General features: G+C 36.7%; 3 protein-coding genes and 1 long non-coding RNA gene across 4 annotated transcripts; 3 read left to right on the top strand and 1 right to left on the bottom strand.

Annotated features, from left to right (window-relative positions):
• The first annotated feature begins 4,348 nt into the window (after positions 1 to 4,348).
• Positions 4,349 to 5,104, top strand: LOC127863488 (uncharacterized). The gene has a single exon (XM_052403035.1). The coding sequence runs from the start codon at positions 4,349 to 4,351 to the stop codon at positions 5,102 to 5,104; it is 756 nt and encodes a 251-aa protein (XP_052258995.1).
• A 5,821-nt stretch (positions 5,105 to 10,925) lies between these two features.
• LOC127863487 (uncharacterized metal-dependent hydrolase YcfH-like) lies at positions 10,926 to 11,630 on the top strand. The gene has a single exon (XM_052403034.1). The coding sequence runs from the start codon at positions 10,926 to 10,928 to the stop codon at positions 11,628 to 11,630; it is 705 nt and encodes a 234-aa protein (XP_052258994.1).
• Positions 11,631 to 20,180: 8,550 nt separating this feature from the next.
• On the bottom strand, positions 20,181 to 40,368 carry LOC127863486 (NACHT domain- and WD repeat-containing protein 1-like). Its single transcript, XM_052403033.1, has 25 exons — positions 40,273 to 40,368; positions 39,190 to 39,325; positions 38,542 to 38,627; positions 37,117 to 37,233; positions 36,210 to 36,325; positions 35,787 to 35,904; positions 34,925 to 35,018; positions 34,464 to 34,595; positions 33,634 to 33,765; positions 32,959 to 33,164; positions 31,809 to 31,954; positions 30,877 to 30,979; positions 30,566 to 30,778; positions 29,585 to 29,755; positions 28,991 to 29,150; positions 28,269 to 28,421; positions 27,731 to 27,880; positions 24,736 to 24,955; positions 24,460 to 24,616; positions 23,658 to 23,829; positions 23,129 to 23,299; positions 22,317 to 22,514; positions 21,182 to 21,433; positions 20,746 to 20,852; positions 20,181 to 20,237 (listed from the first exon to the last, which is right to left on the bottom strand). Exons 1-25 carry the CDS (start codon positions 40,366 to 40,368, stop codon positions 20,181 to 20,183), a joined length of 3,663 nt encoding a protein of 1,220 aa, XP_052258993.1.
• A 10,053-nt stretch (positions 40,369 to 50,421) lies between these two features.
• Positions 50,422 to 55,404, top strand: LOC127863484 (uncharacterized). Its single transcript, XR_008041070.1, has 3 exons — positions 50,422 to 50,765; positions 52,313 to 52,378; positions 54,453 to 55,404. It is a non-coding gene; the product is annotated as an uncharacterized LOC127863484 (long non-coding RNA).
• Positions 55,405 to 72,089: the final 16,685 nt, after the last annotated feature.

Below are 72,089 nucleotides of genomic sequence, written 5' to 3'. Positions count from 1 at the left end.
AAAACGGGGCAATTCATGTTCGTTAAGTGCAATCTGGAAAGACTCTCAAACATTGAGCCCATTTTTACCAGAACGAGGCTCGTATATTTAAATTTTGTTGAAATAAATTGAAGTCAATTAAAGAAATACAACAAAGTAAGCAAAAAGCAAAATGCAACCCATCGACTTACTAGTTCTCGTAGTGCGCTGTATTCCAGTTTGCCGACATCATACACGCCAACGACGGTGGTCAGCGAGTCCTTTTCCGCCTTGCCGGTCACGAACAGTGCCTCCTGGTGGCCAAGCGGAAAACACTTTCTGTGCAGAAAAACATTTTGAGGCTAATTAAATAATAATTGTTATTTTTCTTAAGGATTTCCATTGTTTTTCACTCGATAGATAGCCCATTAAAAGAATTTTCTTCTGCGCACATGGTCCAAGCTGTTGTTCTATTGAATAATATGTGTAACATTTAACTAATATGTATTTGTATCGATGTAATGAAAATGTACATTTCGTTTAATAAAATACAAAAACTGTTGTACTTTATTTCAGTCGTGAATAAACAGAACGCAAAACACGTGCTCAAAAAGAAAATGCGAACATATTAAAAATATTATTAATGAAGTTTAAATCGACTCAAAGCCGACAATGAAACACTGCTGAATCGTTGCAGACCTAAAACTAAGTTAAATGAAGTTATATATAAGACACATGCAAAAAGTGTCGCACGATTAGCATGTGCATTCCACACAGGCTAATAAGGGAAGATACTTTTCGCTTTGATGGAATTGTTCGTTAAAAAAGTAGTCTCTAAATGAAAATTCAATCTATTCGTGATGTGTCGTCCCTGATTAGCCTGAACGGACTGCACGGGCTAATATGTGTCAATACTTTATATAGATACACTAGACCCCTTTTCACAGAGCACGGCTCACATATATTTTTTTAAAGAATGCTAGTTACGAGATGTGTTTTATTGGTGCAAGTGTCTTGGCCTCATTTCGATCTGTGGTCTTCTTTTTGTCCCTGGATCGATCCCATACCCTAAGGTTGCTGTCTTCTGCAATCGTTACCACCGTTACCATGTCAACGGTGCTTGCGCCGGTCAGGTCAATTTTGTGTTCGAGACGATCTTCCTCCTACAGCGAAGAGCATCAAACGAAGCCGTGAAAATATCTCACATCATGTACTCTAAATCACAGGAGTTTGATATTCTATCCATAAAGCTAATCTAATGGCTAAATAAAAAAATACCCCTATATAGTATAAAGACTACAGGAATGAAACGCATCAGACCCCGAACCCGCCCATTTTCCAGTAAACAAGGGAAATTACTGGAAAAACAGGGTACCCTACATCGACCCATGGTATAATACGGGCAAAAGCCCGCGAAGCGGGCGTTGACTGTTTATTTGTATCAATTTTCTGAATTACAGAGAGACATTACCTTATAGGCTATCAAGTCAAATAATTCCTGCTATGGTAAAATTGACCGGACTGTCAGTGGACCATCCCGACCGTTTTGCCCTATTGCCCTCTTTACCGAAGAACGCGCGAATGACGTAATCATGACGAAAGTGTGTGCAGTAAACAACCCTCTTGACAGGACGTTCCTTTATATCTTGCGGAGAGTATTTCTGCGCTTGTACACACTGTAGACGATGGAATCTACCCCAAGCAACTTGCTTAGGTAAGTTCTATAGTGTTTTATAGCATAAGTACTATAATTGGCGCTGCGAGCACCAAACTTGCAGTATTTTCACTTATAAACAATCGGCTATTTTTAACCGTCAGCGTTCAAAGTCAGCCATCTTGAAAATAAATAAAGTTTCATTTAAATTTAAGTTTCCTATCGTTGTTTTGTTCACTTTTAGTGAATAAAATATTTCTTTAATATACTTAAAGTACTTTTCATTAAACTAAACCGATTTCGTCGGATTTTGTCAGCTTATTGCCTAAATTTTAGGTTTAACTATTTACGTCATATTGCGGTTCGCTGAACCGTTTAACAGCTCATCTGTGACGTCTATTTTTAGGTTGTTTATGTTTAATGTGTTGAATTGTGAATTCTATTTAAATCATCACACGTTTATATTTAGAGCAGTGTTTATTTACATTGCTCTGTCGCATCTGTAACTTGTTTCAGATATATAAGCCATCTATATTAAGCTGGTTGTACATTTGAATTGTGATTGTTTTGTCTATTGTCTATCGTCAGGCGAATCGCCACATTTTTAGGTAATCATCATAACGTTTCAGTAGAGTATTTCTACTACTCAATTTAATTCTGATAATTCACATTTTCATCATTAATAATTCCGCTATAAGTGATGATGGATTTGAGTGTTCTTCGTATTGAATTTGATTGTTTCATTGAATTTGTTTGTGTAACTGTATTGTAGTGAAAACAATTCACTATTTATCAAGTATTAATTGGTGAATTTCTAACTTTTTCTCTCTTTGGGTGTATTTATATACTCAAATAGATATCAGTAAAATTTGATTTGTTATTATATCACAATTTCACTATAGTTATCGAGTAATAACTGGTGAATTTCTGACTTGTTCTCTTTGGGTGTATCTATATACTCAAATAGATATTTTATCAGCAAACATTAGAAACATTGATCTGTGACTCAATTACAATTTCACTAGTTATAAGGTAATAACTGGTGAATTTCTTACATTTTTCTTGAGTATTGATATACTCATACAGATATTTTATCATTAGAAATTATTATGCATTGATTTGTGATTAAATCACATTTTTACAAGTTATAAATTAATAACTTGTGAATTTTTTGCTTTTCTTGTTGGGTATAATTGAAACATAATTTCACTACATGTGAGATTCAATACTTGTTACTTTTATTGACATTCGTGCTTTGATTATTAAATTGTATGCCATCATTGTGTTTGTGTGTTTTTCAAATGCAATGTTATTTCAAGTTTACGGGGTATTTGAATGTGTAATATTCCCGTGATTGTTTTTGTCTGCTTGCACATTTCAATTTGTGTGACCTATATTTCATTATAATATACGTGCATTGTGTGTGCTGTTTACCCATAAAATTAAAATCGGCGTTGCAATATTTGTCCGCTATTTCTTTCACACATTATTTTAATTACATAAATCAAAAAAATGAATCGTGTTCAACTAGTGGATATTGACACGGCGCCGGTAACGGAACTACAAACGGTTCCGGGTATCGGCGCCAGGGTGGCCCAATCAAGTGTATCGTACCGGGAATTTCACGGTAGCATTACACCTGATGCTTTGGTCAAACTCCCGTATATACGACCATCAAGTCAAATGTGGAATATGATAAGATTTAGCAAATCTGAGTCAGGGACCGTAAATGAGTTGGAAATTGTGAATGAGGGTGAGGATGAAGGTGAGGGGTTAGAGACAGCTAATGAGCTAGTCGTTGTGCCGGATACCAATTTGGGTTTGGGAGTAATAGAGAGGGTGACGGCAGCGATTGATAGTGCGTCCCTCAGTGGACCTCCTGCATCATATATCAAATCATCTGATGCTAAGAAGGGGGATCAGGGGGCAAGGTCAAAAGTGATACAGGAAAGGACGGAGGTAGGGTTTAATCAGGGGTCCGTAGAACAGTCTGTACAATATCTGACTGTGACACCATCGCCAATGCCAATGAAGCCTAAGTCTGTTCACTACCAGGCCGCAACTCAGCCCAGTGCGGCAATAGGGTGTCAGCAGAGGTCATTAGAGCAACCTGTACAGTATAGGTCTGTGACGTCGACACAATATATTCCAATGAACCATAGTGTGCAGTCTGGTTCATACCAGGCTATGGCTCAAATGCCCCAGGCACATGGGACGTACCCTGTTCAGTTCCATGCCATGGGGCATGGGGCACAGCCTGGTCAGTATCAGATCATGACACATGTGCCGGTATCACAAGCGGGTCAGCTGCAATATATGTTGGTTGGATCTCAGGGTCAATTAATTGACCCTGTAGACCAGCCACATATGACATATATGACCTCGCCTGTACAGTCAGGGTATGTTGCCGCGCCACAGGTGGTACCTACACCGCAGGTGTGCAGGAGCGTAGCAACCCCACGTTGTGTTTCGCGACATGCTACACATGCGGTGCGCGGTGCTACCAATAACACGGTTGCACCACCTGTTGGCCAGAGAGCTATGCTTTTAGGTCAACAAAAATCTAGAATCCAGTCCTAACCTAAAGCACTGGTCTATGATGGCCGGGGAAGCTGGCATGCTTTCCTGACCAAATTTGAAAAATACGCGGGTATTTTCGAATGGGATGACTTTGAGAAGCGGGATTTCTTGTGTCTCTGTCTCACCGATAAGGTAAGTGAGTACTATGCCTTAGTGATGGACAGGGAGGTGGAGCTGGGCTACATAGAGGTAGTTGACAAGCTCGAGAGGAGGTTTGGTTACCGGGAATTGCCGGAAACGGCAAGGGTAACCTTTTCGGGTGCGCGACAGGGAGAGGAGGAGTCTGTGGATGATTGGACGGACAGGGTTTTGACCCTTGCTGGCAAAGCCTTTAGGGGTTTGCCAGAGGAGTATATGGTGCAGGAAGCGATTTTGAAATTATGCATGGGAGCTAAGGAGAGAGAGGCTGGGGAACAAGTTATAAATCAGCGGCCTGTGTCAATAGAACAGGCAATTGACAAACTTAAATGGGCTATCCATACTCACGGGTTAATGTATGGAAGACCAAAGTTGGTGCGAAAAGTGGAATGTGAGGGGCAGGTAGAGGTTGCTGAGGTGAAGGTGGCCTCTCAGAATAGACTGGTTGAAAGGGTGGTCAAGTTGGAGGAGAAAATGGACATCCTGATGGGTAAACTTGACCAACTGTTGGCAAGACCCACCAGAAGTCAATCTCCATCCCCAGCCAGACGCCAATGTTTTAATTGCAACGAGGCAGGGCATTTCAAAAGGGACTGTCCTAAACTTAGGAGCAGGACACCGTCCCCGGCTAGGGGTGACCGCTGTTACCGTTGTAACGAGCTTGGTCACATGGCCAGAGATTGTCCCAAACAGGCAAGTGATAAAGTCGGTGATACCCCTAGAGAAGGTAGGAAGGTGTCTTTTGCCGATATAAACGGCAAGGGGTCAGTGTAGAGGGTCCAGACCTGATCCACAATGATAGGGGCCCACCGGTCATAATCAGACAGATAAGGTCTGATTCGATGTTCCGGGTTAAAGTGAGGCTGAACGGCCTTGCAGTACAGGCTGTAGTAGATACGGCGGCTGAGGTTACCTTGGTTTCGGACCGGGTAGTGGCTCAGTTGTCGGAAAAGGTTCCGGTGTTGGAACATGTGTACATGAAGACTGCAGGGAGAGGTCTGCAGATGAATGGTTCCATTGTGGGACCAGTAACCATCCAACTGGGTGATATGGTTTTTCAAGAGAGGGTTTATGTAGCCCCTATTGAAGATTGCATGTTGCTCGGGCTGGATTTCTTGAAAAAGCATGGAGCCACTATCGATATCGTAGGGGCCACCATGTGTTTAAATGGCCAGGTAGTTCCCATGGCTCAAGAAGGAGATTTAGTGGAGGCAAGAGTGGCAAATGTGACTGTCGCTCGAACTGTTGTCATACCACCCAACTCGGTGGCCATGGTAAAGTGCTCTTTGGGAAAACCAATCGGCACCTTTGCAGTGGAGGCTGAGTGTGGTGATGTGATAGTGCCTATGTCGGTCCATGTTAGTGAGGCTGTGCTACGGCTACCAATGGTGAACATGTCGGGTCACCATGTAAGGCTGAAGCAAGGGAAATTGGTTGGAAAGGCAGAAGAGGTACGTTTAGTGAGACCATTGCCCAAGGAACTGACCTCGGTAAAGGTGGAACGAGAGGCGGCAAAATGTGATAAAGATATCACGGTGCCAGACCATCTCAGAGACCTTTATGAACGTTCGAAATTAAACTTGAGCGATGAAGAACAGGTGCAGGTGGCTGGGTTCTTAAGTGAGTTTGAGGATGTATTCGCTAAAAACGAGTATGATCTTGGCAATTTACTGCTGTTGAGCATTGCATAGACACGGGGGAAGCCAAACCCATTAGGCAGAAAATGCGTAGGACCCCTGTAGCCTTTGTAACGGAGGAAGAGAACCATCTTAAAAAGATGTTAGAGGCGGGGGTGATCCAGCCGTCTAACTCAGAATGGTGCTCCGCGCCTGTGTTAGTTAGAAAGCGTGATGGGTCCGTTAGGTGGTTTGTAGATTACAGGGGGTTGAACTCAGTCACGGTGAAGGACGTGTATCCTTTGCCCCTGATTGAAGACTGTATAGACATGTAAGCTGGCCAGAAGTGGTTTTCAAAGCTGGGTGCTAATTCTGCTTATTGGCAGATTAAGATCAAGGAGTCAGACAGAAAGAAAACTGCTTTCACAACTAACTATGGGCTATTTGAGTTTGTCCGGATGGCATTCGGTCTATGTAATGCACCGGCGACATTTTCTCGGGTTGTAGGCTTAGTACTGCAGGGTTTGAACTGGAACAGTGTTCTAGCCTTTCTTGACGACATCCTTGCTATGAACAAGACATTCGCTGAACATATGCTTACAATACGGGGGGTATTTGTCAGATTACGCCAATACCAACTGAAATTAAAACCCGCGAAGTGTGAGCTGTTTCAACATAAGGTGGAGTTCTTGGGGCGTACTGTAGGACCAGAGGGTTTGGGGTTGTCCTCAAATGACGTTAGGGTGGTGGTAGACTGGCCAGTGCCAACCTGCTCTAAAGATGTAGAACGTTTCTTGGGATTGGTAAATTACCACCGAATGTTCATATCGGATTATGCCGGACGGTCGAGGGCGCTGTATGATATAGTTAAAGACTATCAGTGGGGGGATGACCAAGATACGGCCTTCCTTGATTTGAAGGAGGCCCTAATGTCCGCCCCGGTTTTAGGACTTCCTAATCGGAATGACCCTTTTGTACTTGACACCGATGCTTCTGATAAAGCAATTGGTGCGGTTCTCAGTCAAATACAGGCAGGGGCTCCTAGGGTTGTTTGTTATGGGTCATATGCGCTGACTAAAGAACAGAGGCGGTATTGTACCACGCGGAAAGAATTGCTAGCGGTAGTGAGGTTTACTCGACAGTTCCGCCACTACTTGCTGGGCAAACGTTTCACGGTTCGCACGGACCACAGTAGCCTTACTTGGTTATTGAATTTCAAGGAGCCACAAGGGCAGATAGCTCGCTGGATGGAGGAGTTGAGCCAGTATGATATGGACCTAGTCCACCGTGCTGGCAAGAAACATGCAAATGCTGATGCATTGTCACGATTGCTGGTTGATGGAGGAGACCATTATGAGCATGGTGTAACCCTTGAGGTTTTGCCATGTGGTGGTTGTCCGAAATGTACTAGGGCAGAAGAACAATGGGGTGGGTTTATTCGCGAGGTGGATAACGTTGTTTCTCTAGCACCGGTCATAATCCAGGAGGTAAGAACCGGAGAAGACTCTGGTGTCGAGAGTACAGATAGAGCCGCCCCAGTCCAGGACCGGGACGCTCTACTTAAAGAACATCAGTGGGCGGATGACGACTTCCGGTTTATCCGGAAGTGGTTATTGCATGGTACCGAGCCTCCTGATGGAGAGTTGTTTCTAGCAAACGCAGCCTCCAAGTTTTATTGGATTAATCGCCAATGTTTTAAATTGGAGACGGATCTGCTTTGGCGAATCGACCCAAAGTCAGATCGTCAGCAGTTATTGGTTCCACGGGAATTGCGCCATGAGATCCTGGTGCTGAACCATGATATTCCTCTGTCAGGACATCAGGGCGAACAGCGTACTATTGAAAGGGTTAAGGCCAAGTATTTCTGGTACCGCATGTCAAAGGACATAATCAAGTACGTATCCAGTTGCCCGCGTTGCTCTGTAAGCAAAAAACCTAACCGTAAGGCTAAGGGCGAGATGATAAAGTTTCATTCTGGACTCATAATGGAGAGGGTGCACATTGACTTTCTAGGTCCTTTGCCCTTAACGAAAAGGGGAAACCGGTATGTGATGATGGTGGTGGATCAGTTCACTAAATGGGTAGAATGTATACCGTTACCTTCGCAGACCGCTGAGGTTACTGCAGAGGCAGTGGTAAATCAAGTGTTCTGTAGGTATGGGGTACCTATGGAAATAATGACTGATCGGGGTACCAACTTTGAGAGCATTCTGTTCACGCAAATGTGTAAATTATTGCACATTCATAAGACGCGAACAACTGCCTATCGACCAAGCACCAATGGTCAAGTGGAAAGGTACAATCGCACACTCATGGATGCAGTCCGTTGCTATGTAGGTTCCCGAGAAAATACTTGGGACGAAAATCTACCGCAAATCGCGGCGGCAATGCGTTCATCAGTGTGTAGGAGTACTGGTTTCGCTAACCGTATGATGCTAGGGAGAGAGGTTTATACTCCTGCTGAGTTGGTTTACCCATTACCACCTCACGAGGCACAGCCTGTGACTGAGTATGTCCACATTCTAGAACAAAGTATGGTGTCAGTCCATGAAACCGCTCGCAAGTGTTTAAGCGGATATCAGGCTCACATGAAGCGGGATCATGATGTGAGGTTATGTCAAAACTCCTACCGGGTTGGTGACATGGTATATGTGCTTAATGTGTTGGGAAAGAAAGGCAAAGCTAAGAAGTTGTCGCCACAATGGACTGGGCCGGGGGTTGTAGTGAAAAAATTCACCGATTTCCTTTACCAGGTCCGATTACGAGGGAAGAGGGTTAATGTGAATCATGACCGATTGAAAAGTTGTAAATTGAACAACCTTCCTGCCTGGGTGGTTCGAGAGCGAGAGAGTTGCGGTCTTGCGAAAGATGTGCAAGATGAGCAAGTATACTGTATGTGTAGGGGGATTGATGATGGTTCCTTTATGATTGCTTGCGATGTGTGTGAGGAGTGGTTCCACGGAAAGTGTGTGGGAGTCACGGAGGAACAGGGTGAAGAAATAGATCTGTATACATGTCTAAGTTGTAGGACAGGTTAGGTCTATACTTATCGTATATGCCGGTAGCTTGTGAAGCTCAGGCACATTATATTATAAATATGTGGTGTTTTGCAGAACGCCACGTGTGGTTTGTCGCATGGATGGGCGTGACATATTTATTGATCTCGAGGAGGCCAGCGGTCGGGGTACGCTTTGGAGTTCGGGGCGGGACCTCGTCATTGAGCTGGGGACGATGTTGCCCTTGGACCATGGTAGGGTAGAAAGGGCGGTGGAAGGCCAAGTAAGTTTGGCCAGGAGGAGAGGGCGCCTAGGGTTTGTATCCGAGGTCAGGAAGTACGGCCATCTAAGTCTTAGTGATTCGTTCATTAAGAGGGTGTTGGCCGGTCCTGAAAAACAACGGAGGACCCCTGGGGCTTCACTGAGCGGGAGGCCCCGGGGTACTGTAGAGTTGTCCAGATCGAGACCAAAGCCGGCTCCGATCCTGACAGCGCTGGACTTCCCTGCGTTGCCAGCACAGTTGGGATCGGAGGGGGTCAAGGTTGAACCTGGGGTAGAGTCACTCGTGCCCAATCCTTCCTCGCTGGACTCACTTGTGTTGCCAGTAGAGTCGGAGTGTGGGAGGGTGAAGGTCGAACCTGAGGAGGAGGCATTTGTCTCCGATTCGACATCGCTGGTTGTCCCTGAGTCGCCAGTGAGGTTGGTGGAGGTCAAGGCCGAGCCTGAAGGGGAGGCCTTCATGGCCTCGCAGCCATCAGCACTGGACTTCCTTGTGTCGCCAGTGAGGTTGGTGGAGGCGGCGTGCAAGGTTGGCCCCGAAGAAGGGGTCATCATCATCTCTGATGAGGAAGACATGGAGGTTGATGCTCCTTTGGCGGCTAACCTTGACCAGGAAATTGTGGGGGAACCCGGTTTTGCACGGCCTACAGATGAAATGGCAGAGCCCGCAGGGGCAATGTCACTTCAAGGTAGGATGATAAGAGGTATGGACCGGTGTGAGAGACGGTCCAGGCCTCTTGATAGAGGGGCAGAGTTTAATGGAGGGGTTGGGACCAGGGATAGATCCCGGTCCCAGCAGGATGATGTGGGTTTTAAGAGGAAAAAGACCCAGGGTTGTCCCGTGTGTGGATTAAGGGCAAGATCGATAAAACACCATGTTGAGGCCCGGCATTTTCCGCCTGTGTTTCGTCGGGAGGCATGGGAGAATCCGGAAAAGGACCATGTGCGGTTTAGAGGGGTAATATGCGTCATCAATAGTCTGGGTCTCCAGAGCTTTGATGAGGCTATGCTTTTCGTGGGCCGCCAGAGGTTATCAATTTCGGAGCAGTCCTGCCTGAACGACAAGGACCAGGTCTGGTTAGAAAGGGTCTCTCGCAGGTTTATGTTTTACAATCCCCCTATATTCCACGTTGCACGGGTAAACTCGCGAGCGCTCCTCTTCCACTGGAGAGTGTTGGCCGCGTTGCTGAAGCTATGCAGCCAAGAGGTAAGAGACGATTTCCTTGCCCAAAGGTTTGTCAGGCGGCGCGGCGTGGTCCAGGTGACTGGGTCGACTCAGGCAACTGAGTTGATGCAGAGATCCGGACCAGATTGTTGTGTGGCGGCCCAGGCTACTGGGTCGACTCAGGCAACTGAGTTGGTGCAGGGAGCCGGATCAGATCGGAGTGTGGTCATGGAGGCTCAGGCGACTGTGTCGAGTCCAAAGATGGATTTGATTTAGAGACCCGAGCCAGTCACTTGTGTAGCAAAAGGGGCCCAGGTGATGGCGTTGGCTCAAGTGGCAGAGTCGGTCCCAGAGCCCGGGTCTCTAGGGAATGAGTGTGATTGGGTGATGACTTTGAAATTGCACCTGTGGTTCAAGAGTGGATTTCGGTTAGGAATGCTGAACTCACCGCGTTCGACAGCCACTTTCACTTGGACCGCAGTTGTAAGACGACCAAGGTTGGTTCTATTTAGGCGTTGGTGGGGCATACCGTGGGGCCAATGCCTGAGGTACCAGTGCGGGTAAATGGGGGAGTTGCAGTTTTCTGCGATCCACCCAACTACCCAAGGGAATATCCCAGTGTCACTGGTTTCGGGTCGGCTGTCGGGGTACATCCTAAGGCGCCTCTAAGGGACGTTAAAGGGGTGGTAGGACAGGTGGAGAGAGAGTTGAGGAAGGATGGGGTGGTAGCGCTTGGAGAGATCGGTTTAGACAGAACCGTGCCTGAAAGAGAGTGGGGTAGGCAGGAGGAGATGTTTGTAGGGCTGTTGGAGCTGTCTTGCCCTAGACGACCAGTTATTTTGCATATTCGGGGGCAGGACACGTACTCTTGTGAGGCTTGTGCCCTTGCCCTCCGACTCATGCAGAAGAACGTTAGTCCGACTCAGCGGATACACCTCCACTGCTTCACGGGAACTCTCGATCAGGTTCTGAGTTGGTCCGCTGCATTTCCCCGTTGCTACTTTAGCATCTCAGGTCTGGCTGCGCGTTTTGATGAGGTGCAAAAGTCAGCTGTGCGAGGGATTCCGGCCGACCGACTCCTAGTTGAGACCGATTCTCCTTACTTGCGAATCCGAAGTAAGAAAGACAATACTCCGGCGTACGTGGGTGAAGTTGCAAATACGGTGGCCCAGATCCAGAAGGAGACCCTCAGGGAGATATTGCGCACTACTGCTGAGAACGGCAGGCGTCTCTATAACCTGTAGGGGTCGGATACTGGAAATAGTCTGTTGGCGAGTTGGGGATCGAACCATATGAGGGTGACGCGTTTGCGCGCGCCCTTTAACTAGTGATTGAGGCGGTCGGATGTCTGTTAAACACTGGCCAAGGGGCGTCGATAATAGAATGTGTCAGGATTCAGTGATGTGGTCTATGCTTAAGGAAACGGTTGGTCAAATTATCAAATGAGTGCTCTGGGTTTAAAAATAAATAAATAAAATACAAAGGTCACATGGTGATAAATAAATAAAATACAAAGGTCACATGGTGAGTGGGTAATGCAAAGGAAAAAACTAGCCAGGAATGTTTCTGTAAGTATGAGATCATATTGTGTGGTCTTGGAACGTGGTATAGGGGTGTGGCAGACTGTCTTGGTGGGGTGAAGAGGAGGGCTATAAAATGGGGAGGAATATGGTAAAATTGACCGGACTGTCAGTGGACCATCCCGACCGTTTTGCCCTATTGTCCTCTTTACCGAAGAACGCGCGAATGACGTAATCATGACGAAAGTGTGTGCAGTAAACAACCCTCTTGACAGGACGTTCCTTTATATCTTGCGGAGAGTATTTCTGCGCTTGTACACACTGTAGACGATGGAATCTACCCCAAGCAACTTGCTTAGGTAAGTTCTATAGTGTTTTATAGCATAAGTACTATACTGCCGTCATCTATTTTCGCAATGGAAAATCAAAGACTGCTTGAGCAACATTGGCACTTCGACAAACGCTACATGACACGTAGATGCATTCCTCAATAAAAAATACGACAAGAAATTTATTATTTTGTAGGTAATGGTACTCTATCTCCTTGCATTATATGATTTTCTACGATCAAAATACGTCTGTTTGCCTCCCTGTGTGACACTTCCTGTTTCCCATAATGCATTGCAAATTGAAAATTGCTCTGGATGTTGTTAACAAAATCTTAAAAAAGATATCACGTCTAAATTATTTGCGTACTTCCGGTTTACAATATCTAATAAGATTAGTTTCGAATTAACTTTTTCAATGAACACAATATTATATAGTTAATATTATCCCTTTTCATAAATAAACAATTGTTTAAAAGTTTAATTTGTTCACAATATGAACGGCCGCGTTTCTTTCCTCGACAACTATACATGTCTGTGTGACGTCACTGCTTTCGTCAATACGTCATTAAGAAGTGAAAATTGAAACTGACATACTCTGTTGGATTTTTACATTGTTGAAATTTAATAAATTAATGCAATGCACTCGATTGGTAAGTAATTATTCAATTAAAATATTGCGTTTGGTTACATAAAACATCAATCTATAATTATATTGCTAAAGATAACCTTTGATAGCATGGGAACTGTTTTCAGCACATACAAAATTTCGCCGATTTTAAATTTAAGGTCATTATGATTATTATTCAGTCAAACTAATGGAACATAAAAGTTATCATTTTATTAAGTTTTGGAATTATTTCTTGAGTATATTCTACGTGATTATTCTAAAGACCCTTTCTTTTGTGATGTATTAGGTTACGTTGTGATTGTAAACAATATTGCATCTCCGACTCATACTCGATCATTTTCGTACCAAACTGTTTCAAACTGTAAAAAATCAAACTGTGCTTACATACACATTGGAAATAGACTAATTCATATATACATTTTATGGATTCTCTTTGATTTTCTTTTAGAAGCTGCTCTGTCAAATGCTAGACTTCACACATTCCATGCAGCATTCTGCTGAGCAAAACTGACTGCGTGCTTTGTACTCAACAACGAAGCAATTCTGGACCTATAAAGCTTGACCAGGACTGAAACATTAGCAATTGTGACTCTGTAATGTTCAACGTTAGTGGACTGTAAAGAAACTGCAATTATTGTGAAGAGACTCTGTATGTCTGTAAGCAAAAAGAATATACAGCATAACAAATATCAGGTGTGAAAAAAATGTGAAAGAATAGTGAAATTAACAATTTGCAATCAGGCATGTCAAATGAATTGTTGATATTAAAAATGATAGTTCCCAGGCAGCTCTAGACGTTTTTTTCTGTATTTCTTATCTATTACTAGTATTATTTCATAAAATGTACGCCACAATTAAAAAGCACACTCTGTTTAGAGACCATTGTGTTGTCTCATTGTGTGATGATGACTTTGAGTAATACATTGTACATTAAACAATATCTACTAAGTGGTTTTTAAGTATCAGATTTCTTGTTTATTATATTAATGAATGTTAATTTTTGCTTAAATATAAATGTGCATAATGCAGTGCCAGTAGCACACTTTGCAATATTTTTATTACAAAAGAGTGTGTTGTACACTTGAACTTATACCTATAATTAATAATCCTCGCCTAAAAATTCATTTGACACACCTGAGACCATGTTGTGGATTACCATTATTATTTTGCACATTATGCCGACACTTTGAAAAAATTGCAAATCAGCGAAAAGCAGAAGTTTAGTCTTGTCAACTGTCTCTGATTAATTTTTGGAAGACCATATAAAAAGCGAAAGTGTAGGATACGGTATTCATTTTATTTGATGACTGCTTGTTATTATTTCTTCATAGAATGCGTACTGGATGAGTGGAGTATTTTTATTGGTTCTACATCTTTGATGAAGTCAACTCATTGACATTTAGTGCCATGACTGAGCGTGTTTTTGAACTAACAAACGCGTGGTAGGAACTTATCGGAATATATGCAAACTCATAACAGTGTGTCTAATACTATATGTGTTGAGTGCGCAGAAACAAGGGCGAGAAGATAAGGGTATAAATGAACATACTGAATGTGTTATTTTGTTTATGAGCTTGAACATACAAAAACTTGACTTTAATCAATTGGGATGTACATGCAGTTTAATAATCGGGTTGTTATTTTATGATCATATTCATGTGGAAACTGCCTCATTCACATGCAATACGCAGCTGCTGTCTATATGTTTAATGCAACATTCCATAATGACTGAATATCTTTACTTTCAAAACATGAAAATGAATTAAATGAAATGAAAATAAATGAAATAATGAAATTAAATTCAGGTGAAAAATATTTGATTATATTTTATTTAAATATGGTTTGGTAAAGTATTTACTGGTAAAAAAATTCTTGTTGATAACAGTAAATTCGTGATAATAAGTATGTTGTTGTTTATTTTTTGTCTCACACATAAAGTGACAGGTACACTGATATATTTAGCGTTAAGCTTATGATGTGGGTCTTCGTCATAAATCTAAATTTTTGCTACTGGTATTTTCTACTTAGCATCCAGGGCCCTCAATCTGTCAAATCCACGGCCGAAATTCGGCCACATCCCCCCCCCCCTGAAAAGTATACTTTTTCCCCTTTTGGGGGGAAAAATTCCCCCTAAAAAACAAAACAAAAAAAAACATTTTTATTTTTTTTATATAGATAGATGTCTCATGCTTATTATATCTCAATTCTATTTTAATTTAATCTTGTCAAACATACTAAATTATGAAATAAGCAATGAATATAGTGCAAACATGTACAAATGTAATAATTAGATAGTTAGTAAAAAATCCCCCCAAAAAGGTAAACGCCGCGAAAATTCCCCCTGCTATGGGTAGCGACCCGCTTCCCCTAAAATGGATTGAGGGCCCTGGCACCAACCTAGTAATGTTCAATCTGTGTATGCCATAAGCGATAGTTTTTACCAACTGTTAATTCCTGAGGATTCAGAAAAATACAATAAGTTTACCACATTTCATGACATAAGCTCTAACAGTGCTGAAGATAAATTATGCAAAGAGTATTGTGTCCAAAGCCAAAGGTGATATTTCTGGTATGTGTAATTTTGCGCAGTGAACGAGGTCTATGCACTTTTTTCAAGATAGATGCAAACACTCCCGCAATCATTGTTTCATTTATATGTTTATTAACATTAATTAAGTACAAAAAGTTTTTCATTTACATATGCAGGGGATACATTTACGATGTCGATGATTTAGACATGGGACCAAAATAATGAAGTACGGCACCTTTCTTTTTTATGCTTAAGTTAAATAAAATCGTTTTAGAAATAATCTCGCCCTAAAACATAAATGACATCCCTGCATATGGAAAACATCAATAAAACACGGTTATGAGAGATTTTTTTTATTTTTTTTTAATTCTTACATTGTTTTTAAAAGTAAACAAAAATGAAATACATTTTTTAAGAGTTTGAAAACAGTACAAGGGGTTACTATACATAAAGCATAGCTTCATAAACTTGTTTAATATTAAAACAAATAATATTTTATTGATTTGCTAAATTAAATATTGTTTTGTAAAGACATTCAATGTTTTGTTGCATGATAATGTGCAGACATGTCATATATTACCCGTGTTATCTTTAACAAACATCAAATAAGCTTTTGCCCGTAAATTAGGTAGCACCTATTATCATATAAATCAAAAGGCCGGTGAAAGAAACTATGAACACTGCTTACCGTGAACTACCTTCCTCTTAAATCACAATTATTCAACACTTTCCCGTTTCTGCTCATCGTCGGATCAATTGCGATTTGTTGTTGTTTTTTTGGCTAGATTGCACTCTACCGGTACGCAGTTGTGTACCACTATCGACAAAGCGGGGGTTTGGGGGCAGTAGTTCCCGATACTAAGAAAATATATAGGATAAAAAGGATTATTAGGTGTTGCGTTAGGTGTAAGGTTTGGGCGCTTAGCAACGATACAATTATACGCTTTTCCATTCTTTTTTACGTACCGGTAATGTGTTATCGTCCCGTTTATTATTCACTGCGAATCTGCCATGTACTTTCACTTTGATAACAAAATCAACAAGAAATATATTCTTTATTTTATATGTTATAATAAATATTCCTATAAAGTAATAGAATGTGTTTGTTTTTATTTGTCAGTTTATTCAAATGTTTATTTTATTCGAAGATGTTGTTGTTGATGTTGTATTGACGTAAACAAAAGACACGTTACCCAATGATCATGAAGCGGGAAATTTGAAAATTGGAAAATTTCCTAGCGAGTGGTATTTTATCATGGCCAGTCATCTAAGCATAGCGATATGGTATGTTTTCTATGTGTTTTATGTCAAGTTAGGTGTAAAACCGGCCACTTCTGTGTGAAACACAAAGATATGCCATAATAGGATCACACTCTATGACTTAATTCCGGGGAGGGGGCTCCTAGCGCTCCCAGGTATATTAATAGCTTCCTTTTTAGACAAGAGAGGCCTCATTTTCTTATATGGGTGCCTGATTTTTACATTTGGCATATGAAATGAATCGCCCAACTTTCGGACTCGGACTGGCTGCGACCTTGGAAGTCTACTAGAACCATCGACCTTCCGCCGCTAGTCACATGGATGTCTTCCTAGACCACTCCGGCTTGGCATATAATATTACTGGACTGTATTAACTTACCTTATGATATGTCGCGAATTTGATGATTAGTGACTGGGAAATGATATAGTTATTTTTAAGTAAATAATAACGAACACCCTTAGTAAATATCACCACAGCTTTAATGATTACTATACACGCAAATACTTGTACTCGTATTCGTGTACATAATGCATCATCAACATATAGAGTATATCCTGTCTAACAAAGCGTTTATAGCCACTAAACAGTATATGTATATTGATGCAGGAGTTTAAAATTCTATTCAGAAAGTTAATGTAATGGCTAAATAATAAAAATAGACCCCTCTATATAGTCTCTATAGACTATATAGGCTAACTCCTGTGATATTATTATTGTCATATATTGTCTCTTTCGGAGGATATAATTCCAAGCACGATCGGACATTTCCCTAGAACCGCTGATCGTTCAGCTTGGTTAAACCAGCACTTAAACCAGATAGACACAATCATAAGGTCTACATCATCGGACATTGTACTAATTAATTAAGCAACATGTATGTTTAAATGCATAAAGAAACGACACATCTTAACTGCCGTAGACAAACCGATAACTAACTGCTGAGGTCAATCATTATAGACTTTACTGGGATCTGGTCAGGTTCCAAGCAGTTTGACGATTTAACAATAATTCTTCTGATTTTAGATAACTTGGAAAAAAACTTAAAACATAAATCTTAAGACATTTTAACAGACGACATGGAGTTGATTAACACATGTATGACGACACACTGTGATATATGTATAAATATAACGATTGGAATAAAAAACAGGACGATTGCACGTTTCCGGTACGTAAAAAAGAATGGAAAAGCGTATAATTGTATCGTTGCTAAGCGCCCAATACCTAACACCTAACGCAACACCTAATTATCCTTTTTATCCTATATATTTTCTTAGTATCGGGAGCTACTGCCCCCAAACCCGCGCTTTGTAGATAGTGGTAAACAACTGCGTACCGGTAGAGTGCAATCTAGCCTAAAAAACAACAACAAAACGCAATGGATCCGACGATGGGCGGAAAGTGTTGAATAATTCGCGACTTTCCAGTTTAGCGCCCCTAGCGGTCAGCAGGCGATATTCAAAACAAAGATAGCTGCCTATTAGGTCATGACCCATATGATATGAAAGAATTGAAAATCGATAAATATATATTAAATTCGTGAAGTAAACATAACCAAAGTAGTAACAAACACACTGAAAGGTAAATATTTTGTTCTGCAGTTTTTTTTAAAAGTCAGCTGATAATATCAAATCCTTGCATCAAAATTGACGTGAAAAGAGTGGGTGGAGTAATGTAAACACATTGATAGCTACACTGAAATGTGGTTGATTTAAGATGAAAATAGCGTCCAAATAAGATGTTATATGTAAACATATTAATATTAAATAAATGTGAATCCTCATTGATAGATGACAATCATTTTTAAATGATAAATTCCAGTATTAACTATCATATGTGAACAGAATGTCATGAATGCATTATTTATTAAAATCAGGCAAACCCTAAAACAGTTAAGTCTGGGTGGTCGTCTGATTATAACAATGTTAACATTAACAGTGTATCATTATCAAAGGAAATATAATTATGGGTCATAGAATGTAAGTGCGGGTATTGAGTGCTGTGTAAATTTAAAAGTCCCGGCCCTTAATTTTTTACATTGAAAATGGCAATAACAGTGTTTGTTATGTTTATTTTTCAGATGCCTCATCATGGTCCATCCAGACCTTTGTCCCCCATAGAGGAACTTTTTCTCACATTGGTTCGCCTTCGAAAAGGTCTTCCAGAGAAAGTAATTGCAGACTTGTATAACTTATCTGAAGGACACATTTCGAAGATTGTGAATACCTGGATTCTTTTCCTGTACGACAGGTTAAGGTTCCTACCGATTTACATGTACTGTTTAGTGGCTATAAACGCTTTTTTAGACAGGATATACTCTATATGTTGATGATACATTATGTACACGAATACGAGTACTAGTATGTTCGCAAAGGATTTGCGTGTATAGTAATCATTAAAGCTGTGGTGATATTTACTAAGGGTGTTCGTTATTATTTACTTAAAAATAACTATATCATTTCCCAGTCACCAATCATCAAATTCGTGACATATCATAAGGTAATTTAACACAGTCAAGTTATATGTGCCAAGCCGGAGTGGTCTAGGAAGACATCCATGTGACTAGCGGCGGAAGGTCGGTGGTTCTAGTAAACTTCCAAGGTCGCAGCCAGTCCGAGTCCCAAAGTTGGGCGATACATATTATATGCCAAATGTGAAAATCAGGCACCCATATAAGAAAATGAGGCCTCTCTTGTCTAAAAAGGAAGCTATTAATATACCTGGGAGCGCTAGGAGCCCCCCCCCCTCCCCGGAATTAAGTCATAGAGTGTAATCCTATTATTGCATATCTTTGTGTTTAACACAGAAGTGGTCAGTTTTACACCTAACTTGACATAAAACACATATAAAATAAACCATATCGCTACGCTTAGATGACTGGCCATGATAAAATACCACTCGCTAGGAAATTTTCCAATTTTCAAATTTCCCGCTTCATGATCATTGGGTAACGTGTCTTTTGTTTACGTCAATACAACATCAACAACAACATCTTCGAATAAAATAAACATTTTAATTAACTGACAAATAAAAACAAACACATTCTATTAATTTATAGGAATATTTATTATAACATATAAAATAAAGAATATATTTCATGTTGTTTTTGTTATCGAAGTGAAAGTACATGGCAGATTCGCAGTGAATAATAAACGGGACGATAACACATTACCGGTACGTAAAAAGGAATGGAAAAGCGTATAATTGTATCGTTGCTAAGCGCCCAATACCATACAACTAACGCAACACCTTATAATCCTTTTTATCCTATATATTTCCTTAGTATCGGGAACTACTGCCCCCAAACCCCCGCTTTGTCGATAGTGGTAAGCAACTGCGTACCGGTAGAGTGCAATCTAGTCTAAAAAACAACAACAACACGCAATGGATCCGATGATGAGCGGAAAGTGTTGAATAATTGTGATTTAAGAGGAAGGTAGTTCACGGTTAGCAGTGTTCGTAGTTTCTTTCACCGGCCTTTTGATTATCATACCATGGGTCCATGTTTTTCCAGTAATTTCCCTTGTTACTGGAAAATGGGCGAGTCCGGGGTCTGCTGCGTTTCATTCCTGTAGTCTTTATACTATATAGGGGTATTTTTTTATTTAGCCATTAGATTAGCTTTATGGATAGAATTTCAAACTCCTGTGTCTAAATCGGTGATACATCCCAGATATTGAGTACCGGTTATTGAATATATAAAATTGTTTACTTGATCAAACAATTCATATTTATTTAATAATATTAAGTATTTATTTATTTAATTAATATATTAATTAATGTATTAATTAATTAATGTCTTAATTAATGTTTTAACGTATTAATTAATTACTAAATTATTTAATGTATAAAATATTAATGTATTATTTTATGTATTAATTAATGAATGTATTTAGTTCTTTATTTATTCATTTTTTTTAGTTTATTTATTTAGTTAATGTAATGTCTTTCTTCATTTATTTTTAAAATATGAATATTTTTTACGTAAATTGTGTTTGGTACGCCTTGTGATTTGTTTTGCCTTTTAAAATGTAACATGAACTCTGAATACAGAACAGCTGTACCCCGAACAGTTTCAACGGAAGAATTACCTGCAGCGTGGACGAATTGACAACGAAGACGGTACTCCCGCTGATGTAGTAGATACATGTGCCGTCGGCAGTGAAGTTTATACTGCGAATGTTAAGTTTCTCGTCGGCTAAAAGAAGCAAAGTTATAGTTATGAGCCTCGCGGTTTTAATGCATTTTCGCCAAAGGTGGAGTTTTGCTTAGAAAAGACCTTCGTTAAACGAAAATGCCATACATGCAGGAAATGGCGTTCCTGACTAGCCTGCGCGTGCTGATCGGGCTTATCTTGGACGATATTTTACGCACAATCAAGAAGCCCCGGTTTCCCAGAACGAAGCTTAAATATATTATTTTTCTAAGTAAATAATGTTTACATGTACAACATTTGCTCTTATAAATCAGTATTATTTACACAATCGATATTCGTACGCCAAAACCATAAATCCACTATTTACATACGTGGAATAGAGCGAAGACGGTTGCCATTGAAATCCGCGAACACGATTTCGCCGGTGAACAAAGTGGTGTATACGACGTAAGTTTCGTCGGGGGAGATGTCGAAAGCCTCGATTTCATGTTCTTCAAACTCGCCTTCTCCGTCCGGGATCTTCTCAAATCCTCGCCACGCAGGCATCAATGTCATGGAATCAAGGTCAAGGACAGACAGGAAGTATTGATCGTCGCTTGTCATTCCAACATATCTGTCTCGACCTTTTCAGAACAAAAAGAAACTACGAGTTTTTTGATGTTCAATGTTCGACTTTAACAAAGCTTTTCATTTCCCATATTTGAATTATAAGAAAAGATTTCATTTTCTAAAATTCATTGTTAAAAAAAAGGTTTTCATTTTACATGTAAGCGCTTTAAGAAATATTTTCAGTTTTAGTGTTTGAGCTTTAGGAAAGGGTTTCATTTTCAATGTTCGTATTTTAGGTTTTCATATATTAAATTTACGTAATTTCGTAAAAAAATGTACTGTCCAATGTTTTCAACTTCAATTTTCGTATTTAAAAAAAGGTTGTCATGTTAAATATTCGCACATTAAAAAGGGTTTTAATGGCTGACCTTCATGAAAAATTTAGATTTTTGAATGTTCGTCCTTTAAATATATTGACATACTGATGGTATCCATTGACAGTAACGTAAATTTTCTCGCACAGACTGATCCGGAACGATACTTTCCGCATAATTGCATTGTATGTTGAATTTATTCACCATAGTAAGAATAAAATATCTTTTGAAAACTACAAGAAATGGGTATTTTTTATTTTTCATCATTGAAAGAATTAGCTGTCATCTTTATGAGCCTCGTTCTGGGGGGGGGGGGGGGGGGGAACGGGTGACGGGGGAACTGGGCTAAATGCATTTGCTTAAAGTGTCATACCAGATTAGCCTAGTGTTGTACACACTGGTCAATCAGTGGCGACATTTTACCATCTAAACTGGACTTAAGTAGAATCTTCCTTTAAACAAAAAAGTCTAAACAAGCGAAAAGTGTCGTCCCTGATAAGCCCGTGCGGACGACATTTTACGCACATGCATTTAGCCAAGTTTGCAAAAACGAGGCTTATATAGAGACCATACCACCGCCAACCTGAAGGGTTGCTCATTGCTCCAAATTTCGCTTCGTCACTTGATGATGTAAGAGTCTGCATCAGGCTACCATTTGTGACGTCATATATGTTCATTTGTTTTCGAAATAACGTGACGATCGTTTTCTTGCGTTTACCAGCAGCACAGAACGTTTTTGCAGAATCACGACCTTTGAGCGGTATGTCCAAACAGTGTTTACCTGCAAAAAGTCATGTGATAATGGAGGCTAGTAAACCTGTTTATATTTACGCCGTATTACGTCGGTAACCTTTTTCAACCCTTGGTCGCAAAAGAACAACATATCTACTGCAGTAGTTTTACCTACAAATAGTTATATTCGAATGCAGCTTTGCATTGACAGTTCCTAGACGGGTTATATTCGAATGCAGCTTTGCATTGACCGTTCCTAGACGGTGATCCCATTTTTAATCACGGTTTGTTTGTATGTTTGTAGTTGTTTTCAGTTATAAAAGACGAGGATAACTGTGTATAAAATTATCCGAATATCGTTGTTATTTCATTTCAATATCATTGACACGTCCAAAAATTCGTTTGCAACAACCAACACTGTTGAATAACAATGTAGTTTTGAAACGAAAAATTGTGATCGATTTATTAGCAGTATATACTGTATGTCTTGCCTTGAATGATGTTTTTGTTTCTAAAATCAATGCCAATTGATGACTTACAATACGAAAACATATGTGTATGTTATAATTTAGCAAAATACAAATATACATACCGGTACTAGTATATAGATACAATATGTTTAAACATATATTTTGATATAGATAATTTATTGGAAAGGCTCACCAGTTTGGAGTTCTTCTACTTGTATAACGTTGCCCACTTCCATGGCGACCCACTCGTCACCATGGCACAACGCGACCTTTGTGCACTGACCTTTACCAGTCACTTTGCGTAGCAACCGCGGAGGGTCGACCTTGATGTTCCAGATTTTGATCTCCTTCAACGACTGACAGACTAAAGACGGTAAAGCGTTTACAATCTCTTGATATTAGATCGTCCTGTTATGTATTTTACGTTTGATAACAATTAAGAATCAATTTATTTTCGTTTCTGTTGATGACAGTTCATTATTTTATTTTTTCTAATTCAATGAAACGGTTAGTACGGACTTGTCTCGTTCAATAAATTGTTCAGCGTCATGGCAATATGTGGCGTCATTCACACATAAATCTTACAGAGAAAGTACATGTCTGAAATTTAGAATTCACGCGTACAATTGATATGTCGAACAGAACTTAACGGAAAACTTTATATCAGTTTCGTAAAAAAAGAAACATTTTTTTATAAATGTACGCCAACGCGTATTATTCACCTGTGATTACGTATGTGCCACATAACGTCATCGTCATCATGTCAATGTCGGACGCGTGCACGTGGATGCTGTGTAGAAGCTGACCCCCGGGACGCTCCAGGATGTTGACATCGGGCTCGAACCACACTTTAGAGCTGTATTCGCGCAAGCGCTGCTTGAACTCGGCTGTTGTCTGAAACGAGTAGGATGAATAAAAACAACAACCAATCGAGCTGAATCATGCGATAATATGTATTATGCCATTAGAGGCAAGCGAAGCTCCATCATAGTCTACGCAATCGCGCAATCTGGTCTGGAGCTACGCTGTCCGCTACAAAGTCACGCAAGTGTTTGTGATGTCGTTAGCGGACAGGATTGCTCCTGACCAGATGCTGGGGAAGGTACATATTAATTAGTATACAATTCATTTAAACTTTTTGCTTATTTTTGGCTAGTGTCCGCTGGTTATATACGTAATCACGGAATTTGACTGGCAGATCTCTTATTCTATATTTTCTAAATCAATTCTTTATCCAAACATACTTTTAATTAAGTGTTATGAGTTAATGTCTGTTAATAAATATTATTCTCATTCTATGAAAACTGGGGTTGGCGCATGTGCGTAAAGTGACGTCCCAGAATAGCCTGTGCAGTCCTAATCAGGAACACATGCTTATCAAAGACGACACTTTCCGCATTTATGGAATTTTTCGTTAACATGAAGTATCTTCTTTACAAAAGTCATGTATAAAACGAAAGTGTCGTCCCTGTGCGTTAAGCCCAGTTTTCCCAGAACGAGGCTCATACGAGTCGTGCTTCAAACCTCGCTGTCCTCAAGGCGACCGTGTAACTGCGGCACAAATTGGTCCGGGTCCGTCTGCAGCCCTTTCCGGGAGAGAAGCAGTGCCTCCAGGACGCCCCTGATTAGGAGATCCCCCGGGAACGCCGCTTTGGCCGCCGTGAAGTCGTCCAAGAGTGCCCTTTGGGAGCCGTGAAAAACAGGCGTGAATGACCATTTCCAGACGTTTTGGATCAAATAAATGGCTAATGCGAGAGACAGTGTCTAGTTTAAATTAAGATTCTTAACCATAACACTTACTCAACAGGAAGTGCGTGTAACTTAGCAACGCAGAAGTGCACGTTGGCGAGACACTCCTTCTTGAGAAGGTCAACGTGACCCGCGTGCAGGCGGTGGTAGGACAGATTGTTGAGTGCCCGGATGTTGTAGTCCTTCTCTCCGAAACGCAGTGGTTGTGACGTCACATAGCGGTCCTCTTTCATCACCTCCCCCTTAGCGTTCGTGTACGGCTTTTTTGTTCCTTAAATACAACAATTTAAAGCATATTTGGAGATATCCAAGTAAGCACATTATTTTTTAACATGAATATTCGGTATGAATTTCGGTGATACAATGGCGCGAATAAATACACAATAATGTGGACATTCTCAATTAAAAAGTAAATTGTGTCAATTTTAATGAAAATAATGAAACGTTTGAAAAACAATGAATACGACATTGGTCCTCATTATACGTCTATACTGTGGGATCAAACATTATCAAAGACTCAGATACACAATTGGGTCTGATTAAACATGAATGTAAGTTTTCATTGTTCCCATACTTGTTAAAGTGTTTATCTTTCTCCCATTACCGCGAAACGGCCGTTAAACCCGCGCACCACCTCTTTTTGAGATACATTAATAAATGAGCAATGCAACTTCCGAGATGGCGCTCAGGCCCGAAAGTTTTAATAGATAATTTTACAGGGTGGTTAGGTTTTATATCTTATTTCAACATGTTTCGCATTATTTTTAAAATCGGGCAATGTAGTGCGATTCAGTGAAGATTAACGAAGCCCAAAACGTACAGAAACATACATTCTCGACCCATTTAAAAAAGTGAGAACCTTTATAAGTGTGGCATGGTGCGTACATCATACATTAGATGCTGCATGCCAAACATATTGGCTTCTTGCCGACGTACTTGATAATTTTGCATTTTTCTAAAAGAGATGGAGCCAATGCTTAGGAGATGGCGCTAATGATAGGAGGTAGCGCGAATGCAGAATGTATCAATTAACAGTCGTTTCGCAAAGACATTATCACATGACGTACATTTGATAGATAAAGTTATTAGTTATATTAAATTTATTTATCAAAGTACATACAAAGGCCCAAACTCTTTACAGAACATAAACACAATCTATTATTAATAAGATTTTTTTTTAAATATATACATGTAAGTGGATCAACTCAATTAACAAGTCACCAACATGAAAACAAACATATTGTACGATATTTACCAAAAACCTTTAATACTCGAATAAAACCAATAACTTAATGTTTAACATTATTTAAATAATTAATCGACCGCAATTTGTACATGTATACAGTATGATAATTCAGGAAATAAATAAAAGATAATACATCTTATTGAAAAGATGCTTTGTGGCCCTTAATCCAAATTCTTAATTTACTAAAAGGCCAAGGTCAACGAATCTTATGGCCCTTAATCCAAATTCTAAATTAACTAAAAGGCCAAGGTCAACGAATCTCAATTATGCTCATATATGTTGTTTTAACTACTATCAACTACAAAAAAATGAAGATACAGTCTATCCTGTCAATAAAGACCACTTAAGGGATTTGGTCGTTGTGGTCTTTGTTCACAGGTGGTCTTTTTTCGCAGGGTCGATTGAAACTTAGCAAAATGTGCTAGTAAGATTTGAACAGGTACCTGATCTATGTATGTGCTCTATTGCTTAAATGGTTGAATACTAATGTATGTATAATGTCATAAAGGATTGAAAAACACAGTTTTGATTTTATATTTATTATTTCAATTTCCTTATATTTTTATTATTTATTTTATTTATCATATCATGTATAAATAACTATTGACATACATGAATATGTACTTGTACTGACAAATTCCGTATCGATAATCTTTGCACGTCTTATCGCGGAGAAATTTAAGAAAGAAATCATTATCAAAATGTATGTTTGTAATTGGCATTGTAATTGTAACGAAACCATAAATTTCCTTAATGAGTTGATGAAAGCCCCAAACTTTTGTTTGATATTTCGGAAATGGTGGCCATTTTGTTATTGAAAGTTGTGAAATCGTTGATTGTTATGATTGAAGTGGTCTTTGTTAGGTATCAAAATGGACATTTGGGAATGTAAAATGGCGGTCCTTGGTCTTTGTTCGAAGGTGGGCTTTATTCGCAGGTACAATATATAGTGAAATCGTTCTGGAGGAAATCGTTGTGGTCTTTATGGAGAGGTGGTCTCTATTAAAAGGTGGTCGTTGGGACAGGTTGGACTGTACCTCGGTCTTTTTCCGTTAACTTTTTTGTATAACACATGTTAAATGTTCTTATCGTACAAAGACGAACATTTAAAAAAGCACTTTTTTCTAATTAAAAACGTACGCGACTCAAATGTGCTGAAGTAGTCAATTTACAAAGAATAATGTAAGTCCTGTAAACATAATATAAAACATAACATAAAATATGTCTCTTTAAAATAGCTATACATGTGCATTAACGCCATCTCCTAATCTGGGCGCCACCTCCTTTTCATTGGCTCCATTTCTTTTTGAAAAATGCAAAATTAATCTCATAGATCGTCTAGAGGCCGATGTTTTTATGCACCCATTAACTTGTACTGGTTCAAATCAATAGTTTTATGTAATACGCGATTTAATTGGCTGGGAATTTGCTCGTCACACAGGCAAAAGACATCGATGTGTTTTTACGAAATCTACCATGCCACAACTTATAAAGGTCCTCACGTTTCCAAATGGATTGTGAATGTATGTTCCTGTACATATTTGGATGAATTTATAATCGCTGAATCGCACAACATTTGCCGATGTTGTTTTACAATAATGCGATATTTGTTGAAAAAACATACCAAACATAATCACCCTGCAAAATTATCCGTTAAATTTAAAAACATCCGGGCCTGAGCGTTACCTCGGAAGTAGCATTGGCTCATTTATTAATGCATCTCAAAAAAGAGGTGGCGCGCGTGATTAACGGTCGTGCAAGAACTTACAAAACATCTGCTAACTTTATTATAAATCCTACCATTGGCCCAGGTTCCCGCGAAAAAATCAGCAAGGTTGCCATGGAGACGCTTGTTATGCGCGTCATCTGCGCAGTAGCGCTCGTGCGCAGCTTCCGTAAACTGCCGGTGATACCAGTTCAACACGCGTACACCGTCTGCACCGCGCTCAACTGCGGTGAAACGACTGATCTGTTTATTTTAGTAAATCTAACTACTTTCAAAGTAGTCATGACTTATTAACAACTAGAATGTAGCAAATGTACCATTACCGTTTATGTTAAATTCATAAGCAAATCACTAAAAGAACATTGAACTAAGTCTCAGCTGAAAACAAAATCCCCAAGCAGCAAGTTGAATCCAACAAATGATCTCTAGTTCCCAAGGCAGACGTTCTACCGTGTCGCTTTAAACGCTTAACCTCAATTTTAAAAATTAACGACGTTGGTAATAAATTCGAATATAAATCATCATTTTACTTATAAAATCGTTTCCTTCTCAAAAGATCGACGTTCGAAAAAAAATATAGTCAACCTATAAAATAGCAGTATAGTCACATACCGATATATTGGTCGATGTCCGTCCGCATGCGAACCAGAAGTAGAGGTGGCAGTCTGCGAATGGGCGGCGTCCAGTAGGTGTAGACGTCATTTAATACGTCATCATCGCAAGATAACACATCATCAAGCTCCGCCTCGGTGATTCCGTTACTGGCTGAAGTAAAGTTCCAAGTTCAGTGTCATAAATAGCCTCAAATAGCCGCGTATATGCTTTTTTAAATTCTCTTGAAGAATTATGATTCTAACATTTCAACTTTAAAAAGTGAAAGTTGTAAAGCTACATGTATAATAATATATATGTTGCAAGAGGCATGTGTTACGTCAACAAGCGATTTCATACAAAATAAATCTCAGTGTGACATTGACACTCTCTATAGACATGAAGGGAGTATCATTAAGTTGTTTTTGCAGATGTAAAAATATGCGTGTCAATGCACGGGGGCTGTGGCAGTAAGTCAACCTTTTCACACTTTGCCATAGACCGATTTCAGCGGTTCACGACCGACTCACTACTGAAAAATGCACATGGTTATGTCAGTATTATCAATTATATTGACATGAGCCTAGTCTCTTGGAACCTTGTCGTAAATAGAATTTCATGAAAATCCCTTAGCAACTACACAGCTAGCTCGACACATCGAAAATGTAACATTTAGATAATTGACCAACAACAATCCATGTACTTGCAAAGTAGATTATCAAATAAAATGAATCAATCCGAACCTAAGGTAAGATATGCCAAGGCGCGGCACACCAATATCCGGCCGTGCTGTTTCTCTAGACGACCGAACAGGAAGTCGACTGCTGTACGGACTGTCGTCTGCAGCACCGTCCGTGATGGGGGGTCGAACGAGCGCCACAGCATGGCTTCGTCAAACGACAACTGATCAGAATTCCAAAAAAAATTGTCAGCATATTGTTATAGAAAATTATGTATTAAAAATAAATAGTTTTGTAATTTGTTGTTTTGCACCAAACGCTCCAATTTCTACTAAGTTTACTTCAATCTTGTCGACAGAGATGTACCTGATTTAAGACTACATCATCCATGAAAAATATATAATTCCCTCTTTTCCTTGACATTTAGTGTGAGACCACAAATACAAACGGCACTGATAAACTAATCATTTTTTAAAACGAATGAAAAAATACATGACTTCTCACAATAACACTTGTTAAAAAGTTTCTCACTGTCGCAATTGTTTGCTTTCGTTTGAACCGTTTCGAATTGGAATTAAGTGTCAACATTCTTTGCTCGTGGTATTCAACTTCCTTATTTTTCAATTGTAAAACCTTTTCAAAGCTAAATGCACTCACCTTTAAGAACAGCGGTGTCGGGCACTTCCGGAATGTGCTCAGCAGGATGTCAATCTGGTGTGAAGTCAACTTCCGGTTCCGTTTGTCCGCCCACGACAAAACTATGATGTGTGCATCGCTTTGATCTAATTCCGGAACCTGTATGAACCTTTCCTCGTCAGGAATTAATTTCTATAAAAGTCGGTAAACATTTATTACAAAAGTAAATAAAAAAATTGTGCCTTAATCTAAATTATTTCAACGACGCACGCGCGCGTCGGTTTATGTGTTTTTTAATTTGTAGTTGTACACATATTTCGATTTCGTTTGGCATTTATAAAGGTTTTTTATTTCTCAAAGACAAATGAAAACATATGGTCACCAGTATTTGAAAGAATAAATGGACAAGAACAAAAAGAACTCAAAAATACAAACTAAAAAACGTTGTTTATAACGAAATATAACCCACATACGGTCATCCATGTATATCTGTATAACAGTTCATGCGGATCGCAAAGGCCTATCTGGGATCACACTTAACGCAGATGTATCAAGCCCCGTTATCTCAGACCGAGACTTATTTATGTTCTATGATCACGAGTGTTTAACTCAAAATCGATAGTCCACCATAGGCAACACATTTTATTTCAATTGTATGCATGTTTGCATTATGCTGATATAAACTGATATAAACTGGTGACTTTCGCGGGAATTATGAATTTGTGACGCCAAAATAGTGTTTTTACTGTTTGAAACAGTGAATTATCAGTTAAAATCTTTTATACCCGTCTGTTAACTACATGAAAGCTTGAACTTAACACTGTTATGAGAAATATTAGAAACTTTGGTGTGGGCTTAATGTGGGTTCGTTTGTTTCACTTCTTCACTCATAAAAAGTTTTTAAAAAGTGCTTCCGGGAGAACACGTATGAATTAGCATTCGCCTCTACATCGTTTTCCCCTTATACGAGTACACTAGTTGCCTTTTTGAGAGCACCCGCACCTTGAGGGCCGGAAACGCCTCGTATTTCTCCTCCGGAAGTGATGATACGATGACCTTGCAGTGAGGCGGCAGAGAGGCCGGAAGCCACATCAAAGAGCGGCCATTGTGTGAGGTGTCCAGCTGGTCAAGCGAGTCTAAGATGACCACGAGTGGACACTCCGCCGTGCCTTGCTTTAAAAGGACCATCAACTGAACTTTTAGAAGGTCGACGGTCTAAAAAAGAGAGGCTATGGTAAAGAATCAAATTGACGAATTATCGACAATGATGATTGGGACAATAATGGCGACGATCATGGTTATGACATACGTACCAGGCCGATTCGGAGGCGTTGATTACCCAGCATACTCAGTTGATGCACCAGACTCTGTAGCAGAGGCAGAACGGAAGAACTCGCAACTGTTGTACCGAGAAACCTGTGGCGATGAGAAATGTAAGTGATATGAAGTGGGCTTACGTTTTCATGTACATTAGAAGTCCGCACAGGGACGACACTTTCTGCCTTGATGTAATTTTACGTTTTAACAAAGTCTCCTCTAAACAAATTCCTCGACAAAATATTATTAAATATATGTCGTCCCTTATTAGCCTGTGAGGCCTACAAAACGAGGCTGAATGTATGAATAATTAGTTTGCGTGTAAATGTGACAGTACATGTTTAAGTTGAGGACGTTTTTCTCATGAGAAAATGGATGTCACTTTACACTGCTAACGCGGTAAACATACATGATAATCCGCTTAAAAAAAAATCTGCAAATAAAATTATTCGTTGAAAATTCCTTGACAAAATATTATTAAATCTAAATATGTATATGTAAATATTTATTATAATGTTGAGTCTAATAAGTGAAAACACCTATCATATAACAGGTAAAGAATTGTTGCACACTAATAAACACTTAATCTGTTGTTTCTTCTATCAATGTCAAACAAAACAGAAGTACGCAAAAGCAAAATAATGTTGATTCGATGAAACAAATTTGTTTCTTTCGCAACTTATTAATGACATAGTTAAAATAAAAGTTGTGTATCTGAAACCGCGGTATCATATATAGAGAGCCTTATCTAAAATATTATTTGTTTCCTTTTCAATTGACTATTTCCAAATACGGCGTTTCGCAAAAGTCGTTTGTTTCTGTTGTTGTTGTTGTTGTTGTTGTTTTGGCCTTTTTTTTAAAATAAATCCTAAAACGTTCCAGTCCGATGAAGCTCAAGATACACTCAAGTCGGCCCGCCATAAGCTACCTTAACACGAGCTTTGGTGTCTTGTTCAGCCAGGTCTTGCAAAGATTCGCCGACATCGCCAGGATGGACGTTTTGCCCGTTCCACTGATCCCGTGCACAACGAGCGGGGCCGTTGTCGATGTATCCAGCAGGTAGGATTTGATCCGCTGTTAGCGAAGAATGTACAGTGGCGACGGCAACAATTGAGTCGCATTTTGGTAAAACCGGGATTAATGCATGTGCGTTAAGTATCGTTCCAAATTAGCCCGTGCAGTCTGCACATGCTAATCAGGGACAATACTTACCGCTTAGACTGGGTTTTCGTTTAGAGCTTAACACTTTTAAACGAAAATTAAATAATAGCGGAAAGTGTCGTCCCTGATTATCCTCGCAAAGTGCACAGGCTAATCTCGGATGACACTTTACGCACATGCATTTAGCCCTGGTTTCCAAGAACGAGGCTCTTCTTTATATTGGGGGGGGGGGGGGAATACCCGTTTAGCATTTAAATTGAAAAGTATAATAGTTCTTTGCATTCGTATTAAATAGGAATATAATGGTGATTGTAGTTAAGAGATATTTTATTAAGAAAGAAACAACTTCGTCATAGTTTCGTCTGATGTTTTCATCTTTTAAAATGGCATAGTTATGTAAATAACAGTTTTTATTCGCTTGATAACAACATAAAGAACTGTAAATATACAGAAAATAATCAATGTCAACACATGCAATCTTAACATAATAATAATAAATGCCTTAGGAATATCACAATCACTGTAAGGCATTTGAAAATTACGGAACAGATAAAATATATTCAGTATAAAAATCAGATTATTACAAACTTTCAAAAAGATCGACTCTAAGTCCCTATTTGTTCGCTGAGGCTACCTCAACCGAGACAACAGATTTAATGTATGTATTCTTAATTGGGACTCATTTATTGAGTCCCACCATAGCTAATTAAGATAATCATGTGTGAAAATATATTTCCAATTACCGCACCGCCTAGAATCGTGGGGAGTCTTTATTGCACAACATAAATGATGTGTACAGATTTGAGACCGACTGAGAAATAAAAATTCGGTAAACTGGTAGGATAGAAATCGAAAATGATTCACCAATAGTGTTGATAGTGTTGAATTGTTGAAAGGATGAAAATATAAACGCGAACCTCCAGCGTCTCGGTACGTCCATGGAACTCCGCGCACTTGGCCTGGCACAAACGGATGTGCTGCAGACATTCCTCGGTGAGCCGATCATGCAGAAGCTTCCGCTTCCGGATAGCCTGAGTTACCATGGATATCATGTTGTCCGTGAAGTCCTTGCAGAGGCGCGCCAGGTACTTCCGGTGCTCTTCGCTGGTTTCCGGCTCGATACCTGCGTGTGTGTTTAATACCTAACACGTCATACTTTGAATCAAATATATGCATGTAAACTCGTCGTTGAATATCAATATAAAAACAAGCCAACATTGCATTATAATAGGTAACAAAACAATGGTAATGACATTCATTTTATTGAATTGGAGGTTTACGAGTTTATAATCCATGTTTGATCGTCCGGATATACAATGCCCAATGGGGAACACACTGTTAGAAAATAGCTATTAGCAACCAGCATAAAACCACGACAGCCTGCGAATAAACACGCAGTCTATTCAGGTTTTAAGCTGTTTGCAACTCATCAGTATGGTAGGGTTGAAGATGAAGCCTTTAAAGCTCGAATCTATTGAAAAAAGTATTGCATTTAATTAAGTTTTAAGTACTAATAAAGATCAAAATGCGTGGCTGAGTGTTAAAGTGTTAAGCGAATGTATGAACGACCAGCCTTTGTGCTACCACCGTACCTTCCCTGCCGACCCAGTGAACGTTGTAGTGGAAGATCTGGTCGGGGTTCAGGCGCCGCTCCATCCGGTGCTCCTTGAGTTCCCGCAACATCCGGTGAGCCTTCTCCACTTTCTCCTGCGCACCCAGGCACTCTGCAATGTATCTGAAGCACTAAACATATAAGTCCGTGACAACACGCACTATGTCGACACGTGACTTCACGTGATCTAATGTACCACGTGACTGCATGAACCAAGTGAGGTCAACACAGACTGCGTCACATCACAAAACCACATGAGAACGTGACTATACATCGAAACGTATACACCACGTGAAAACAACCACCACGTTAGTACTTGACATTACGTGACATAATGAATCACGTGTCCGCATGAACAAGATAACGACAACAAAGAATGCGTCCCAACACGAACAACGTGTTTATATGAACTACGCGACCACATGAATCACTTAAGTTACAACATGATCGTTTATCAATAACACTTGAATCACTCGAAAGATAACGTATAGTATTTGCATTACCTTACGATATGAGAACACCGATGTTGATATTCGTCGAACGTGAGTATATATGAAACTCGCCCATGGTAAACGGGGATAAATGCATGTACGAAGTCCGCACAGGCTATTCATGGACTGAACCTTTCGCTTTAACTGAATTTTCGCTAAGAAAATACTTCCTTTTAACGAAGTATTCCTTAAAACTGAACAAGCTAATATGGGACGACATTGTACTCACAGACATTAAGCCCCGTTTTCTCAGAACGTGGATTATAATTATAGTTGATATGATATAGTGTTTAGTAAATGATCTTGCGCATGCGCTCACCGGTGAATCTGGAGAGTGCATAGCTGCTCTCTTGGCAATCTATGTCTTCAATGTTCCGGCGAAGCCAGATTGCCTGCCTGGCGATAGAGTCCTCCGCCTTGAGCAGACCTTCCTCCACTTCCGTCTCCGTCACTATAGCAACAAACAACTCCGGTATTCACCATAGCAATGATAGAAGTATAGACTTTATAGAGACTCAGAATACACTAGTAAACGTATGCGTTCATAGATATGCTTGTAACCGAATTTTCTTACAAGTACAACATTATTTGAGCTTCGTTTTGGGAAAATGTGCTATATGTATATTCGTAAATAGGCCAATATGGGACGACAATTTCCTAGTAAATAGGATTGTTCGTTAACAAGATGTATCTTTCGAACGGAAATTAGCTTAATCTGGGACGACACTTAACGCAAATGCATTGAGCATAATTTCCCCAGTACGCGACTTATATGCCTACCAGAAATAATATACTTCCGGGCCGTTTCCGGGTCGAACACCCTGGTGGCGGCCGACTCCAGAGCGTCCTGCATGAGCTCGCTCTCCTTCCACCACTGGAAATATGGAATGGATCGAGCTTGTGAATCTGGGGAAAACTCTATCAACGGCATCATGCGAAACTGGGTATTATGACATATGTGGAAGCGTCGCTACAGACGAACCTGCGCACGCACGAAATTTAATCAGGAGCTATGCTGCCCACCATGATACCAGACAACATTGAGTTACATTATATTAGACAGCGTTGTTACTGACTACAATGCGCGAACACACAGGCTGCTCTTGAGCTAGGATTGCCTCATATGACATAAGACCCTTTTTTACATGATGCGGCTCACCTTATAACTGTTTTAAAATCATGTTAGGAATAGATATATTCTCGCTATCGATATAACACACAAGTCACAGTAGGATGAATAAAAACAACAACCAATCGAGCTGAATCATGCGATAATATGTCTTATGCCATAAGAGGCTAGCGGTATTTTTAGTAGCACATTTATTGTGTTAAATATTTTTATATCAATTTGTATTTTAAAAAGAAATCGTGTGTACAAACATTACATACTTATATTTCGGTTACGGCTTAACGTCAAAACGATATACGATTAAAACCCGGTATTGTGGTATATTGTTTGTGGAACTTCTTTGAGTACATTTCATAAACTGTTTTAAATGGAACTGACATGATGATGTCTAGTAATTAGTGTTTCCATTCTGTATTGACGTTTGCATAGTTTGAATCTATTGACAAATCCATTTATGAAAATATAACAATAGTCAGCAATAAAAAAATCGGCCTATAAAAGTCCTAAACGAACTTGCTCTTTGGCGATTTTCTGCCCGTCTCTATCCTTGCTAATGAAATCCGGCAGGTGCGTGCTGATGGATGCGAGGATGTAAGCGGGAGGAACCGCGTTGTCGTCCCGGGAATACCACCTGTTTACAGATATGAACAATAGACAAAAGCTCGGAGGACTGTACGGAGGGCTGGCTAAATATTCGATGTCAGTTGCGCTATTGCAAACAAAGATAAATTATTTATTATGATTGTAATGTTCTGGAATGAACACAATTAATCATAGCCAACCTTTAATTTTGAGATTTAAAATAAAGAAAATACACGGTACAACAATATGTGTTCCAATCAGTTATATATAAGAATATACAACCATATACCCATCGCTGAGAAATCTTGTTTGAAATAACGAGATAAATTGACCTGGACCAAAATTTGTTCTCACTTGAGGAAGAGCCGGATGGTCGCCGGGTCCTCGACCTGCGCCGTGAGAGACTCGAACTCATCTGCCAGAATAACCCGGGGAAACGCGATATAGCCATACTTGTGGGAAAGGAGTGACTGCGAAAGGAACCTTGCTATTATAAGAGCCTTGTTCTGTGAAAACTGGATTTAATGCATGTGCGTAAAGTGTCGTCCCAGATCTGCATATGTAGTCAGTTCATTCTCATCAGGGACGACTCTTTCCGCTCTTATGAGATTTTTCTTATAAGAGAAGACTCTTACCGAAAATCCAGTTTAGGCGTAAAGTATAGACCCTGTTAAGTCTGTGTGCACTGTACTGGCTAATTCGGACAACGCTTAACGAACTAGCATTAAGACCAGTTTTCCAAGAAGGGGGCTTATAAGTAATGAATAATGACCATTATTTGGGCGTAAACTTTGCATGTGAGTTGACGACAGACCAACCAACAGACACAGTGTATTTTATTTTACTTATTTTACATATTTGTTGAAAAGCGATCGCATTACATGTTAAAACTTTTAAAGTTGTGTTTAAACCGTTTGTTTACTTTATATAACATTATCAGTATTTATGCCACCAAACAAAAGACAAACCAACAATCAAACACGCGCATTCTAATGCGGAAACCATAAACAACAAATTATCAGCACCACCGCAAATAATTCATAGTTAAGTCACTGTGAAATGCGTGTTTTAAATAAATAGGAATACTTTTGGACAAAAAATAACATAACAAGCAAAACGAATGGGCGCAATACGATTGCCATAGTAATACAAACCGTCTTTTCCGGAGAATGATATTAAACTTGTTACCAGTTAAATTACCTGCGTCTTATCTCGCGATGCGTCTTACATATATACAAAATACAAAAAGCATTTTATTCACAACGAAGCTGGGCCCGGTGGAGAGCTTTTGACACAGCCTGAGTTCCTTGAGACAGAGTTCAGTCCCCATGTGGTCATCCGTGGCCTCGTCTCGGACACCCCAACGCATGTCCACTACCTGAAAGACAGAGCGAGGAAACCCTTGATACCGCAGCTTTAAATCATCTACATTTGAACCGGGAGCTCCTGGGGACGATCCTTATTTATGCTGGGTAATGTTTTAGTTGAGTTACATTTACGTCTCGCTCTGAGAAAGCAGGGCTTAATGTATTGCGTAAAGTGTCGTCTCAGATAAGCATATGCTGTCCGCACGGGTTTATATTTTTTCGTTTAAACGAAGTATCTTTTAAACGAAAATCCAGTCTATGCGGAAAGTGTTGTCCTCATTGGCAGATGGTATGAGCTAATCTGGGACGGCACTTTACGCGCATGCGTTAAGCTCTTTGTTCCCAGAGCGAGACTAATTTGACACACAAGAAAGCTTTTATGGCGACGCGTTAAAGCGTCTGCTTTTGAGCCGGGAGGTCCCGGGCACGATATACGTTCAGACCAGGAATTGTCATATTTGGGTTACAGTTTGACCAAGTTATATATCGGAATTCGCAAACATTCTTCAGTGTTATAGTCATCATTAAATTTGGCAAATTTCTAAAATAGCATTATATACCCAATCAGTTATAAAAATTTAATAATTTTATATAGTGAAACAGTAATTGAAGATCAAACATAACCCCGAAATATTTAATTTCAGTTGCAGCACTCATTTATGTGTCAACTTAATATATTTTTTTTCGCTATTTCACATTGATCATACACAAATACATTTATTAAATCAATCGCCTAAATTCTAGGCGCATATTGCACTGCAATAAATACTGACACACAAATTATGATACATATCTTTCATGAATATGCTTATTAAAAAAGACTTGCCTTTTCACATAGTATTAACAACACTGCTATAAGGTTTCGTTTTGATATTCAGAATACCTATACACGAGTTTTCGACATCCAGATACGGCATCCAGTTTACCTCACAAACTTCGTTTGCGGGGTTATAATAACAGTATTACAGAATTTTGCGGAATATCAATAGCATTAGCATCTTAGGTAAGCAAAAATAAATAAAGTTAATTGTGCACTTGTAATTATAAGATAATGTCTTGACAAACTTTGAGAATATCAGCACAACATTTATTTAATGAAACTCGGAAGAACGACGAATTACCAGAATATAGAGCTAACATGATATATTATTATTGTATTTCCGATCACCTGCATGATAAAAACAATGTTTTTCTCAACTAGCATAGTAGCATACACCGACGAAACCGATTTACTTAAAAGAAAAACACATCAACTATTTTAAATTTGCTTTATATCCTAGTTGAAAGTGTTTGCGCATTTCGTCAGGAGCACGACTGACCTGAAATTCGTATCCAAAGTTGCGACAATGTTCTTTGATCTTCGGGTACGCCTCCCTCATTAACATGTTCCGTTCGTGCTTTGTGTCTGAATTTAAATTGTAAGGGTATGAGGATTTATAACATTTTAATACATTTGTCTTCGTTCCAGATTATCTGCTTAAATTCTTTCAAGATTAGGCAACATGTAACACACTTTAAGCATACAACTATATGTGAAGAAGCCCTTATATTTGTGTGTCATATAACATACAACATGGAAGTATATACATCGTGATTGTTTTTCGAAACTTTTTGTCCATTTCTTAAAACGTTCCCAGGTTCAACTCCCCGGTACTGCGTTTACTATTCAGCTCCCCCGGTACTGCGGCTTCTCCCCATACATTCACAAGTTCATCATCCCCGATACTTCGGCTACTCATCATACGTCTTCAGGTTCAACTCATCCGTAACTGCGGCTACTCATTATACGTTCACAGGTTCAACATCACAGGCACTGAGGCTACTCACCATACGTTCACAGGCACTGCGGCTACTTACATCTTCCCTCGTACTGCGGATACTTAACTATCCCGGTACTGAGGATACTAAAGTCCCCTGTTTTGCGGACACTTACCAGGTTCAACTCCCTCGGTACTGCGGCTACTCACCCGTGAAGGTGCTGCTGGTGAAGATACGCACGATCTTGGCGGAAGGTGGGCATATCAGATCCGTGTTCCCCCGGAGAGCCTCGTTGCGGAGCTTTATTTCCGGTGACATTTCTTTGCTGTCTATTTGCGCCATTTTCTGTAAAAAGTAAGCAGCACTTCCTTTAGCAATAATATATGAACCTCATGCTATCTTCAGGACATACACAAATCCACTTCACCAAACATCAGACGCTAAATTAATACGATTATTTTTGAGAAACATAATTGCTAAGCACCGGCGTATATGATTTAATAATGTTCGAACTTATTATTTTAGCACTGATAGCGTTTACGTGCTTTTAATTTTAGAAGTATGGTAAAAATTTGGTATGTTGTGAACTAAGATAGTATAATCAATACGAATACAACGTTATAATTTTTAATTCATTTTTTTCAAGCCATGTATAAAATAATTATTTGAAGCAAAAAAATCAGTAGGGTGAGGTTTAACACCTATATCATTTCTCTTACATTTTTTGAAAAAGTCGGTCAATATGTATATAATGAAGTGACATTACCGTTTTAATTAAATTCTCCAATTCATCGATTTGACTCAACATATTGCCTAAGTGTCTTTTCTGATCTTCCCTGTACAATAAAATCAATCAATAATATATAAAAACGAAATAAATGTTCTCATAGTCAGTGGAATACAACGGTACCAATCATGTTGAGCGTTCATTAATTTAGAAAAAAAACATATGTATGTTTGCGGGAAAACGGAAAGTTAATTTTTTTGTTCTTTATTGTCTTAGCAACATATTCTATAATACTAACCTTAAACAATATAAACAAAATCATATTAGCATTATCTTCAATGTATTATAAAATCGTATTCTAACTAAACCCTCTTTGCAAACATACACATGTAATCGTTATACATATGAAACCATTTAAAAGATTCACAGACAAGTCAATCACTGAAAGTATAATACATAATAAAGATTCATTTTGTTTTTACGTCTTGGCTTTTTCTTCCGAAGAAATGATGTTGGCCCCAAGATTATTAACTGTGGCTTCGGTTTTCCATGAAGGCGTTGTCACTGGTAATCCGGATGTGAGTGGTAACCCGGATGTGACTGGTATATCGGATGTAACTGGTAACCCGGATGTGGATGGTGCAACTGCAGTTGTCGCCATGGCGGGACTGTTATCTGGCGTTATTTTACTACTTTTTGCAGTTGGCTTCGGATAATTACCAACTCCGGAACCCATATGTGCACCATCTGTGAAGTCATATGTTAAAGTCGTGTGGGTAAGACAAATTTGATAGAACGTTTATATTTAATTTAATTTTTTAAATATTTTAAGTAAATATAATTATGAATATTAAATACAAACTGAAGTAACTTCTAATATACCAACGCACCCTTTTCGTCACACAAACCAAGGACTTTATGGTTTGAAAGCGTTTACACTTTCGTTATTAAATGGCCATACATTCACGCGATTATTTTCCAGTTCACAAATAAGCCATTAGGACTTTGATATACAAAATATTATCCGGATATTTTACTGACTATGGGTAAATATTGATAATGTTGATATGGATATATAAGGGTTAACTATTGCCAGTAATGTGCACTTTTGTCGGCATAAAACAGTGAACCATTCAACTCTATTTGCGTTACCTTTTTTCTTAATGAACAAGAACAATTAAACTGGTGACGTACACAATCGACAGCGCTTATCGATGAGGTTTTGTCATCGTTAGTTATACGTTAAGAAATTAAAATATTCTCGCTTCGAAAAATACGTAATTGCATGGAATTTGGCTTCTTAAGAGTGTTTTCAGCAACAATGTGCAGGGATACGCATCGAATTCTCGCGTAAGGGGCATTTTAACTACATTCGAGGGCTTTTTTTACAGAAACATGGGGACTGAGTGGTGCACAATTTTTTAACTTGATTAAATTAAAAATTATTTAAGTTAAGAGAACGGGTGAGATGGGTACGAGAAGCTCGTCATATTCATATGAATAGTGTAGCAAAAATGACACCAGACAACTCTGCGTATACGCAAGTCTGGTCAGAAGCTACGCTGTCGGATATAAAGGCACGCAATATTTCGTGATCTCTTCAGCGGACATGGGTGGTTCCAGACCAAACTGCTCGGATGCGCAGGATGGTCTTTAGCTAAGCGGGCTGTAAAATGCATTAGACCCATTTTCGCATGACGCAGGTCAAAATGTGTCAAATATAACTACCTATTGATAATTGTTTGTTGTTCATTGATATGATGATAATGACGATGATGACGATGTTGACGATGATGATGATGATGATGATGATGGTGATGATGATGTGATGATGATGATGATGTTGATGATGATGATGATGATGATGTTGATGATGATGATGATGATGATGATGATGATGATGATGATGATGATGATGATGATGATGATGATGATGATGATGATGATGATGATGATGATAATGATGATTATAATGATGATGATGATGATGATGATGATGATGATGATGATGATGATGATGATGATGATGATGATGATGATGATGATGATGATGATGATGATGATGATGATGATAATGATGATAATGATAATGATGATGAGAATGAGTATGAGGATGATGAGGATGATGATGACTTACTTGCTGTGCCGTCAAGGGAGCTTCTGTAATTTCGATACATGTTTGTTAATTTTGCTCGCGGCGAATCCTTGCTGCACTTATTAACAAGTTTAAATGTTCACACTTCTTTCACTGTGGTAAAAACGTCTTGAGAAGTTAACTATTACACTATGTCCAAAATTTCTGTTTATCAAAAATACTTTCATAACGCCTGGTAATATTGACAGTATCCAACCAATTATTGAATATCTTTGTAAAATCGATCACGATATTTAAAACAGAAAAAGCAGTCTAAATATAGTCGCAAATTAACTCGTTCACGGTTGAATAATCAAGAAACCCGTTCGATATTGATCGATTGATCATAGGCTCAGCGAGTCCAAGGTTAGAGTGTTTAAGGTGTATAGTGAGAGTATAAAACATGTGCGCCGGATTAAACGATAAACCAAGTATAATTGTATAGGAGGTTTTTGTGTGACGTCACAAGAGGGGTTTTCCGTTACTAAAAATAGATTGGCCGTCAACTTCTTGATCGCAGCCAATTTCATTGTATCAGAGTAAAGGTCGGCGGAAGACTTAATACTTACAATTTCACACAAAAAAAACTTTAAATACCCGTATTCTTTTTTTAAATAAGAATTTAATAAATGATATTTCAAAAATAATAAAACATAATAATTTGAATACTATTATAAGTTATTGAAATTTAGTGTTAGGGGTGCATTAAATCAGTTATAAAACAAAGCCCTAATATAGCTCAATACATTTCAATCTTGAAATGTATTTTTAATTTTCTTTAACATTGAATGAATTTTTGTTTCGTTAACATTGAATGAAAATATTAATAAATTTAAGCATTCAAATTGAAAAAAAACACCTGCATATTTTGCAAATTGAACTGTCTTTGCATGTACACGTATATTGAAAACTCGTCTGTGGTATAATGAGCGATACAAATCTAGCATTTGATGATACCATTAAACTACACATTTAATTTATTTAACGCAAGTATTTTATATCCCTTTAATGACCACACGCGATTGCTTGTTTTCATCATGATGTTTCGAACACTGCAGTAACGCACGATCGTTACACATTATAGCAGAGTTTACATTTGCAGGTACCCGTTAAATACGTTAATTGTGTTGCAGTAAATGTGTACAATATTTAAATGTATAGTTATTAAACACTCTATTATTATGTTTAAACTGGCTAATATAATAATAATAGTTCCTAGCTGTTAATCCATTTCGAACAAATGTCTATTTTTAAATATGTTCAAATATTTTATTAAAGCAACTGTTAAGTTTTTGACTTAATATGTCGAGAGATGACATGGAGGTATCATAAATTGTGTTTAATGACCAGAAACTTGTGGTTTATGCAGAGACCCCATACAGAGTCATACAAGTATAGGTCCCTGGGTTTATGACACACTGTTAGTAATTGTTGGACAGTATCCGATCATATCGTGATAATTGGTTTGTGATAAAGAAAGGGGCAATTAAACACTGGGTTTAAATGCTGAAACAGTGTCAAAATTGGTGTGAACAATTAAATAAAAAACATTAACATTTATCAAGAGGATTTAGTTAATCTGTAACAAGGTAAGTTTTTACAGACAAATAGGTTCAAATCAGTTTCTATATGTTGATTGCATAAAATCAATCAATTTGTTGTTTGTTTTCGTCCTTATTTGTGTTCGTTCATTGGATTCAATTTAATCTGAAAAAAATTCAATTTCTGAGTATTTTTTGTTCTTCAAAATGGTCGCGAATATGTTTGTAACCTTATCACGATGCGCTTCATCAATGCAAACAATAGCAGAATGGCCGCAGTTTGGCGGCCAAAATTTGAGCATGCGCAAACGTGACGTCATTATCGGAATCCCCAAAACCTATTTCAGAAGCAAGCTACTTATGTTAACTATTTGATACGGTTTCAATTTATTATTGTGATTTTATGAAAATGTATGCGAACAAAATAGTGTTATTCAAGCATCAGTGTATTGCTCTATCAAGTGGACATATTTTAAAGAATATAATAAGGATATAACGAAGAACAAAAAATGAGCATTTGTATTGCAATATACAGATAAACAGGTTTTCCCCGAGTATATTCAATTATGTGCATGCTTAACATCTAGGCGACGCGAATTTAATTTCATTTTTATTGTTATTTTTCAATGTTTACAACGATATTTGTTTGAAAACACTGTCAGCTGTGTTATAAAAATCATCTTTCGATAATGAGTTATACATTTAATAACGGTCTTCACCTGTCCCGCTTAAGAAACATTTCAATTATATTTATTATTATATTAACTATATTCGCAAACAGATATCCGTCTCTAACATCGGAACAGCCAGCCATGTTAACTGCATGTACATACTGCAGTTTTAATTATTTGTTGTTTAAGGGATTGGCTCATAGATTTGTGAAATGAATATTTGAAAAGCATGTCCAATTTTTGTGCCGTAGAGTGCAGTTAACCAACCATTAAGGCCCGTTGACGTTTCCAAATAATATTTCCTTGAGCTAATCTGGTTTGCTTTGAATTTCTTTTATTTCTGCGTTTGCACTGCTTGGTGAAAAGAGCACCTAAACGTGTTCCCAATGGAAGAGCATTCAGTCTAATTTCGTGTCTAGAACGATTCCCTCTTATCACTTCACTTCTCAAAATGTTTTTTTCTTTACCTCTTCTACTGAATCAGATGGTTTGATCGTCAAAAGAAGCTTCCTTTATTACCTTTCACCTACTTCCTGATAGCATGTGACAATGTGTAGTCAGGGTAAGACCCCGTCCTCATTAGACATACTGCTTCAAACTTCAAAACTCGACAGGGTCGGTATGGCCACTTTAAGAATTTCATTTGCCATTACATCTTTTGTCATTCCTGTTTCTTCTGTTATACGATCATTTTCTTTTTTTTGCAATATTTCTCAACGTTTATTCCGATGTTCTTCTCTCATTCTTATTATTGCTATTTCTCGGTCCAGCATTTGATTTCTACTCTGTAAATGTAGCAATCATTTCCTTTAACTTAGTCGTTTATCTCTGCACACTATCTGGTTGGTGGTGATGTCACATTCTGCGGCGTAGTCTTTCGATCATGATGTCCACAAAGGTAGTATGAACCACGTCATGCGAAAATGGACCTAACGCCGTATGCGCAGCTCGAGACTAGTCTGCTCAGTTTGCGCAATATACTCGTGAACTACCATGTCAACTATAAAATCACTAAAAGTATCTTGTTTTTCTCATTAGCGAACGTTGAAGCTCCTGCCCAGATTACGCGTATGCGAATGCTGGTCTTAAGGTACACTGGCTGCATACGGCGTTATATCCATTCTTTGAACGACTTAGCTCGTAGTTCTATCCACTCCGATCAAAGATTGATCCATTATTCTTGTATGTTTGTGGTACCGTATTTACAATAGGCATATTTTCTATATCAGTTGCCATTTACTTTTAATTCACGTTATACAAAGTCCTTATGCACTCATGCTCTATGCTATCCATGCCTTATATTGATTCGCCGTAAAAATATTCGACTACCGTATTGTGTTCATGTCCGATAAAACACCATCCTCTCTCTCCCTAAAATTGGGTATCTCACTCTGCAATGCTAAGTCAGACTTCTCTCTTATTCTCCTTTCGTTTAATTCCTGTTCCTCTTTCAAGTATTTGACTTAGGTGCGTAATATAAGTGTGTATTGTTAATAATAGACAGCACTTACACAGTTTGAAATATGTAGACAACACATATATTCGCTCAAAGTATGACTTTCACAAGTGGCGAAAGGTCCCGTGTACCCGTGTACTAACCAAATAAACTTGCTTTTGTTTAGCTTATGTTCTAAGTTTAAAACTGACAACCCGCACAGATTTGAACTTATATCAAACTCTTTCCGTTTTCCGACAAACTTACCACACTAATTTTAAAAATTTAAAATGTAAACAAAAAATATATTTAAAAAAACTGGATAAAATTGATCATACTTGATCTTGAACGAACAACGGACAGGGGCAAAAATATTTACATTGTATTAATGAAAATGAAATCTTATATTATAATTACAATCGGTGTGCCATGTTAAAATGAATTTAAAGAAGTATGGAAAAAACATGCCTGTTGAGTAATTGTTCAAAATACGCTCAAATCCTTCAAACCAACTCTTGGTTATTACGGTTATCGATAATAACATGTATGCCCGTTAGTATTTTGGATTTAAACAATAAACAAAAGCAGAACAAATGGTGTATAGCTAATATATATTTGTTTCTGCTAATAAAAATCACATGCGAATACGAGTGAATTGACATTTAGTCCAAAATACATAGAAGTACGTGGATACAGTTGAGAAAACAAAGATCGGCTATGGACTCACACACGTGTGACGGAACCAACTTTCTATTTCGACAGCTTCGACGCCAGATGGGAATATAACGAATTTCAACACATTCGCTGCAGAATATTACAGAAGTATGCAATAAACTTCTAACGCTGCCTTTGACACACACGAACTATCGCAAATGACACTATCGAGTCTGGGATCGCCGGTGAAAGCGTACCGCATGAAGTTGCTTATAGCGAGAGCGACTGGAACAGGGAAGAGTCTCATTCTTGTTTCGATTCTTCTGCACAACTGTTCCTCGCACATTTCCGCTGCATTCGTCCGATCAAAATATGTTCTTTTAATTCGAAACATATTAATTATCACAAGTTCAGTCGTTTGGCGGCCATTTTGGAACCGTTAACTGCCAAGAACGTTATGCTGTTATCTCATTATGTAAGTCTACAAATACCCAACTTAGGATGTTCGACTTTCTATTGCTTGTTTTGTGCATTTGGTATTTCTGAGTCTAGGTCAAGTCCGACTTTGAGCTTTGTCTAACAGAACAACAGACGTTTTCGTACATGGCTGAAAACGTCTCCTGACAAGCGTCCTAGTCTTTTAACACTTTAACAACAATAATATATGTAAAATGCCGTTCTCAAATATGCTTTCATTATTTAAAAGAAAATTACCATTTGTGCATAGGTGTATAAACATAACGTATCTGATCATGTCTCTCACTTCCTAATTGAAAACAGCATACATTTCGAGTTCTATGTAGGTTACACCATGATTGTAAATAAAGTGGTGTATACATGTTTTATTTCAGAAATATTTTTTTAATCAGCAGTATATCATTTCATTTTGATTAAACACGCTCAAAGGTATTGGCGCTTCGATTTATAAATTTCCCTTTAAAATGTAATTAAATAGTGTTTCAATCTGTGGATAATTACAGCCACTTTGGGTTCTTATAGGAATACTTATAGGACTTGCGTAAGGGAAGATAGCCATTCCATTGAAATTATGCTGAAAATAACAACAACAACAATAACGAAAACAATAACACCATTTATTTCAGAAAGAGTGCCTACACTAAAGCTTCTGGCCTACAATAGTGTATATAAAAACAATATTCACGTGAGCTTAACTATCAAGCGTCAATCTTTAATTAATAAAATTTTTCAACTGGATGCATTGGTATACAGGTTCGCTTGAAAATAATCCGCCTTTATTAAGATCAGTAGCGGGTTTTCAAGCAGTAGGTTAATTCATTATGTCTGCGATAGAAAGGATTGCTTTGTTTATATTAGGATATTCACTCATGACTTGGACATGCGCAGGTTAAGTACAAACTTAAACTGTAGTATTAACATAATTATCATTTTGATGTCGCTTATTATTTTCTTTATCATGATTTTATAGTAATTCTTCTTTTTATACTACTATTAAAGGGACCGTTAACCACGAAGACGAATAAAAGAAAGGTTGCAAAACCGTATGTTTTACAATTATTAGTTTATATTGTTTAAAATATCACGACTGGTATATAACATTACTTGAAAACAGTTGTTAAGTTTTCATATTTTCAGTATATTTGTTTTTTTTTTACTGGCTAGGTCTACCAGGTAACAACCAGTTAACTATAAATAACGCCGATAAATTAATTATCATCGTCACGTGGTAAACCCAGGAATGAAAATTGAGCATTTTTTATATTTTATTTATAAAATTATCAATCTGCTTGCGTTATTTATAGTGTTAACATCGTTACGTCACCTATTTTCGCGACGTACTTTCGATTTCACATCGCGAAATTTTATTACCGAATATACTGAAATTATGAACTTTTTTCAAGTAATGTAATATACTAGTCGTGATATTTTAATCAATATAAACTAATAATTGTAAAAAAAATACGGTATTTTAAAACTTTGCTTTTTTGTCATTGGTTGTTGACGGTACCTTTAATAATTATACTAATGCAACTACTTTATTTAGTATTGTTTTGTTATTGTTGTTGTCAAAGTAGTGGTAAATAGCTTATGCACTGTATATTTTATCCAAACGTATACTTGACACAAACATGTCTATTTCAAAACCGGGTAGACGCACTAAATAAGATAGGTCAAATTAACATACAATAAAATAAATGCAAAAATAAAATGTGTTGTCGGTGCGATAAGACATATTTACTGACCGGAATTAGTATATATTAACCTTATTCAGTCTCACAAAGAAGCACAAAGAACAAAGAACTATTTATTGATAGATCTTTGAGCCAGGCTATCTAGAGGCTAACCCCATACCAAATGGTATGATGGTAATACCATTGCCTGTCCGTACAGGCTAACTCCGTTAACCTAAGGCCTGTTGAACAGACTAACTCGAGTCGTATCGGGTGACACTTGTTGGTTCCAAATTAAACGCTGTTTGATAAACTGTATCCTGTAATGACTAAATTTTCGGACAGAAAAAAAGTTATTGAATAGGTTAATTCCGCAAACTAAGATACATAAATATAGTCCCAGGAGTGAACGGCTTTTACGCGATGGTTTGGTTCATATAAAGACTGATATATTCGCTTTTAGTAATAATGAAACAGAACATATATGCTATCTACATACATAGATCGCCAACATTTATATACGCGCTATTGCCATTTTTGTGTTTCGTGAGTTACATTTAATGTTCGTTAGAGTGTGTGCAGCAACGATGTGTCGGTATTCGAGCGTACGGAATTTAGATTATTTAGAGTGTTTGCATCGAAGTGTCGGTATTCGCGCGTACGGAATTTAGATATTTTAGAGTGTTTGCAGCGAAGTGTCGGTATTCGCGCGTACGGAATTTAGATTCTTTAGAGTGTTTGCAGTGAAGTGTCAGTATTCGCGCGTACGAAATTTTTATTCTTTAGAGTGTTTGCAGCGAAGTGTCGGTATTCGAGCGTACGGAACTTAGATTATTTAGAGTGTTTGCAGCGAAGGGTCGATATTCGCGCGTACGAAATTTTAGATTATTTAGAGTGTTTGCAGTGAAGTGTCAGTATTCGCGCGTACGAAATTTATATTCTTTAGAGTGTTTGCAGCGGAGTGTCGGTATTCGCGCATATGGAATTTAGATTCTTTAGTGTGTTTGCAGTGAAGTGTCAGTATTCGCGCGTACGAAATTTTTATTCTTTAGAGTGTTTGCAGTGAAGTGTCGGTATTCGAGCGTACGGAACTTAGATTATTTAGAGTGTTTGCAGCGAAGTGTCGATATTCGCGCGTACGGAATTTTAGATTATTTAGAGTGTTTGCAGTGAAGTGTCAGTATTCGCGCGTACGAAATTTATATTCTTTAGAGTGTTTGCAGCGAAGTGTCGGTATTCGCGCATACGGAATTCAGATTCTTTAGAGTGTTTACAACGATGCGTCGGTACATTCGAGGGCTTTGTTTCACAACAACATGGTGACTCAGTTTTTCAAAGTTTTAACAATTGAATAAAATAACAGAACAGAACAGAACAGAACTTTTATTTTCACCCAAGTATATAACATATACAATAAGGGCAATATAACAAAGTACAATTTTTATAACAATATTTTGACTTCCGATAATTTAGCAACAACAGCACATATTATCCAGCGAGGGTGGGGGTGTTCAGAATGAGCATATATAAAGATATTGACTACGAGAATGTGGGAAAAGTTAATCAATTACAAAAAACACCAAATTATCATACATAGTGAGCAATGCATGAGAATGAAATAACGGTTCGTAATTGTGTAGCCTAATTTGTCGAGGATTCTAATATTATTAGTGATCTTTAACCTTAATTATGCGGGGTTGTCTTGTTCACACGTCACTTAACTTTGCACGCGCTGTTACCGATAGCAGTTTTCAGGAAAGTAAAATGTTTATTTAAAAAGTACAGGTTAAAACAGTGCGTTTAAGGCGATAGTGCAACTTGCAGTTGGTAGCTTTAATTTCTGTATTCGGAATAGTTGCAGACATGTTTTTTCGTGATTTATTCGCTCGACTGCACCCGCACAATGAAATTTGCCAATGGGCGAATGGATAATGTCGGAGCAACCCGAGGCCATGATAGCTGTACTTCTCAAGGACACAATAGATAAGGTACTACCGTTAGGATTAAGCAAATTGTGTGTACTGCATGCAAAAGGAATGAGCAAGGCCTAAGCGGTATCAAGAGGTGATTTTTTGTCAACTTACTATTATAATGGTGGTATGAGTCGGCTTATTTAAAACAAAATGAAATTATTCTCGGTTTGAGAAGTACGGTATAGTATGGTTTAATACGTGTTATTTAGAAGAGAGATTATGGTAATGGTTTAGCGCGTATAATGCACGGGTTTTGTGTGCATGTTTTAGCGCGAAAGCGCACGAGTTTTTCGTTTTGGGGTATATATGATTTGCACATCTAGTGAGACGCCATTCGAGGGTTGTTTTTGACAGGCAAAGTTATGGAGCAAGAAAACGAAAGGGTGATAAAGTAGTTTAGGCGTTCATTTGCGAAATACATAGTATTCGGAAGGAGATTTTCGATGAGAGGACTGATTCTCTGCTAGAAGCGGAATGGTGAGCTGGAACTTCGAACAAAGGTCAGACTTGTTGGTTCTGTTTATTGTAATAACACTGGCAACAACATTCCGATTGAAATTAACACAGGTTGTGTTCCTTGTTAACTTTAATGATAAGTATATTCAATAACATGCTCCATATCTTTATTTGTGCTGTTGTGTTTGTTTAGTTCCAACTATTCAGATACATCAATTGATTTGATTATTGGGTAAAAATGAAACAATTTAAGTTCAAAAAGATGTCGCAAATGTAATGGTCTGGTAGGATTATATATAGGTAAGGCCACATAGTGTGTCACTCCAGGTTGTTTTTATAGCAGAGTTAGATCACTCTCCCTCAGGTTTTTACGAACACCTTGCTTTATTTTTATTGTTTTTAAGATATAAAACCTTATATGGTAATACATGTGTTACAAGTTTGTGTATTAGTTCCAAGCGTATAATTCAACAAACGATTAATAACAATTAACTGCCGTTTTCCTTATAATTCAGCTAGATGGTTGTGTGCGATATATGACGTGGTATGATAATGAGCGGATGAAAATTTATGCAAAACATATCTTTAAACTATTCAGGTATTCCAATTGTGAATTAAGAATGAAACATAAAAAATCGATACATTACTGAAATATATATTATATTCATCTATGAAACAGCTATAGAGACTTGTCTTGTAAACTTTTTTCGAAACATGTTTGTGTTGTGCATATATTACATCTCGTTCACTGGATATTGAATAAACAGTTTATATGTTATTGTTAAATACAATTAAAAATTTTCTCTAAATTGAATTAAAACATTAAGAGTTATTATATTTTTCATAATAATTTAAGACGTTAAGTTTTCCCTGCAAGGTTGGTGTCAATAATGGTGCATGCATATGTGCTAATTAATTTACGATATTTTGGATAAACTGTGGTATAAATTTGGTTTGAAAAGAGCGTTGACAATAAGACTGTTGTTTTAAACTTAGATGAAAGGCATTTATCGGTTTTGTTAAATTTAGTTTCGTCATAGTTAAATGCATTTTTAAAGATTAGGTACTGTAATGATAACAAAAGTAGACCGGATTTATTTGCAATATAAGTCATTTTGTTTTCGTGATAGTTTTTGTTCTTGTTTGGTGGCCTGTTGGCTTGATGTGTAAAGACATTTTGCTTTTATGGTGTTTGGCCGTTTTTTGAATGCCAGTTAACATGTGTAATTTGCTTATCGTTTTGGTGAAAGCCAGTTGACCAGATGTGGATAAACCCAGTTAGCGCGTGTAGTTTGTTAACCAAATTTGTTAAAACGTGCGTTTACATTTACATTTTTGTTTTTATCTAATGTTAAGATTGTACTGTTCGAAGGATATTATATATATTGGAGAACATTAAATGTATGTTATTAAGGGCCAGATTGGCTTATGTAAATTAACCGGTTGGCTCGGGTTGTCCGTTGACAGTTTGTTGAAAGCAGATTTTTTCAGATGCGTATAAGCCAGTTTGCTTGCGTGTCAATTCACTAAAATGTCTCAAAACACATGTTGAAATTGCATTTACACATGTTTGCGAAGTTTATTTTTTCAGAAGCTGGACAGTTCGAAGAATAAATAATGAATAGTGTAACATTATAGTAAGAGGGCAGCTCGAAAGGTATTAAAAAAAATGTTTTTTTTGTGTAATTATGTGTTAGAAAATAACTTGTTAAGATTAATAATGATGCTTTTATTGATGATGATGTTATAAATGTTGATGATGATGCTAACGTTATTGATGAGGAGGAGGAATAGTTGACAGTAATTTGTGAATGGATAATACTACATTAACGAATTTTGAGTGAATGAAATTATTTTAGGTTTGATAAATACCGAATGATGTTGGTCTATACATATTATTTAGAAGAGAAAGTGAGTATGGTTATTGTTTAGCACGTAAAAATGAATGAGTTTCTAGGTTTTGCGTTTAATTGAACAAAAACAAGCAACGGTTCAGCAACAGGGATTATTCTCAGATGGTACATGTATTCCTTTTAGAGTCACAGAAATTCAACGTTGCATCAATACCGGTGTTCTTTGAGATTTGTTTGATGGGTTAAAATTCCAAAAATTTACGAGTTTTGCAGCCGACCAAGTACCTATAGCTTTGTATTTGAGTGTGTTAAGCATTTTGTTGTTTTCAAATTAGTAAATCAAAATTAATACGGTGTTCTAGTATATCAATTGAGCTTATGCTATTGCCATGGGAATTTGAGCCAGGGTTCGATCAGTAGCTTAAAGTATGTCTGTGTTAGTGAATTGAACCTAAAAACAAATGTCAAGTCGGTAGTTTTAATTTTAAGAGCAGAACATACGTATTGATTGTGAGAACATTAGTAAAATGTGTTTGGTATTTGTGCATGTCTTTTGTGGTCATTGGACCAAGTTGTTTAAGGCCAATTGGCCTGATTTTGAAAGCCAGTTGGCTTGTATGGTCAGTTGACTGTTTTTAAAGCCATTCTATATGGTGTGTGAAAGCCTGTTGGCTTGTGTTGTCAGGTTACCGAACTTTCTTGGAACGAAAGTCTCATAGAATTTACAATATTTGCAAGATTATTGTTTGCAATGCAGTAACTGGACAGTTCGAATAGTATATTAAGTATTGAAGAACATAAAGGTATGGTTTATTTAGTATGTTATTATTATTACTAGGATTATTATGATGTATTTTATTTGGGTGCATTCGGAGAATTGCAAAGCCGGTAGTTAAAAAAGAGCCTATTACATCAGATATATTAAAGAAATTTTATCACACTTTTGTTTCTGAGAGCGATTGTTCTTTGGGGTATTTAAGAGGCGTCACAATCTTTTTCTTATTTTATGCTGGTTTTTTAGGATAAGTGAAACTTTGTCTGTTAAAAGATCAGATGTTGTATTTTTAGATACGCATTGTGATATTAAAGTTGAAAAGTCAAAAACGGACATTTTAAGAGAGGGTAATACTGTTCTGATTGCAAAAACTAATACAGACACATGACCTGTGAAATTGTTTGAAAAGTATTTGTGTGTTGCAGATATTGCATGTTCATCTACTGATTATGTGTTTAGACCAGTTTATTTGTGTAATGTTAAACACTGTTTCAAATTGATTTCTCATAATAAGCATATAAGTTATTCTACTATAAATGATAGTTTTAAGAAGAAGTTAAGTCTATTGGGTTATGTTTCTTCTAAATATGGACTTCATTCTTTTCGTGCTGGTGGAGCATCTATAAGTGCCAATAATAAGACTGTGGATAGACTTTGGCAAAGGCATGGTAGATGAAAAAGTGTTTCCACTAAGGACGGATATGTAAAAGATTCTTTGAAAGACAGATTATCGGTGTCGCTAAATTTAGATTTGTGAAAAGTCATTATTAATGTATGTGTGATTTGAAATGTATGATGTGTTGTTCGTAGCACATTTAAAGACACTATAATATATTATTATATAAATGGTTTGGAAATGCTTTTGAGTATTATTAAGTTCTGTGTTTGTGTTGTGTGTATGTTCCTTGTGGTCATTGGACCAATTTGTTTACGGACATTTGGCCTGATTTGGTAAGCCAGTTGGCTTGTATGGTCAGTTGACCGTTTTTTAAAGCAAGTTGATCTGATGTGTGAAAGCCGGTTGGCTTTTGTGAGTTGAACTTATTTTCTTAAAAAGCATGTTCACATGGAATTAACAATCTTTGCAAGTTTATTTTTTGCAGTGCAGTAACTGGACAGTACGAATGGTATATTAAGTATTGGAGAACATAAAGGTATGGTTTATGTAGTATGTTATTATTATTATAAGGATTATGATTATGATATTTTTTTTTCCGTTTTAATGTTTATCATTAATTTTGTAAATATTGTTTTATTATATCTGTTTAATTCTCTTGTGCATTATTCCATTGGTCATTTGACCGTTTGTGAAGGCCAGAGTGTGCCTGATGTTGATTAGCCGTTTGGCTTGTGTGGTCATTTGACCGTTTGTGAAGGCCAGAGTGTGCCTGATGTTGATTAGCCGTTTGGCTTGTGTGGTCATTTGACCGTTTGTGAAGGCCAGAGTGTGCCTGATGTTGATAAGCCAGTTGGCTTGTGTGGTTAGTTGACCGTTGTTGAAGGCCATAGTGTGCCTATTTTGATTGAATTAATTTTATTGCTTTTACAAATGTTTGTAATTGTATCTTTTCAGTTAAAACACAGTTCGAGAGGTATATAACGTGGTGGAGAATATTTAGGTATTCATTTTATGTTTTATATTATTTGTATTCTCTCTTTGTTTTATTCGAAAGTCCTGTCAAATACAAGCACTCACTCCTATTGTCTTTGGTTTATTATTTGTTTGATAATGATAATGATGATGATATGGGTTATAAAGATGATGAGATTTTAATAGTATTTTGAGAATAGAGAATAATAAATTTACTCATAACTATGTGTAAATGAAATTATTCTCGGTTTGAGAAATACGGTATAGTATGGTTTAATACGTGTTATTTAGAAGAGAGATTATGGTAATGGTTTAGCGCGTATAATGCACGGGTTTTGTGTGCATGTTTTAGCGCGAAAGCGCACGAGTTTTTCGTTTTGGGGTATATATGATTTGCACATCTAGTGAGACGCCATTCGAGGGTTGTTTTTGACAGGCAAAGTTATGGAGCAAGAAAACGAAAGGGTGATTACCCCGCCCGCCCGCCCTTAATGAACATATGTATGGTTAAATAATTGGTTACATTGCTTTTATGTTTATAATTTTGCTATTATAAAGTCTATATTTAGTATATTTTCAGTTCGGTTTTTAGTCCATGTGAGATGGGATCTTAACACGAACCGATTTCTTTACTAGGAAAGACGATGGGTGTATTTTTATTTAAGTCTGAAGCAGCTAAGTTTTCTTGATTATTTTGACTCATTTGTTACTTAATATTGTGTTTGAATGAGGTCTTTTAAGTTATGGGTGTCATGTTTTTCGAGACTCTCACTTCCTGGAGATAGTACCTCCAGCATACTTATTGAAATATTGGTATGTATAAATGTCAAGTGTTATTATTTTTTGTTGTCGTTCGTAATGAACGTTTAATTTTAAAGACATTTTTATTGTACGATTACTTAATATTTTCATTTTGGTGTGACTGGTTAGATGTTGAAGCCGGTTTAATATAGCTGTTAAATTCGTCATTTGCATTTATATATTTCTCGGAATATTTATGATTTATCAACATTCTTTATAGAAGCTTTATGGATTTTATGGTTTGAGTGATTTGTTTGTTTCTTGCTGATGTCCGGGGTGTGTGCAGGATGCTTTTGATGTTTGTTTGTTATGTTAACTTGCGCAATGAATTGATAATGTTTTAATTACATTTTTTACTATAAAATACTTAATGTTACAGTATCTTAATAGCTGCTTATTTGTAGATTTCTCTAAATTAGAGGTTTCGGGAGGTGATGAAGGCACCTAGACACCGGTCTCGAGCCATGGGTCCTCATACGTCCCCCTGCCATTAAAAGAAAAAAATAAGAAAACAAAAATGGCAGTAGGGTTGCGTATCCCGCTCGCGGTTTTACCTGAATCGTTTATTACTACTGAGTATTGTATGGGGTGTACGTGAAGTCATGTACACTTCTCTTGATTGGTGGTGGTAGATGAATCTTGCAGATATTAGCAGCTTCTATGAACAAATTAATGTTTCACATTTGTTAATTTATAATATTCAAGCAAGTTAGCGTGATTGATGGGCATTGGGGGCGTCCTGTGTGCACTGTGGGCATCGGCGGGGATCAGTTTATTCAAACAGTAACTCTTTTTGAGATATATACTTGACGTCTAATTGTTATGAATACATTTGCACTTTTTCACATGACACACATGTGTATGTGAAGTATTCATAATTACATGCCCTACAGCATTTAAATAGTATCGTTTCAGTTCTTTATACACCTGAACAAAGACGTTACACCGTTTCCAGTCGTCTCGAGATTCCTCAACTGAGCGGTGCCGTTGAGGTCCATATCCATTGCGCATACAACATATACGGGCTTCAGAAGAATTGTTTTTTGCATTTATTTGTTGAAAGTCCTGTCAAATACAAGCACTCACTCCTATTGTCTTTGGTTTATTATTTGTTTGATAATGATAATGATGATGATATGGGTTATAAAGATGATGAGATTTTAATAGTATTTTGAGAATAGAGAATAATAAATTTACTCATAACTATGAGTAAACGATAATTCGTGAATCGAGACGGTACAAAAATATGAAAATCACTAGCAAAAGGAATTGTTATAAGTTATAAACTGATATTATTATTATTGCAATATATTCTATGATTTTTTTTTATTTTTTTTTAGCTGGTTTTCCGAGAAAGTATTTGTTTAAGAAGCCAGGGTCATGAAAAGCAAATAAATATATGTACAGATTTTTAACATATCAGAATGATGCAAAAGTAGACGTAGTCATGATATATAAATTATCAGTTAGCGAGTGAAATAAAGGATATAACAAATTTATGTACATTTCTCACATTGATACACATTTTAAGTATTAACAAGTAATTAAATAAGCATAAACGTTCCTCATGCTTAACAATTAATGTTTTTAACGGTAAAGTATAGATGTACATAGGACTGAAAATGTGTCATGTAAATTGAATTTATGGAATTTATTTAATTTCAAGTAGGTAACTACAGTCAACTTTCTATTATACTGGTGGTATAAGTCGGCTATTTAAAACAAAACACAAATTTGTAGATAGAAATGGTACAGAATTATAAAAATCACTAGCAAAAGGAAATTGTAATAAGTTATAAACTGGTTATTATTATTGCAATTTATTCTATAAATTTTTGGCCGGTTTTCCGAGGAAGTATTTGTTTAAGAAGCCATGATCATGAAAAGCAAATAAATATATGTACAGATTTTTTACATATCAAAATGATGCGAAAGTACACATAGTCATGATATATAACATTATTAGAAAAACACAACCAAATTAATATAATACAATCATCAATTAGCGAATGAAATTAAGAATATAGCAAATTTATGTACATTTCTCACACTGATACACATATTAAGTATTAACAAGTAATTAAATATAACTTATAAGCATAAATGTTCCTCATGATATATAACATTATTAGAAAAACCCAACCGAATTAATATAATACAATCATCAACTAGCGAATGAAATTAAGAATATAGCAAATTTATGTACATTTCTCACACTGATACACATATTAAGTATTAACAAGTAATTAAATATAACTTATAAGCATAAATGTTCCTCATGCTTAACAATTAATGTTTATAACGGTAAAGCATACATGTACATAAGACTGAGAATGTGGCATGTAAATTGAATTTATTCAATTACAAGTAGGTAACCACAGAGTATACAGTAGTAAACGGATGTAAGAAAAAAGTAGACTCTTTGAAGAAGCAGTAATGTAGTTATTATCATTAAGGGGAGACTATTTAGACAATAATGTGCCCTAATTAATAATAAAAAGGATGGCTATACAGGTTTTGAAATGAAATTCATTTCCAAGTACATAATAACGCATTAGATCGAGACTTAACAAAAACTAACAATCAATTAGTGCACTGTAGTAGGACATATACTATAATTTGGTGGTCTGGTGGCATTTGTATTTATAAACAAATGTGTACTTGTATTGAACTTTTGTTAGCGTTTAAATTTACTGAATATAAAGCGTATAAATTTGCTTGTATTTTTAAGTAAAGGTAAGGATTCTGATGATAAGAATGAGCTAAGGGAAGCATTATGTGTGTCATTACCTAAGAATTGTTCTCTTTCAGTATTAAAGAAATCGCAGTTAAGGAGGTAGTGGTGTTCGGTGCCAACCTGACCCGAATTACATAGCCTGCAGACTTTTTTAAACATAAAGTAGAGTTTCATTTTGGACTGTGAGGCTAAAGTATCGCTCCACTCTTGAACAAATTGATCTTTAATTCTTTGGTTTATCATGTCAGTAATATCGCACGTGAAATCAGTTGTATAAAACATATAACCCAAGCCAAGGTTTTCTAAAGTTGCCAACAAAGCGTGACACCATAAATTATTTTTCGTACAATTGAAATTGGTTAAAACATTCATCTGTTCCATAAAGAATGTTGGTTATTAACAATTTTCATCCAATAACGCAAAGCTCTAATTTTACACAGAACTGCTAGAGGGAATCGACAAATTCACTAAGAACAGCATAGTTAGAAGTAGATTGTTTTACACAAAGAATATTTTTACAGAATTTAAAATGTAATTTATCTATATCAGAGTTATCATAAATTATCCAGACTTTAGAACCATACAGTATGATTGGTGCTACTAACGAATCGAATAGGGCTAGCTTGGTTTTGACATCTAGTTTTACACGACTAAAGATAGATATAAGATGATGATATGCTCTAAGTGCCTGTTCATTTAATATCTTAACAGTATGAGACATATTTCCTGTGTAGAGGAATTGTATACCCAGATATACAAACTTGTCGACAATTTCAAGGCACTCGTTATTTATTGACCACGTGTAGTTGCCTCTGCTTTTTCGTTTTTCAAATATGCATATTTTCGTTTTATTAACATTAATTTTAAGACCCCATTTAGAAGAGTAAAGGTATAAATTGTTAAGTTGGTTCTGAAGGCTTACTGGGTTAGTAGTAAATAGTACAATATCATCAGCAAATAACAGCATAAAAACAGAAACCAAATGCAAATCATCATTTGTAAAATTTTGTACATTAATACAATCTTTAATATAATTTATAAATATAATAAAAAGTAGCGGCGACAGAGGTTCTCCTTGTTTTACACCAAGAGAGACATCAAAGAAATCGGAGTATGACATATCCTGGGTGTTTTTTATACATGACTTAACATTTGCATATATATTTTTAATCATTTTTATCATTTTGGAACTCAGACCAGACTCAATTAATTTTATCCACAATGCTTCATGAATCACTGTATCAAAAGCCTTTTCATAATCAATAAAAGCACAATATAGCTTATGTTTTTGCAAAAGAACATTTTGTATAATACTATGTAGGATAAAAATACAATCGGTTGTACTACGTTTTTCTCTAAAACCAAATTGAAAAGGATTAAATAAATTTACGCCCTCACACCAACGGTTTATTCTGTTGCGAAGACATAATGAAAATATTTTTGAAATTATATTAACCAGTGTGATTCCTCTATAATTGGAAGGCTCTTTCTTGTCACCTTTTTTAAAAATAGGTATGATTGCACCTTTACACCAAGAATCTGGATACATACCACGATCGAAAATGTAATTAAAGATTTAAGTAAGATATGGTGATATAAAATCATTAGAATCAATAAAGAAATCGGCTACATTGTTAAACAAGTCACAGCTTTTATTACGCTTCATTTTAGATATTGTTTTTCTTACTTCTTCTTCTTCAGTAAATGCACAATCGAGCGTCTCGATTGAAGGCAGCGCATTCAGATCATAGGGGTCATTAGTATTAAATGTACTGATATGTGGTGTATTACATGATTGTTTAAAATGGTTTAAAAATTGATCAATGTTGATATCATTACTTTTTGGAACATGTTTCTTTTTGTATTTATTAATATATCGCCAAAATTCTTTTGGATTATTTGTGCTTGGCTTAGCTAATGTGTGCTTTTCTTTATTGAAATATGTACGTTTTGTCTCCCTTTTAACGCGGCAATATTTATTTCTGGAATTTAAAAATCTAATCTTGTTAGCGTCACATGGATATCGATTATAAATTCGTTTACAATCATATAACTCGTTTTTGTGTATTTTACATTTTTCGTTAAACCATAATGATTTCTTCGCACATTTAATTTTGCGCTGGTTACCGCCTGTGTGTACAGTTTTACCGTTAAGCTGAAATGAGATATCAAAAATAGTAGTCGATAAAGCATCTATACAGTTATCAATATTGTCACGGTCCGATGGCAATGTATTTGTTACTTCGTCGAAAATGTGTCTTTTATCTTCTAAGGTTTGTTTTAAAAAATCTATGTTATTTTGTTTCCAATCTATTTTTATAAATTTGTGCCCTTGGTTGGTTGATGTACATTTATCACAAACTAAAGTAAATTCAATCGGGCAGTGATCGGAGAATTCGGTCAAATCAAGTACATTCATGTTACTTATACGCGTGTACACATTGTAGTTAACAATAACATAATCGACAGTACTTGCTCCGACAGTGTTTCTACAGAAATTATAACATGTATTAAGGCCTTGTTCTAAACGCCCATTAGCAATAAAAACACTATTTTCTTTACAAAGCGTAAGAAGTTTATATCCGAACGTATTCGTCTGTATATCCGCCGATAATCGTTGCGGTAAAATATCAATAGGTAAATCAGGCTCGGGCATATTAACATAGCGGTCGAGATTTAAATTATCTACCAAATCTGACCTTTGACCTATTCGTGCATTAAAATCTCCCGTTAAAAGAACATCCCCAAGTTGGGTATATATCTTAATATCGTTTGATAATTGTTCAAAGAAATCAAAATCGTTTAGTATGGAATTATCATTACTGCACACAAGAGAGTCAGCGGGTGGTATATAGCAACAGCAAATATATACACCATTTTCAAAGCCAAACAAAGCTTTAGAGAGTTTACACCAAATAATCCCTTTTTCATTTATATTAATAACTTCAATTTTATCTTGATATATTGTTTTATAGTAAAAAAATCACACCTCCGCTGTGTCGTTTCGCATTTCTGTTGCATTTTGGACGTGGGCATGAGAAACATTCGAAATTGTTAATATTGATATTATTTGATTTAGCATTCCAAGTTTCTGTAAATATTAAAATGTCACATCTATTAATAAAGTTTAAAAAATCACTGTCCTCTAGTTCTGAAACAAGACCCTGAACATTCCAGGATAGCACAGTTAGCTGTTTCCGGTCGTCTCCCTAAGTTCTGGTCGTTGGGTCATACCCATGGTCATGGTGGCTTCCGGTGTTGCTACGCTGTCCCCCGTATTCGCGGCGGCCACGTGGTGGCAGTTCCGGTACTGGGCCAGGGGGTGGACGGTCATGCGTATACTTGACGCGGTCGATGTACAGCGCGTCATAGGAAAGATTCGCCTGTTTTCCTTGTCGTTTCGCCTCAATCATATATGGAAGCAGTTTCTTTCTGCGATCTTGGATTTGTTTTGGAAGCTGGTCACTAACGCGGAAGTTGCTATTTTTAAGTTTTTCCCGTGCCGCAGATTTCACGGTCTCTTTGTCGCCAAAATAGTTAAATTTAACTACTATTGGACGCTTCTTGTCATGTTGATAAGGCCCTATTATGTGTGCTCTATTGATTTTCATCTGCGTGGCTGCGCTTTCGATATTTAAATTGTTTTCACAAAACTGTAAAACTTTTTCGGCACAATTTTCGGACTTGCGGTCTTCAAAGCTAGATCCTTCATCGAAATTAAAAAATAACAAATTGTCACGCATAGATCTTGCTTGGAGATCGATGATTGTTTCATTCAGGTCGATGTTTTCATTGCGGAGAGAAGCTATATTTTGTGATAGAACATCTATGTTTGTTTTAATTTCATCACTCTTATTACTCTCAAAAGAACGGCTTAATTCAACATCCGAAAGCCTTTTTCTGACTCGTGAAATTTTGATTCAAGGAAGCAACTCTCGATTCAACTATTGATAGCTTGTTCGAGATGGATTTCAAGGAAATTTAAACAATGCCTAATTTAGGAAATGTAAATTGTTCGAGCTCAATGCTGCGCCATAAGTTTACCAACTGTACCAGGTACTGAATTAAATTATATGAAAATGTAGTCAGAAAAAACATTTTTGCATATTCAACAGGCACGGTTCAGACATGCTTTTCAATTAATTAAAAGCTGGTCTACATTATAATACAATTAACGTTAAGCTCTTGTGATATGCTGCATCTAATGGATTCAAGATGTCACTGAGTGTATCTTAAAATACTGTATAAGTGAATATTTCCGCGTGTCGAAAAGTTAGCGAATTCACAAAAACAGACATTTCGCGTGTGGAAATGTTAGCGGATCGCCCGTATCAAAAGGACATAAAAATATTTCACGTTGTAAAACTTGCAATTTATTGCTGGTTACATACAATCCGATTATAATTGTCAGATACTTACCGTTAGTTTAAACGATCGTTAGATATTTGTAATGCATGTATTTTATACTCGAATTTACCTAAATCTCCCAGTACACACAAATTATACCGCTAAAGCTTTTGTGTCAAATTAATAGTCGCATATTGACAAACTATCTAAGGTAACTTTAATTTGAATGACAATACATTACTGTGCTTCAGTGATGTGAGGGGGGAAAACTGTTAACAATGCCTTTTCTCCGATAACAATAATCCTATTGTTATCAAGCGATAAGGTGTGAAAACATGACAGACAGACAGACAGACAGTTTATTTCAATCCGATAAGGCATTTAAGCCCACGAGGACATATATACAATACAAGTGTTGACGAACAGTGTAGACTAGAATACAAAATGTTAACAAAAGTTGTAGTTGTATGTTTCCAACATTTGGAGAAGATCACTTTGAGAACAATATTTAAAAAACATACATGGAAGATAATTCTGAAACGTTTTCTAAGCATTTAACCAATCGATTTTAAACTATTATACAATATGTTCTTATCTTAGAGGGTTTTCAATCAACTACTTTGGTTAGTATAGCTGCCTATATTTATTTTTGTCCTTGTACCGATTACTAGATGATATTCTATTAACAATTTAGAAACATAGAAATTGGTTTTTAAAATGTAGCATACATTTATCCTGATTTGTTTCGTACTATCAAATAGCATCATATAAGCATGATAGTATGTTGTTTAAAAGAAGCCTTTTAGGGCTGTATTCTAAACATATACATCGATTTAACAAACAATGACAAAAGAGCAGTTATATATACACAGTTACATAAATATGCCATATTACACCACTTTATCCTGCATTAAATGGTTTCTCTACATCGACCTCTTCGGATATGTTTATAAATTTAGTTCAATTTTACTATTACGAAAAAAACAAGTAAAATAACCAATCGAAAAGAAACCTTTAAATACAAAAATATAATATAGTTTAATCATTTAACTTGTATGAATTATATATCTATCACAGAGGGTATTTTAACATCTATGGAATTAACATTAAGAGTGCCATATATATATATGCCTTACCGAAACGAAAATGTAAGACTGATATCATAGGCAACTGCTATCACTAACATCTGTACTTAACAATTAATAACCACTTTTAATACAGTAGCCCCTACTGTATTGATCGATATGCGATACCTAAACAACTGTTTGTAAAATCATTTTATTTGTCCAGTCATTTATTTTCAGATGTAACCAAACAGCTTTGGCAATCTTTGATGTATTCAAAGCCCATAGAAGTCAGGCGTTACTGGATAAGCTGTATCAACACAACATTCGAGCTGTCTTCGTGCCTCCGTCCTGCACAGATCAACTTCAACCGTTAGATGCAATACCAAATTAAGTGTTCAAAGATGAACTTAAAATTTGTTTCCAAGCGTACTATTCCGATTGTGTTGCAGACAAAATTAAAAACAATTTAAATGTTGTTGATATCGACCTGCGCACATCATCAATAAAGGAAATCCACGCAGTGTGGCTAATGAAGGCACACGAAACAATTTCATCTAATATCGAGATGATTAAATCAGCCTTTGATAAATGTGGCATTTAAACAGTATGTAGCATTGTGCGCTGTGTGCGTATTTGGTTGTCTTTGTATGCTTTGCACGTTCAGTATATTTGTGAAGTTGTGTCTTTGAGTAATGCCGTAACTAAGCAGTATGTTAATAGTTAATCAAACATAAAATAAACATTTTGTTTATAATACGTTTTTATATATATTTCTCCAAAATGTTATAATCGTAATTATGTAAAATCGATAACAAAGTAGTTTTTATCTTAAACCAGTGTCAAGATTAAATTTCTTACACGATGGTATACAGTAATTATCTTTACCCGGTGTCACCGTAAATTTCTACCTCAATGGGTGCGCAATTTTGGCTGGGGGAAAATTTAGCGAATTTATTGCGTTCGCGAAATTCGCAAACATTTCCACCTCGCTAACTTTACCACTTATACAGTATATTGTTTCGTTATTTTAAAACAAACGCATATTGTTTAATGCGCGAATTATCTGGTATAACTATTGATGTCATTGCATTGCTTTGTATTGCTTATAGTGGACAAATGACTTCTAAAATGAAATCCATTATCCTGTTCAAGCTGTATTTTGTCACTAAACTACGAAGTTATGCAATTTATGTGTAGATTGTAAATGAAAAACAATTTCCGAATTTTACTTTACTAAGCCATTGAAGGGTGATAACCCCGCCCGCCCGCCCTTAATGAACATATGTATGGTTAAATAATTGGTTACATTGCTTTCATGTTTATAATTTTGCTATTATAAAGTCTATATTTAGTATATTTTCAGTTCGGTTTTTAGTCCATGTGAGATGGGATCTTAACACGAACCGATTTCTTTACTAGCAAAGACGATGGGTGTATTTTCATTTAAGTCTGAAGCAGCTAAGTTTTCTTGATTATTTTGACTCATTTGTTACTTAATATTGTGTTTGAATGAGGTCTTTTAAGTTATGGGTGTCATGTTTTTCGAGACTCTCACTTCCTGGAGATAGTACCTCCAGCATACTTATTGAAATATTGGTATGTTTAAATGTCAAGTGTTATTATTTTTTGTTGTCGTTCGTAATGAACGTTTAATTTTAAAGACATTTTTATTGTACGATTACTTAATATTTTCATTTTGGTGTGACTGGTTAGATGTTGAAGTCGGTTTAATATAGCTGTTAAATTCGTCATATGCATTTATATATTTCTCGGAATATTTATGATTTATCAACATTCTTTATAGATGCTTTATGGATTTTATGGTTTGAGTGATTTGTTTGTTTCTTGCTGATGTCCGGGGTGTGTGCAGGATGCTTTTGATGTTTGTTTGTTATGTTAACTTGCGCAATGAATTGATAATGTTTTAATTACATTTTTTACTATAAAATACTTAATGTTACAGTATCTTAATAGCTGCTTATTTGTAGATTTCTCTAAATTAGAGGTTTCGGGAGGTGATGAAGGCACCTAGACACCGGTCTCGAGCCATGGGTCCTCATACGTCCCCCTGCCTTTAAAAGAAAAAATAAGAAAACAAAAATGGCAGTAAGGTTGCGTATCCCGCTCGCGGTTTTACCTGAATCGTTTATTACTACTGAGTATTGTATGGGGTGTACGTGAAGTCATGTACACTTCTCTTGATTGGTGGTGGTAGATGAATCTTGCAGATATTAGCAGCTTCTATGAACAAATTAATGTTTCACATTTGTTAATTTATAATATTCAAGCAAGTTAGCGTGATTGATGGGCATTGGGGGCGTCCTGTGTGCACTGTGGGCATCGGCGGGGATCAGTTTATTCAAACAGTAACTCTTTTTGAGATATATACTTGACGTCTAATTGTTATGAATACATTTGCACTTTTTCACATGACATACATGTGTATGTGAAGTATTCATAATTACATGCCCTACAGCATTTAAATAGTATCGTTTCAGTTCTTTATACACCTGAACAAAGATGTTACACCGTTTCCAGTCGTCTCGAGATTCCTCAACTGAGCGGTGCCGTTGAGGTCCATATCCATTGCGCATACAACATATACGGGCTTCAGAAGAATTGTTTTTTGCATTTATTTGTTGAAAGTCCTGTCAAATACAAGCACTCACTCCTATTGTCTTTGGTTTATTATTTGTTTGATAATGATAATGATGATGATATGGGTTATAAAGATGATGAGATTTTAATAGTATTTTGAGAATAGAGAATAATAAATTTACTCATAACTATGAGTAAACGATAATTCGTGAATCGAGACGGTACAAAAATATGAAAATCACTAGCAAAAGGAATTGTTATAAGTTATAAACTGATATTATTATTATTGCAATATATTCTATGATTTTTTTTGATTTTTTTTTTAGCTGGTTTTCCGAGAAAGTATTTGTTTAAGAAGCCAGGGTCATGAAAAGCAAATAAATATATGTACAGATTTTTAACATATCAGAATGATGCAAAAGTAGACGTAGTCATGATATATAAATTATCAGTTAGCGAGTGAAATAAAGGATATAACAAATTTATGTACATTTCTCACATTGATACACATTTTAAGTATTAACAAGTAATTAAATAAGCATAAACGTTCCTCATGCTTAACAATTAATGTTTTTAACGGTAAAGTATAGATGTACATAGGACTGAAAATGTGTCATGTAAATTGAATTTATGGAATTTATTTAATTTCAAGTAGGTAACTACAGTCAACTTTCTATTATACTGGTGGTATAAGTCGGCTATTTAAAACAAAACACAAATTTGTAGATAGAAATGGTACAGAATTATAAAAATCACTAGCAAAAGGAAATTGTAATAAGTTATAAACTGGTTATTATTATTGCAATTTATTCTATAAATTTTTGGCCGGTTTTCCGAGGAAGTATTTGTTTAAGAAGCCATGATCATGAAAAGCAAATAAATATATGTACAGATTTTTTACATATCAAAATGATGCGAAAGTACACATAGTCATGATATATAACATTATTAGAAAAACACAACCAAATTAATATAATACAATCATCAATTAGCGAATGAAATTAAGAATATAGCAAACTTATGTACATTTCTCACACTGATACACATATTAAGTATTAACAGGTAATTAAATATAACTTATAAGCATAAATGTTCCTCATGATATATAACATTATTAGAAAAACCCAACCGAATTAATATAATACAATCATCAACTAGCGAATGAAATTAAGAATATAGCAAATTTATGTACATTTCTCACACTGATACACATATTAAGTATTAACAAGTAATTAAATATAACTTATAAGCATAAATGTTCCTCATGCTTAACAATTAATGTTTATAACGGTAAAGCATACATGTACATAAGACTGAGAATGTGGCATGTAAATTGAATTTATTCAATTACAAGTAGGTAACCACAGATTATACAGTAGTAAACGGATGTAAGAAAAAAGTAGACTCTTTGAAGAAGCAGTAATGTAGTTATTATCATTAAGGGGTGACTATTTAGACAATAATGTGCCCTAATTAATAATAAAAAGGATGGCTATACAGGTTTTGAAATGAAATTCATTTCCAAGTACATAATAACGCATTAGATCGAGACTTAACAAAAACTAACAATCAATTAGTGCACTGTAGTAGGACATATACTATAATTTGGTGGTCTGGTGGCATTTGTATTTATAAACAAATGTGTACTTGTATTGAACTTTTGTTAGCGTTTAAATTTACTGAATATAAAGCGTATAAATTTGCTTGTATTTTTAAGTAAAGGTAAGGATTCTGATGATAAGAATGAGCTAAGGGAAGCATTATGTGTGTCATTACCTAAGAATTGTTCTCTTTCAGTATTAAAGAAATCGCAGTTAAGGAGGTAGTGGTGTTCGGTGCCAACCTGACCCGAATTACATAGCCTGCAGACTTTTTTAAACATAAAGTAGAGTTTCATTTTGGACTGTGAGGCTAAAGTATCGCTCCACTCTTGAACAAATTGATCTTTAATTCTTTGGTTTATCATGTCAGTAATATCGCACGTGAAATCAGTTGTATAAAACATATAACCCAAGCCAAGGTTTTCTAAAGTTGCCAACAAAGCGTGACACCATAAATTATTTTTCGTACAATTGAAATTGGTTAAAACATTCATCTGTTCCATAAAGAATGTTGGTTATTAACAATTTTCATCCAATAACGCAAAGCTCTAATTTTACACAGAACTGCTAGAGGGAATCGACAAATTCACTAAGAACAGCATAGTTAGAAGTAGATTGTTTTACACAAAGAATATTTTTACAGAATTTAAAATGTAATTTATCTATATCAGAGTTATCATAAATTATCCAGACTTTAGAACCATACAGTATGATTGGTGCTACTAACGAATCGAATAGGGCTAGCTTGGTTTTGACATCTAGTTTTACACGACTAAAGATAGATATAAGATGATGATATGCTCTAAGTGCCTGTTCATTTAATATCTTAACAGTATGAGACATATTTCCTGTGTAGAGGAATTGTATACCCAGATATACAAACTTGTCGACAATTTCAAGGCACTCGTTATTTATTGACCACGTGTAGTTGCATCTGCTTTTTCGTTTTTCAAATATGCATATTTTCGTTTTATTAACATTAATTTTAAGACCCCATTTAGAAGAGTAAAGGTATAAATTGTTAAGTTGGTTCTGAAGGCTTACTGGGTTAGTAGTAAATAGTACAATATCATCAGCAAATAACAGCATAAAAACAGAAAGCAAATGCAAATCATCATTTGTAAAATTTTGTACATTAATACAATCTTTAATATAATTTATAAATAGAATAAAAAGTAGCGGCGACAGAGGTTCTCCTTGTTTTACACCAAGAGAGACATCAAAGAAATCGGAGTATGACATATCCTGGGTGTTTTTTATACATGACTTAACATTTGCATATATATTTTTAATCATTTTTATCATTTTGGAACTCAGACCAGACTCAATTAATTTTATCCACAATGCTTCATGAATCACTGTATCAAAAGCCTTTTCATAATCAATAAAAGCACAATATAGCTTATGTTTTTGCAAAAGAACATTTTGTATAATACTATGTAGGATAAAAATACAATCGGTTGTACTACGTTTTTCTCTAAAACCAAATTGAAAAGGATTAAATAAATTTACGCCCTCACACCAACGGTTTATTCTGTTGCGAAGACATAATGAAAATATTTTTGAAATTATATTAACCAGTGTGATTCCTCTATAATTGGAAGGCTCTTTCTTGTCACCTTTTTTAAAAATAGGTATGATTGCACCTTTACCTCCACCAAGAATCTGGATACATACCACGATCGAAAATGTAATTAAAGATTTAAGTAAGATATGGTGATATAAAATCATAAGAATCAATAAAGAAATCGGCTACATTGTTAAACAAGTCACAGCTTTTATTACGCTTCATTTTAGATATTGTTTTTCTTACTTCTTCTTCTTCAGTAAATGCACAATCGAGCGTTTCGATTGAAGGCAGCGCATTCAGATCATAGGGGTCATTAGTATTAAATGTACTGATATGTGGTGTATAACATGATTGTTTAAAATGGTTTAAAAATTGATCAATGTTGATATCATTACTTTTTGGAACATGTTTCTTTTTGTATTTATTAATATATCGCCAAAATTCTTTTGGATTATTTGTGCTTGGCTTAGCTAATGTGTGCTTTTCTTTATTGAAATATGTACGTTTTGTCTCCCTTTTAACGCGGCAATATTTATTTCTGGAATTTAAAAATCTAATCTTGTTAGCGTCACATGGATATCGATTATAAATTCGTTTACAATCATATAACTCGTTTTTGTGTATTTTACATTTTTCGTTAAACCATAATGATTTCTTCGCACATTTAATTTTGCGCTGGTTACCGCCTGTGTGTACAGTTTTACCGTTAAGCTGAAATGAGATATCAAAAATAGTAGTCGATAAAGCATCTATACAGTTATCAATATTGTCACGGTCCGATGGCAATGTATTTGTTACTTCGTCGAAAATGTGTCTTTTATCTTCTAAGGTTTGTTTTAAAAAATCTATGCTATTTTGTTTCCAATCTATTTTTATAAATTTGTGCCCTTGGTTGGTTGATGTACATTTATCACAAACTAAAGTAAATTCAATCGGGCAGTGATCGGAGAATTCGGTCAAATCAAGTACATTCATGTTACTTATACGCGTGTACACATTGTAGTTAACAATAACATAATCGACAGTACTTGCTCCGACAGTGTTTCTACAGAAATTATAACATGTATTAAGGCCTTGTTCTAAACGCCCATTAGCAATAAAAACACTATTTTCTTTCCAAAGCGTAAGAAGTTTATATCCGAACGTATTCGTCTGTATATCCGCCGATAATCGTTGCGGTAAAATATCAATAGGTAAATCAGGCTCGGGCATATTAACATAGCGGTCGAGATTTAAATTATCTACCAAATCTGACCTTTGACCTATTCGTGCATTAAAATCTCCCGTTAAAAGAACATCCCCAAGTTGGGTATATATCTTAATATCGTTTGATAATTGTTCAAAGAAATCAAAATCGTTTAGTATGGAATTATCATTACTGCACACAAGAGAGTCAGCGGGTGGTATATAGCAACAGCAAATATATACACCATTTTCAAAGCCAAACAAAGCTTTAGAGAGTTAACACCAAAAAATCCCTTTTTCATTTATATTAATAACTTCAATTTTATCTTGATATATTGTTTTATAGAAAAAAAATCACACCTCCGCTGTGTCGTTTCGCATTTCTGTTGCATTTTGGACGTGGGCATGAGAAACATTCGAAATTGTTAATATTGATATTATTTGATTTAGCATTCCAAGTTTCTGTAAATATTAAAATGTCACATCCATTAATAAAGTTTAAAAAATCACTGTCCTCTAGTTCTGAAACAAGACCCTGAACATTCCAGGATAGCACAGTTAGCTGTTTCCGGTCGTCTCCCTAAGTTCTGGTCGTTGGGTCATACCCATGGTCATGGTGGCTTCCGGTGTTGCTACGCTGTCCCCCGTATTCGCGGCGGCCACGTGGTGGCAGTTCCGGTACTGGGCCAGAGGGTGGACGGTCATGCGTATACTTGACGCGGTCGATGTACAGCGCGTCATAGGAAAGATTCGCCTGTTTTCCTTGTCGTTTCGCCTCAATCATTTATGGAAGCAGTTTCTTTCTGCGATCTTGGATTTGTTTTGGAAGCTGGTCACTAACGCGGAAGTTGCTATTTTTAAGTTTTTCCCGTGCCGCAGATTTCACGGTCTCTTTGTCGCCAAAATAGTTAAATTTAACTACTATTGGACGCTTCTTGTCATGTTGATAAGGCCCTATTATGTGTGCTGTATCGATTTTCATCTGCGTGGCTGCGCTTTCGATATTTAAATTGTTTTCACAAAACTGTAAAACTTTTTCGGCACAATTTTCGGACTTGCGGTCTTCAAAGCTAGATCCTTCATCGAAATTAAAAAATAACAAATTGTCACGCATAGATCTTGCTTGGAGATCGATGATTGTTTCATTCAGGTCGATGTTTTCATTGCGGAGAGAAGCTATATTTTGTGATAGAACATCTATGTTTGTTTTAATTTCATCACTCTTATTACTCTCAAAAGAACG

This window comes from Dreissena polymorpha, unplaced genomic scaffold, assembly GCF_020536995.1.
Source record: "Dreissena polymorpha isolate Duluth1 unplaced genomic scaffold, UMN_Dpol_1.0 chrUn010, whole genome shotgun sequence".
Lineage (NCBI taxonomy): Eukaryota > Metazoa > Mollusca > Bivalvia > Myida > Dreissenidae > Dreissena > Dreissena polymorpha.
This window is presented reverse-complemented; position numbering and strand designations above follow the sequence as displayed.

Excerpts from the sequence above, each read along its gene's own strand:
- LOC127863488 (XM_052403035.1), top strand. The coding sequence starts at position 4,349 with ATGGACAGGGAGGTGGAGCTGGGCTACATAGAGGTAGTTGACAAGCTC.
- LOC127863487 (XM_052403034.1), top strand. The coding sequence starts at position 10,926 with ATGCCTGAGGTACCAGTGCGGGTAAATGGGGGAGTTGCAGTTTTCTGC.
- LOC127863486 (XM_052403033.1), bottom strand. The coding sequence starts at position 40,368 with ATGGCGACAACTGCAGTTGCACCATCCACATCCGGGTTACCAGTTACA. Across the intron at positions 24,956-27,730 it reads CGCGGGAACCTGGGCCAATG|GAACAAAAAAGCCGTACACG; the intron begins GTAGGATTTATA and ends GTTGTATTTAAG. Across the intron at positions 20,238-20,745 it reads TCAATTCGTCCACGCTGCAG|TATAAAGACTACAGGAATGA; the intron begins GTAATTCTTCCG and ends ACCCCTATATAG.